This window comes from Scomber japonicus, chromosome 6 (genome assembly GCF_027409825.1).
Source record: "Scomber japonicus isolate fScoJap1 chromosome 6, fScoJap1.pri, whole genome shotgun sequence".
Taxonomy (NCBI): Eukaryota; Metazoa; Chordata; class Actinopteri; order Scombriformes; family Scombridae; genus Scomber; species Scomber japonicus.
The window spans coordinates 12391294-12463382 of NC_070583.1; the positions used below are offsets into that span (position 1 = coordinate 12391294).

The 72089-nt window shown below is 39.5% G+C and overlaps 1 protein-coding gene across 1 annotated transcript; it reads left to right on the plus strand.

The window, feature by feature from the left end:
• The first annotated feature begins 456 nt into the window (after positions 1 to 456).
• pid1 (phosphotyrosine interaction domain containing 1) lies at positions 457 to 31405 on the plus strand. Its single transcript, XM_053321187.1, has 3 exons — positions 457 to 596; positions 11031 to 11177; positions 28794 to 31405. The coding sequence occupies exons 1-3, from the start codon at positions 567 to 569 to the stop codon at positions 29277 to 29279; spliced, it is 663 nt and encodes a 220-aa protein (XP_053177162.1). The 5' UTR covers positions 457 to 566; the 3' UTR covers positions 29280 to 31405.
• Positions 31406 to 72089: the final 40684 nt, after the last annotated feature.

Below are 72089 nucleotides of genomic sequence, written 5' to 3' on the forward strand. Positions count from 1 at the left end.
TGCTGGATGTGGTTTAAGATGACACTGATGAGAGCAAGTAAGACTGATCCAAAGCATTAAAGGTGTGGGCTATAAAATAGTAGGGATCTGTAAGAAAATTATAATATGAGAACGTTTTTGGAAAATTGCACAAATTCACCATAACCCAAGTGAAGTTTTGATCATCTGTATGTAGGGCTTAGTAAACCACATACATACTGTGAAAGTGTAATGTCATGAAGCCCAAACAGTTTACTCAGTAGGGTCAGGCTTACATGTCTGCCCTGTCATGATGCACAAAAATAACTTAAAAATGTTGCCTGAGACTAAACAGCTCGAAGCTTCTATTTCCGAAAGCACCTGAAAGCAGCATCCGGTGCCAGACCGGACACAGAGAGCCGCTATACCACCACCTGCTGGTCGTTGAGGTAACTGCAGCCAGGCGGAGCAACACACATCCTTCATTACCGACCAGTCCAGATTGCAGGAGGACAAGAGAGGCGAGCCGTGAAAGCGAACAGATGTGAACCGGACTACGAAAAGAGAACAAGCTGTAGTAAAGACGGAGATCCTTTGAGTCTGCTAACATGTGGCAACCCGCGTCGGAGCGACTGCAGGTAGGACACAGCTGTATGTGAGACGCTTATTGTCGACAGGGCACCAGTAAATAAACGGTATTAACACTGTGCAACGAGCAGCCACAGATGTTTTGTGACTGTGAGCGCGGTCTTTCAGCTGAAAATTGGCAGCAGTCGTTTAAATGCTTGAAACCAGCTCTACGTGTTCGTTTTCTGCTCCTTTCTTTCTGTCTTTCTTTGTACGGTTCTCTTTTTGTGCTCCGTTTAAATGCTACCTATTCACGTTATGCAAGCCGGGGGTACTGTGCAACAGCATTCCTGTGCTAATCCACCGCTGGAAATTTTCCTAAAATATCTAAGAGTTGTGTATACGAACACAGGCGTATTTCACCCAAATCCCTACCTTTAACACCACCAACCTACTGAGTGTAACTGCAGGCCGCCCTCCCCCTGTTGTCACTATTTTTTCCCCTTCATGTTACCACGTCAGGATGCTTAATCTCTTCTTTTCCCTCCTCATTCCTGTGTGAATTTGCTGGAAAAAGCAGGCTCCAGCCAGTAACCTGCCGTCTGCGACCTGTTTAGAAATGGAAAAAAAGGAACCCATCGTTAATGACACGTAGTTTGATATCCAGGGGCAAAGCCCCGCACCGAGCCTGGCTTCACGTCTCCTGCAGACGTAATGCTCTCCAGATGTCGGCCTGTGGACTGCCTGCCAAGTCAACTTGCACAATCCCCTCTTCTGCCCGGGCGTCAAGAAGATGGAATCGCGAATTATTAAAAAAAACGACAGTTCCGGGTGTTTGTCCCTGCAGGCAGACGTTGAGTTTTTAGCTCTAATTTATACCATAAACACACACACATCCCGACACTTGAGTTCAATTATAAATCCGAGCTGTAAATTGAGCGATTATGGCCACCAGTGGTACTTGTGTGTCGCCTAGCAACCGCGTTCCAGAACAGTGGATGACGTTCTGTTATCGATTAGGGTCCTTTGAACATTTTTTGGATAAACTGTGACTGTTTCTGTCACCAAGTTAAATGTATGTCATATGTAGCAATGCTGGTTCATTTAGTGCATGTCTACAAGTGAATCATCAATCATGCGTTCAAATGAATCATAAAAACAGTCACTTTGTGCAGTTTTAAACCTACATTTGTATATAAATTGAAATCATTCGAGGCAAAGTTTCATTGATTTCACAACAGCTGATATGTCTGAAAGTTTAACTCATTTAGGTTCATATGCTTGTTGTTGGTTATTTCATTAGATGTCGAAGCCTTTAATATTTATGACCAATAATAACTCATTCCTTCAAAGTGGAAAAAGTGTCCTTGCTCAATAATTTCTGAAATGATAGTTGGCATTTTTACTACCATTTTCAGTCCACCACTGTCCTAACAGACTGATGGAAATGTGCAGCACAAGACCACCTGAGCCAAGGACTACTGTATAGTGTATTTTTTCCTTTTGGGGCTACCAGGTGTCAAAGACCCTGTCAGTCTCAAAGTTATTGTCATTTGATGTGTAGCCATACTATAGCTAACATAACAGTCTGTTATGGATGTTGTGTTATGGATTGTTCCCATATTGTCATGCATACTGTGTGATTAATCAAATGATTTATTACTGGTCCATCTGGGTGAATATTAGACATGTCTTAGATTTAGACTTGGCATAGAGTTCAAAAGACATGGGCATTAACCAGGAAGGTATAGGCTAAGGAACGACACTGTCAACATGTCAGTGTCAAGTTGCGTTATGGGAGGTTGGAGCGTGACCAATAAAAGGAACTGAAAGTCGGAATATTCTGATCTCTGTTGCATTAATTCCTCTTTTAATCTTTCTCCCAAATTAATGGAGGGGCAGTACTAACATGTTGGAAAGATAGGTTTGTGTGTTTTAGTCACCACCCACTTAGTCCTAGCTTTCTTTCTGGATGTCAGCTGTGGTGGCCCACATTTCAGGATTCAGGAACAAGTGATGAATGGCCTTTGATCATCAAAATCTGCTCAGGTTGCTCTCCTCTCAGGGTAAACAGCAGAATACACACATTGTGCATGTACCACACAGAAAGCCCAAGTGACTCACATGGATGTTGAATCAGGAGTCGTGGGGTTTTTCTGGAGCCAAAGCTATCAGGTAGCTGATCGAGAATGTGCTTGTGCTTTATCATCTTGTTTGTGTTTGGTTGTTTTCATTCACTGTGTTGTCCGTCCATATTATTCTCACTTGCGCTGTCCTATGTTCCTATGTTGCCATAGCAACACCTAATGTCTTGCTGCATTTATGTTTCACACTCAGTCAGGGAGAGAAGGGGAAGAAGAGATAGATTGAGGTGGTGGGGGAGGGGGGAGGGGGGGGCAGGTCGTAGCAGGAGTTATGCAGCTTTTACAGTATGTTGAGGATCAGGAGTGTTTTGGTGTTACTGCTGCTTGTCTGCCTCTGCCTCTCTGTTTTCTCTCTCTGTCCATTTTTCCTCCACTGTTTCTCTTTCCCTCCCACCTCTCGCTGACCACATCCCTCAAACTGTTTCAGGGGCCCTTCCTCCCAGGCACAGGCTATGTTAGTTCAACGACAGATTGCACAATATGCAGTGGTCTTGGCATGGATGCACACATAAATGCAAGTTGGCACGCAGGTTAAGTGTACGCACACAACACAACAACATGCTTCCTTTATAATCCCCCTGTGGCTACCAAACATGGTTTTTTCCTTTGTCAGCGGCTCTTTCTTTAGCCGTGGTTTCCACTTTTGACACTTTAATGTGTGTGACACTGACAAATAGGGCTGAGCAGATGAAAAGATGTGGACCTGACAGTGCAGAAATGGCAGACTGAGGTTAGATGTGGTCAGAACTGTCTGTGCATCTTTGCTTGCTACTGTTGCCATCCCCACCTGTATGTAGCTGTTTGCAAGTCTGTCTGTCTCTCTGAGGTTGTTTTGTGGTGAAAGCTATGTTGTTGAGACTGTGGCAAAAGGAATTTATGAGCAGACTGGCACAAAATTCCCATGGTTGCCTTGACTGGTTGCTTTTTTTTTTTTTTTTTTTAACCAGCAAACATTTGCCCCTTGTGAACATTTGGCTCTTGGCTTGCTGGCATGGCTCTTATCTGTTTGCGATAGGACTGTCACTTTTTATTCGACATATCTTGCCCCATCTGTAAATTAAGCGAATATGTTTTGTTTTTGAAAATGGAAGACAGAGCAGCTGCCTTGAGCGGAGCAGTGTCTGGAAATATTTTGGATTTTAGGCCGTGGATGATACAATCTGTGTGTGTAACATAATGTCAATTTGTCTGAGACACTAATGTAGAGGTTTCTGGATCTTCATATGTTTGATAGGCTATTTCGCCACATTAATTTATGAATGACCATCGAACAGACAGCTGTAGCGCTTCTACAGGACGTTCCTGTTAATACAGTCATATTTACTGAAATGTGGTATTTATTGTATTGAGCCCCGAAAATTAGAGCAGGAGGATGATTAATAAAATAATAGTTATGTTTAGTAAAGCTGGCGATAGTCTTGGCAGCGTTGTTGTTCTGTCACTTTACATTCAGACAAACATATGGAAGCTCAAATCAATAAATAATACACAGTATTCGTTCAAAGGTTTACTTTAACAAAGTTCAATCTGACGTGCCAGGAGCTGACATGCCAGTCTCCAAATTCTCAACAACACCTTGTGTGGACTAAGAGTCATGCAAGCTGATTGATTGATCCAAGTCCCAGCAGGAGGCAAAGCAAGGTAGCTTTGTTTAAAGAGACAAGTTTGGGGAAAATCTGGTCCCTCATTGCACTTTTAGATACTACTACTACAGCCATGAGAACATCTCTGTATGGCAGGCTGGAGAAGTATGTTCCAGCCTTTATGAGACACAAATCTAGAGCTGCAACAATTCGATGCTTACTATTCAATTAATCACCATCTGTTTTGATAATTGATTAATGATTTTGAATTTTTTGAACAAAAAATGTTTTGAAATTCTCATTGTGAATATTTTCTGCTTTCGTTAGTCCTCTGTAATACTAAACTTTGATTTTTGGATTGTAGACAAAATGATGTGACGTTAGGCTATATATCAACATTTTCACCATTTTCTGTCATTTTATGGACCAAACAACTAATCGATTAATCAAGAAAATAATATGTGATATGAATGAACCAAAGACCGCACCCACAGTGCAATTTCAAAATCTTGACAGTAACCTGGAGACCAGTTAATGTCATTTAGTGCTGCCTAAGACTCCTGAATGAACCAATGAAGATCTTACAATTGTCAGTGAAATAAAATCTTAACAGTGTTTTTGGACTTTTGCATTTTGTACCAGACAGAAGGTAAATAATGGAAAATGGACCTTGTTGTCGACAGTGCTTTTTGTCATTAGCAGGTCTTGCCCGTGTGTCCTACGACTGCATAGACTATTTAAGATGTTGCGGTGGGTTCATTGTTTATGTCAAAGAGTTGTTGATGTTTTTACTGCCTTCCAGAGATTGCCACCCCCGGGCTGTGAGGTTCGGTTGCTTTAATATGCAGTTTCTTCCTGCTGAACAAATCCACCAATCACAGCATTCAATCATTGACTTGCTCCCTCCTGTGAGCCTAGCTCTCCAATCACGGTTGAGAAAAACAGGTTTTCCTCTCTCTCAGACCTCCCACAGTATTCTCTGGGTTAAGCCCATTCAGACATATTTCTTCTCGTAAACTGCCCCTGGATCAGAGGAGGAGGCTGTAAACACATAGAGCAGCTTAGAAAGTTACACTGCCCAGTCCTCATAGGAAACAGACTGGAGGTGGTGCATCCCACCTTCGGGTTTAGGAAGTAACTGTCTGGCACCCCTTGCTGAGTAGTCCTCCTCCTCTTGCTCTGCTGTACCTGTGAACATCAGTGTATTCTCTCTGGAAGGTTACAGGAGGAGGGTTGGGTAAAGATCCAGAACAGATGACCTTATAACAAACAGTGACGTCCTACTATCTTGCACCAGACAGACCTACAACATCTGGTAAAGCTCAACGTGCTGTTTCATCTTCAGGCCCTCTACATATGGGTCTGGGTTGGTGTATGCAGATGTGTCTGAGACAGCCTAATGTTGTTGACAAACTGTTTTGGTCTTGAGGTCTGTGCTAAAGCTTGAAACCATACCCTACATCACAGACCAGATTTAAGGAAGAACCAGTAGCCATTTCAGGGCCATTTGTGCATCCTAAGGGTGTATTTTCTTAGATTATCATGCATTTTAGGAGCGGAGCATCTATCCTTTTTGCCCATGTCGGTTTCTTCATATTATTTCCAGCTGTTTTTGTCAGGATCACATCCCTATAAACCCTATTTTGTGTGTCTCAGTGGGTGTGGCAGAGGCCTGTTGTTGCCCTGTTATGCAGGACCTTACCATGATATTGACCTGAGAACCTCTTTCCTGTAAGAATGCTCCCTCAGGGGGCCAAAAGTTTAACTTACCATCTGTGACCTGTTAAGCTCATCACCGCAGGAGGCAAACTGCATAAGACACTCTCCAACGACTGTCTGCTTGACTTCTCATGGACGTGATTGTTCAAGTATTCTCCCAGATTAACATATTTTTACATGGGCAATTTCCAATTATTTAATAGTGGGGGCTCTTTGAAAAATTAGCACATGTACTTGTCTTGATGACACTTGATTTCTAACAGTAATCAGAGACGTACTTACAGAGCAGTAATTCAGAATTTGCTGCCATGAGGGAGTCTATTTAGAGCTAAGATCCAGTTTTGACCTTGGTCGCCCGCCCAAACTTAAATATCAGTAGTTCCCGTAGGAAAAACAGTTAATCTATGCCAAATACTCTGGGATAAAGTTTATTGTCAGTACTGATTTGAAGCAAAACCATATTATATGGACAGGGAGATTCATAAAATATAAAAAACTGAATTGCTGTAAAAGTCACACTGTAAGATTTTTGGCAGTTAGGCCTAGTTCCTTTTTTATGTAACTTCTTTTCTCTATAAATACACATTAATCACATGGATAGAGGCAGCAATGAGTCAGTGTTGACGCTTTTAGGGTTACAGTTATGCTGCTAAATATGTAGAACATTAATGTTATGACAATCAATGTCCTAACCGTCCATCCATCCATCCACCCACCCACCCATCTTCTACCGCTTATCCGGGGTTGGGTCGCGGGGGCAGCAGCCTAAGCAGGGAAGCACAGACTTGCCTCTCCCCAGCCACTTCATCCACCTCTTCCTGGGGGATCCCGACCCGGAGAGTGCACTCCTCCCTTTCCGGCTGAGGACCATGGACTCAGATTTGGAGGTGCTGATTCTCATCCCGGCGGCTTTACACTCGGCGGCGAACCGATCCAGTCAGAGTTGGAGGTCACGGTCTGATGAAGCCAACAGGACCACATCATCCGCAAAAAGTAGTGACCCAATCCTGAGGTCACCTAACCGGACCCCCTCAACCTCCTGGCTGCGCCTAGATAACCAGTTACGTCCAAATAGTTTGCTTAAATTAACAGCAAGTCTAAATGTATAAAGAGTTGAAGTTATGAAACTTAAAGTGTCTCTCCAGTCACACTAGTCTTTGTCTTTTTGTTCCTACAGTGTGATGTTTGAGCTTCACTGTTTAGAATAATGTATATGCAGAGTTTGATACTAGAAGCATATTTCCACATTAGTTGCTTAAGTGGGAAAGTTTCTCTGAATTCACCTCAAATCTCAGTTAAAGGATTTGTGACATCACGAAGAGTTCTGAGCCAATCTTGGTCCAGTATGCAACTGAGACAAGTGTGATGTGGAAATGTGAAGCCTCCAGTGCACAGACACTAAGAGTGGAGTCAACAGTGAAGTTAGAAAAATCTTTTTGTCCAGCAGTTACACTTGCAGCAGATTTATTTTTCAATGAGAGAGATGGAGGGGATGTAATTTGAGAAAAGATTTGAGTGAAGTACTTTTTTTGGTGGTAAAACACACATTATCATTCAAAGCAGAGTATGTTTCATATATCTGACAACATGCCTGGAGTTATCCTTTTTACATAATAGAAATAGATCAATGAAACATATTTGTTTTGACAAACACATGCCGATATCACCATTTATGAATAGTAATTGAAGAACGAGTGATGTTACAGTATATGAAGTCACGTAGTAATTTAATCTTTTAGTAGTAATTTAATTTTTTTTAAACTTCTGTGCACAATATATTTATTTAAGTCTCATTAATACTGTGTGAACTGGTGATTGCTTGCTAGGAATGAATGTGCACACGGCTAACAGGTTTTGTTAGCCTCCTCAGTGTATTAAGCATATCTTGGCTGTACCACTTTTAATGAATACATGTTCCCCCTTCAAAAATGGAAATATAAGCAGCTGTAAAACTATCTGTATATATTGTTTTTAAATGGCCCATCAGAATCCATTAAATCAGGTAACTAGTTTTTGAGGAGAGGTCATGTGCTTCATTGATTCAGGTCTAACATGCAAATCAAGTTAACCTATGAAATGCATCTGAGTATGTTGGTGAATGTACATTTAGTATGTACCTGGGCCATTATTTGGACATTTTAGGTTTTCTTGTGACAGCAACCATTGCTTCCCATGTAGATGGAGAGCTTAGACAAGAACCTTGTCTTGTAACCAGCTCAAAACCAACCACACTGGTCTGATGGTGGAGACAGAAAACTCCCCAGGTCCAAGTAAAAGTCAGAAATAGAAACAATTAACAGCAGTGACTTGATGAGGAGACTTTTGGGGTTTGAGATGTATGAAAACATTTAAATGTAGTGAAAATATTATGAATAGAATTCCAGCGTTACTCCATAAATGGCCCTCTGCTCAGGCCTTTTACTCCTGGTGGGGGGTGGAGGACTTAGGGAGCCCACTACACACCCCAAGCAACCCCTCCTTTCTCCGTACCGGGCCAACCGCAGGAATGCGAGCCGCTGTCAGGAAGCTGTAAAGTGCTGACGCAGAGGTCAGCAAGCGTTTACACACATGTGGCTTTACTTTCACAACTCCATCTTGGTTTTCTTTTTCTCCTTCATCTGCTCCTTGTTTTTTTTTCTTGCCTTATCTTCCTCCTTTCTGACAGGCCCCCTCCCTTTCTTTATTATTCTTCTGTCAACATGAAGGTCCACTATAATGAGTCTGCCTGTGGCCCCAGTGGTCCTGTTCCTGCACCAGCAAGATGAAGTTGGTGTGCTGTGGGGCATTAGGATAGGATTAGGAACTGAATTAGCCTGTAAATATTGTTTTTACCCATGTAGTGTGCAATATGTTATTTTACATGTTATTTAACAAATCATATGAACACAATTGCAAACAGGACCCCAAAAACCCATATATACACAAAGATGATTAGGATACAATTGGAAAACAATGTTAGAATTTTGGACCATTCATTGTATTAATAGTACCATCATCACAGTATTAATATTAATATATTTTAGCCAATTGATAAGTAATTGTTGACCCATCAGTGTGACTGAACCTGTCACAGGCACTGATGAGGCAAGCTACAATGTACTTTGTATAGTAGGAAATACACAAGAATACTGTAGACACCTACACAAACCAAACCTACACCAGATCTATTTCTTGAAGTTGATTGAGGACGTTCTTCTTGGCTTTCACCAACAAACCAACAGAGAAGATTGATGTTAGCCTGAATTGGCAGGATTGACCGCTTTCATCGCCTGAAAATGTTGACCATCTGTTGTATAAAAAATAGACATTGTGTGCAGGTCCAACACGGAAAGCAGTATTTTAAGTGCCAAAGAGAAAGGGAGGAAAGTGAATGCGTCCACGTTAAATCCACCTTTCATTTTTTTTTTATTTTTTTTTTTAGAGTTGAAATTCTATGTGCCTCCTCAACTGTGACCCCCCCACTCCCCTTGAATTGTGGTAGCATTTGGTACTTGTGGTAGCAAGTGTAGCTTAAGTAAGTATAAAAAAGCATAACATGGTCAGGCCTGCTCTTTTTCCATTATGATCGTAATGTAGTTACTACCAAAACATTTTACAAGTTAGTTGAACAAAAAAGTGACTCAATACTTTAATTTCCATCAACTGATTTTTTTTTGGCCACTTGGGGGCAACAGAACCAAGTTGTGAACACTTCCTGACATATCACCTTTCAAGCTAGTGTATTGTACTTGTTAGCAAAGAGTCAGTAATTTACACATCCAGGAGCAACATTATCATTCATTTGGAGTTGTCTTTCTTTCCATTTAGTACATGTAAATGCAATATCATTGCTAACCTTGCTAGCTAAAAGTAGCTAATACAAAAGTCTTTCCCCATGGTTTTAAAGTTGTATGTGGCAGAAATTGAGCAAAAAATAAAGTATGAAATAAAGGTAATGACATACAGTAACCTCACAAGTCACAATCAAAGCAGTTCCCTGACAGGATATCTTTGTTACTCCCCTAAGGCAAGCGTGGCTAGTTAAATTCATTTCCTTGACATACAAAACCTGTTAAAACTATGTTGGCAGCTCGAGAAAGGTCATCCAGAGGAGCTGCAAAGAAACTGATAAATAACAAATTGCTGTAAAGAAGAATATTAGATTCCAAACAGCCGCAGGTGCAACAGACCTCTCAAATGTTATTGCTCATGTACAAGAATTTATTTTCTTTCTGATATATTGCCAGAGCTATACAATCTTAATTAACTGAGGTTAGGCTGCAGACACACAGCCCAGCCGACATGCCATAGGTCTGCCTTTTCTTTTCTCGTCCTGATTTCATTAGCTGCTCCATTTTGTCTCAACTGTTTCGAGGAAGCCCAGAAATTCCACAGTGCGCATACAACTCACGGGGCCAGATCGACCATGTGGTTCTGCTTGGTTTCAGGAAACGCTGGCCATGGACTGTACGTAGTGTGAGAGCAGGCGGCTCGCTTGTCTTGTTTTGACGGAGGCAGCGAGGGCAGAGCTCCCCTTGTCTGCTCCTCACATTCCACTTTCTGCTGTAATAGGCCTCCCTCACCACCTCACGTCCAATTTTCATCTCCAGTTGTCACCACTGCATTGTTTTCTATGGGCGTTTGTGTTAAATATCTGGAGTACTTAAACCTTGAGTAACGTACACTGTATCTTTTATTTTTATATGTGTCACACAGATGTTTATAACATAATATCCTGATGTCCTTGATAGTAGCATTTTATAACCTTGTAGCACCATAACAGTTGATTGAGCAGCAAGCAGATTTTTTTTCTACCTTCACATTTCATACTGTTGTGATATTTGTGACTGGAGGCTAGAGACATATCTTATTCTGTATGACACACAAAAATACGAAGAAACCCCCCCCCCCCCCCACCCCATTAAAATGCTGATGTTATCGGGGTTGCATCTTTTTTTTTGGCCTCCAGCAGTGTTGACTTGGAAATGACAAAAGTTGAACTGCTGGCTTACGATTGTCTGATACAGATTGAAAGTTTGGGTAAAGCACAGTCTAAATATCCTCCATTTTTCTCCATCAGCACTTTCAGAGCATGCTGAAGACCAAGCTAAATGTGCTGACGCTGAGGAAGGAGCCATTGCCCACGGTGATCTTTCATGAGCCCGAGGCCATTGAGCTGTGCTCCACCACACCGCTCACAAAGAACAGGACTCATGCTGGATACAAGGTAAAATCACATGAACCTAATAATCCTTAAATCCAGTCCTGTCCCTGAATAGTAAATCTATAATAGCATTAATAAACCCATAATCCAACTGTTTTTCCTTATTCTTTTGGACGCTCACACGTTTTTATGATATACCCCCAACTCGCACAGTTTTAACGTCTGAGTCACATTTTATTTTATTAAATGTGTGTGTTTGTGTGTGTGTTCTGGCATGAGTGTGTTTGTTTTCCTCCTCTCCTTGGCTCTGCTAAGTGTCAGATGTAGAGTTCGATCCAATGAGCTGTTTCACTCGCAGCCTATTCTCGTTTCTCTGTCCTCGAAACAGAAAACAAACAGGGCTGCGGATTAAAATAGCAGCCACGCTCTGTTATTACTCATAACATTTCCAACCAAGTAACGAGTGTGTATTTGCCTGTCCGTGCCACACACAGCATTGTAAGCATAATAACAGAAACAGAAAAGTGAGCATATGTGAGACAGATTCAAGTGACTGTGATTTTTGTTTAGTAACTTAAATGTGGTTTCAGTCATTAATGACATACCATTAACAAACAAGTCGGAAAAGTAATTGAACTTGTCCAACTTAACCGAACTATATAAAGCAAACTAAAGAATAAATATTTCAAAGCTGATATCTGCCTTAAAATTCTGAGAGAAATTATCCTTTTCAAATATATTGCCAAGAAACACAAAAGTGGAAAACACAGTCTCAGTGCTTGTTGTTGGTATTCGTATTGTACAGAGACACACACACCCTATCACACACATGCAATTGCACAGGTGTATATACTGTGTGTATATGGTTACACATGTACATGAATACACACTTGTAGGAATATTGACAAGAGGAGAAGCGAAAAGTGCTGAGACATCATTAATATTTGTCAAAAGTTCAAATGTGAACATGAAGTGAAACTCAGTATGACAGGTTTCACTGGCGTAACAGACAGGTTTGGTCTGGCTGGGAGACACACACACACACACACACCGAGACAAACAAGTTAATTAGCAGACTTTTCCCTTAAATCTTTTGATTTGTAAAAAACAAAAAACGAAAACAATACCGTGTTCAAAATGATCTTAAATCCATCAAGTTAAAGACAACACAGAAATGGAAGCTGGAAGATGACAGCTTTGCTAAATGATTAAAAAATATATAAGATAAAATATATGATGATGTCAAGCCATGTCATTATTTACAACAAATCCTTTCACCTGTTACACTCTTCACTCCTCATGCTCATCACCCTCTTGTCTTCTAACAACAGCTGTTATCCTGCGAGGCTCGATAAAGTCAAGCAAGATTGTGACCTCTTGTTAGTACTGTAGGGAAATACAGCTGTTTCCATTTCTTCATTAGCTCAAAACATAGAAGCAGATAAGTATGAAAACCCTACAGAACTTCTAGATTCTCATCAGCTTTGCATATTAAACATGACACAGATGGAAATGGCTATTTCAGTTGGCAGAAAACTTAGCAACGAATTAGCATTCTTCTATTGTGTTTCAGCACCAGCGTTGCTTCAGGGTACTCCAGCTTTGGTTCTTGAAAATTCCCAGAATGCTGACAATTCATGAGCATCTACTTCCATTGTCCTTGCTGGAAATGAAGTTACTGCTCTTCCTTTTTCAAGATACTTCTCCATAATACACCACAAAGCTGGTAGATGACTGACCAAACTGAATTTATCATCCTTCATCTAAAAACCCACACAAAATACATAAGAAAAACGTACATACTGTATCTTTAACTCTGTGCTGTGGTGTTGTCACATGTTACTGACTCATCTTTCCCGGTGTTAAGTGTATCATACTTAATATCCCAACTCACTCATTGTTTTTGATTACCAGTCACGCACTGGCAAAGCTGTGTGGCTTGACTTACCACCCAATAACTTGGACAAATGATTTTCAGATGGCATTATGAAGCATCCAATTCTAACCTGTTCATCCAATCTAAATAGTGTAATGATGCATAGTTTTTCACTGCATATTAGTGAATCCAGGTAGCAGCCTTACACAGCCACTTCTTCTTTTATTGCTGTGAGAGACGATAAATGTTGATGTATTGCCTTGGTGAACACTGCACATTATGGGTGTTGAAATTAATTGATTATACGATGCATCGCAATGTGGACGTGGGCGATTCTGCATCGATTGACAAAAGTCAAGAATCGATTATTTAAACGTTAGTAGTTCATCTTAAAAATATAAGCGATTGGACTTGGAAGCATTTTGTGATTGAATGACTAAATAATTATCTATGCAAGACGACCATTAGCGGTGCAGCTAACAGAGCAGCTGACCAACACACACTGCAGCATGAAACAATGTAAACTCTGAGGTGAAGAAAATAACTGGGTGCTCAGTCTGTCTCACCCCTACAACCCAGCAGCTGCTCTGCATGTTGGACAGTGATGTCTGTCCTGGAGCTAACAGTGCAGCAGAGAGGCTGCTCTGCACTGCTGGAGACATGATAATAAACGGCACTGCACTCCGCCCTAAGTTTGTTACTCTCATACAGGCAGGTGAGTTTCACCCCTACTAGGTCTATATTATTGACTTATTTTGGTCTACTTGTTTTGATGTGAAGACGTTTGTGTCTAACATGTATGTTGAATGTTGACATTCAGATTTTTAAAGTACTTTCTTAAAAAGGGAATTCATATTTATCTGACTTCTTGTATCAATTTATGAAAAATGAGCCATGCAGTAATATAGAGAAATCAGGATGTGATACGTTGAGATGCATTGGGATGTATTGAGATGCATCGTAGAATCGAATCGTTAACAGCTGAATCATAATTGAATCGAATCTTGAGGACAGTGAAGATTCACACTACTACTGCACATAGCTGGACTTGATATCCCTCTCTGTCTAGTGTGAAACCCAACAACCACTCGCTGCCTTCTCCTCTGCACTCCCTACTCTTTCCAGCTTCACTGACGATGCCAAGCCATGTTGCCATGGATACCACTACAGCTATTCAGCAGAATACCAACCACAAAAAAGGAAAAAAAAGAAAAACAAATTTCCCTCATCTGTGTCCTTACAATATATGCATGTCTGTCTGCCTCACTGTCTGCATCTGTTGGTTGGGTAACTTCCTGTTTGAGTCACTACCTGCCTGTCTGCATATCTGTCTGCCCACCTGCTTTAGCACCTCAGCTTCCAGACATTATTTTGCTCAGTGTTGGAAGACACATGGGAGACAGGGAGAAAACTGAGGAAACAATGGTAGTTTTTTCCAATCTTTGCTATCCTTCCTGCTCTGCCCTTATATGCTACAACACAATATGATACTATTTATTAACCACATGGACTGTTTTATGTTCCCTCTTTTCAATTTTTTTCATCCACCCCCTGCTTCACTCAGTCCTCTCCCAGCCCCCAGTTGTACTCCCAGTTTGCAGGCAGGCAGGAAGGCTGGCTCAGGGTCGCTGTCCCACTGCCAAAGCTAACAGCTAGTATGGATGAAAGGCCACCTCTCATCTTTGCCTGCCTGGCCTGCTGCTGTCAAAGCCGTCCACTTCACATCCATTGAGAAAATGTGTTCATTGCACTCTGCAGTTATGCCAGCTTCACGGTCATAGTCCAAGATAAACACTAAATTACTTTGGAGTCTGCTCAAAATACAGTTCACCTCTTTACCCATGATTGTGTTGTGTTTGAATTTAGTCTGTTGTGCAAAGTGGAGCTGAAAATTTGCATATTCATTTTCTTGCTGAGAGTTACTCGACATGGAGGAAATTAGCTAGCTTAGCTCTGTCCAAAGCTAACAAAACCTGCCTGCTAGCACCTCTAAAGCTCATTTAATTAAGACATAATATCTTGTTTGTTTAATCAGTACAAAAAGAAAGTTTAAAAACAACATGTTGCATTTTAATTGGAGGTTTTGTGCCAGACTTTTTCTTGGCAGGGAGCGGTTTCTTATTGCTATGCTAAGCTAAGCGGCTGCTGGCTCCAGCTCCGGCTGGACGTTCCAGTGTTATATTTATCAGACAAACATTAAAGTTGTATCAGTCCTCTCAACTAAATTTGTACAAGAAAATGAATTTGTGGATTTTCTAAAATTCCTTTTAAAGGCATAGAGAGCTCAAAATTGTGAGTTTTAGCTGTGTTAATAATGAAAGAAGCCTTCTTTGCCTGCATTTTATAACAGTATATTCATTTGGAAATTGAAATGTTCAGACACTGTCACACTGAATAAAGATGTAAAAGTAAAAAGAAATACTGTTCTCACTTGGGCGTTGCCATAAAGGTATGATTGACAGTCATTAGGCTGAACGTGACTTCAAGACATTTGACACAGTATGAAAACGGCACTGGTGTAAACAATAAAATTAATGGTTGAATTGTATTTAGTTGCTTCAGTTTCAGGGTCCTGGTGTGCATGCTGGCTCGCTATCACACTGTCGTGACTTACTTGGACACTCGAATACAACAGAGCCATTGTTAAAGTCATTAGCAACACCTGTTCTTCTAGTAGGACATTACAAAATGTCTGTTGTGAAACAAGGCCTGTTGTCAGATGCAACGCTAGTTAGCAGCAAGGTTGTACACTGTTTAATAATATCCAAACCATTGATAGTGCTTGATTCTCTTCATTTGACGTCATTCAAGCCAACAGTCCAGGGCCAGACTGTTCCCATCATGTCTTATCTAATCTGTTAACCAGAGAGGCTTTTTGTCTCAATGTACTTGGTATTCTGATCTCAGTCAGTGTGCTGGACGTACCATCACTTCTTCTCCAGCAAACAGAGAACACAGTGATGACATTTAGATGATTAACAACCTCTCGGGTGAGATGCCCGGTGCTCACAGGTCCCTGCTGAATGTGTGTGTGTACGTGTGTGTGTGAGGTGCTGTCTATTGGTGCCCTTGTATCAATGTTCTTGCATTTTTGTGTGTGTTTATAGATTAAGACATGATACAATTATTAGCTTTATTATTATTATTATTATTATTATTATTATTATTATTATTATTGTTATTATTATTATTAAATTTTTATTGTTATTGTTATTATTGTTGTTGTTGTTGTTGTTGTTGCTGTTGTATGGCAACTGGAGCCGAGAGATGTTAAAAGGCAGTCTGGATTCAGTTTAAGTGGTGTGTCATCTCTGCTGGCACTGCTGCTCATCAGCGGAGGAGTCAGACTGGGCTGCAGTTCAGGGATGTAGTGTAATGAAATTAAATATTATGTTCATTTAATATAATTATCTTAAATTAAATAAAAAATGTATTAAATTTAAATTAGAAATTAGAAAATTAATCAGAAACTATTTTAATGATTCAATAATTGTTTTAGTTTCTTTTTTAAAGCAAAAATCCCAAATATTTGCTGGCTCCAGCTTATCAAATATCAGTTTACTTACATTTTACAGCAAAAATGATTTGATCCTTTAAATGAGAAAATAACTGTCAGATTAATTGATAATGAAATAATCTAGTTGTTATTTAGATTAACCACCAAGATAGTTCAAAGGGATCTCTAAGTAGGCGGAGAACAATTTTACCTACTGTACATGTTTAAGTAAAAATCTGCCACTTAGCATTTCACTGGTCACTCTGATGTGGCAAGAGTCAGGATGGCTTGATAAACTGGATCTTTTGTGTGTGAGTGGATCTGCCCCATCCCACCCCCATCAACATATTCTATATTAATGCACAGGCATTTAAGTGAGGACATTTCTATGCATAAATGGTAAGGAAAACACAGGAATACACTTTGGCGCTGCCGCAAATTTGTGGGTGAGACCACATTTTGTGGCCGGGATTTGAAAATGTTGCTGGCACCAGTGTCACTACAGTAACACGTTAATGTGGAGTCTTACTTACACACATTTTATTACCATCACATGGAGGTTTCTTATGCTAAAGTAGGCTAGTGTGTGAAAGCTTCTTTCATATACACTGAGGTGCTCCTGTCTTGACTCACATTGAAACACTCAGACTCTGTGTCACACTGACACACACACACACACACACACACACACACACACACACACACACACACTCATATACACAGCACCTTCTTCTCACCGTGCAACACAAACAAGCAAGTACACACAGCACTTTTAAAAACCTCATCCATCTTTGCATGCCATGGCAAGCGGAGCCAGCTGTGCTGATTCAATAAGTTTAGAGGAATGTTAACAACCTCCTCAAGAATGCTGCATTCCCAAGCAGTGGATTCCCAGTCATGTAGGGGGATCCAGACACAGGGGCCTACTGAGGGAGAACGCCAGGGTAACCTCCCTCTCTGACAGTGCGACGTTTGTGTCTTACCTTTAGTACATAGTATTTCGCTTTTACACTAGGCTTAGTAACTGTCTTTATTCCAGTGCCATACCTACTACAGCCAAAGTGATACTGGGTTTTTGACATTGATAGTCATATTTTTACATAAACATGATATACCCACACATTTTTCATAAATTGAATTTTCTTGTTGTTTCCAATACAGTTGATCTGCAGTAAGCTAATACTGGCTGATAGGCTTCAGTGCTGGGTAGGTAGCTCAGTCTGGCAGGTGATGTTTCTCATCATTGGACAGAGGCTAGCTGTTAATTTGCCAGTCATTGTACTGAGCTAAGCTACCCATCTGATGGCTATATTCCCATAATAAACAGATTTCCTAAAATGTTGAACTATTCCTTTTTAAAATTGGCTTTTATAAATCCATATAATTGCATGGATTTGCTAAAAAGTCAAAAGTGCTTGGCTATTGACCTTAGCCTGCCAACATTAATCCAACATTAGACAGTCACTGTACAATTGATGTTAATCTCTGAACTGAACAAGCATTTATTATTATGACACATCTAAGCGTCTCACGCAGAGGCTCCGATACTGATAGAGTCGGCTGTTGTTGTTCATCCAGCTGGATGCCAAAGACAAGCTGGAGGAGGTAGGCTGACCGGGCAACAGCGCTGATCTCACTGATAACCCGGATAAACCCAGCCAGGCTGAGAGCAGCTTCCAGCAGTCTGAGAGCAGCTTGTGTTTTTAAAACATACCATGGATACAAAGGAACATGACAGATAATTGTTCCAGACTGCATGGTGGCTATCGGCTTGTTAGCTTGGCTAGCAACGTTAGTATTGCGTAGTTGAGCCATGCTCTGTTTAGTCACAGTGTTTCTGACTACACCACAAACTTACTACTGAATATGCAATGCAACAGTGGAGGTGGGGAAGAAAACAGGCCAGATTGAGGGACTGTGTGTTTTGTCTGTACCACCTGTTAGTCCTTTGACCAACGCCTGGGAAAGTGCCCGGTGCTGAAACAACAAGTTCTGGAAGTGTTGCTGACTGTTTGTACCTTCACATCACAGTCTGTTCCCAGACCTGATTCAACAGGACCAAACAGCTTTCCTCAACAAACACCTCCTTGTTCTGCGCTCAGCCCCTCTTCCTGTCATCTCACCCCCTTTCTTCTTCTTTCTCCATGTTCCCAAATCCTCTCCATAGGGACAGGTATGTCCTCACTGATTCCTCCAAGTCTCTCTTCCTCCTCCTTCTTTTCCCATACCTCCTCCTCTTTTCTTCTTGTCTCCTCTGTTCCTTTCTCTGCTGATAGCTGAACCAGCTGTGGCTCCAGCAGCAGCAGCTGCCCTAGCTCTACACCTCTCATATGCACATGCATGCCTGTGTTCTCACACACAAATACACACACACTAACACAGACAGACCAGGATGTTCCTGTCTCTCTTCCCACCGGCTCACTTGCAGGGCTGCGGATGTTTTTTCTGTCAACCTCTGTGGATCCCTCACTTTCTTCTGTCGTTCTTTGCATTTTTTCTCTCCATCCGCTTTACAGTACATTTCTCTGTGTCTCTCTCCCTGACTCTTGGGTCTGTCTGCTTCTACTTTGTCATTCTGTAATGTGGTTTTTCAGGCATTGTTGGGTTTGCATCAAGTGATCCATCAAAAAAAGTAAAATGTTGAAATCTGTTTGACTCATTTATCAATAAACAGCATTGGTTTTGCACACATAAACAGTGGTGGCAGAATGACTGTTGGCACATATGTGCTGCAGTATATGTTTTTAATAAGTAATATTGTTTGCTGTAAACATGTGGAGACATAGCTTAAACCAGCATGCATACATTTACACAACATGTCTTAGTGATAAATGTGCCTTTAAGCACAGAAACCAAGACGTTGGGGAGTAGAGCAGTCATTTGAAACCTTTTTAGTTTCTGACTGCTTAAAATGAGACCGCATCATGGCCTTAGTGAGGATGTAAGTTTTGAGCATTTCAACCAAAAAGTGATTTTTCCTTGCCAGATCATTTCATCAAAATAATTTTGGAGGCCTTAAGAGGCAGAAACAGCTAGATGACACAAAGAAAAACAAAAATTATAGCAACATAAATATTAGTGGGTATTGCTGTGAAAATATTTGATTTTGTCCATATCGCCTAGTCCTACTAATAGCATGGCTCTCAGGATGGCAGTGTGGTTGGTCGGCTGGTCATGAATATGAATTGTAATTACTTTTAATCTAGCGCTAGCCATATAACTATGGTCAGCCACTATCATGGCCATAAATCAGTTCCTTATCCCTTTAAACATTTTGTGACCCCTTTGATTTATCTTAAGACCCCATGAAGTGTTCCAAACCACATGTTGGGAACCACTGAACTAAAAGTTTGAGATATCTGGGTGCTAATCTTTCCAAGTGAGCGTGCCAATTATGTGTGTTTTCCCAATGCGTACGTGTAAATGTACAAAAGAGAGAGAAAGAACAGGAAAGGACAATATCTTCCATGAACCAAGAGTCAGTAATGGTGGCCACATGTCTCACCACACATGCAAATGTTTAACCATGCTCCTCCCCTCTCTCTGTCACACTCACAAACACTCTCACATGCCTCTGTTTTGCTTTTTTGTGTCTCCCACAAAGCAGGTACAGTATAGATCTAATCCATCCAATTAAGTATCTACCTGCATAAAAACCGTACGCGCGCACACACACACACACACACACACACACACACACACACACACACACACACACACACACACACACACACACACACACACACACACACACACACACACACACACACACACACACACACACACACACACACACACACACACACACATACATATATTTAGTTTCTTGTCTACAGAATTCCAGTGGATAGTTTATATTTCAATTTTACTTTTTTCCTTGTCCCTCACAGTTTTCCTCAGTCTCTGTCTGTTTTTTCTGTAAATGTTTGCTCCATTTCTCTCTGAGCTGTAGCATTCCTTCTTTGTAGCTCCCAAGGCTTTCGTTCTGACCTTTAGTTCTGTCTCTGCTTCATTTCACATGAAGTCAATATTTTCAGTTTGATGGTATAGAACAATTAACAGTTACCCGTAGACGGGAATGCTGAACAGAGCAGTAGAGGGGATGTAAGTATAGAGGTGGGGGAACTGATGATGTGTGCAGTAAAAGGAGAGAGAGGAGAAAGTGAGAGAAGACAAGGGTTTCAGAGTGGAAGACACATGGAAAGTTGAAACAAAGGGGAGGACTCTGTAGATCTCTGGAATGATTTAAGATGCCTGCTTGACATGCCAGTACTTAGGCGACTGGTGAACAGGCAGCCAGAGCACAGGACAGCAGATGTGTTTTGATCTGGGATGGATGGATTGATGTACCAGTGTTATCCAGAGCTTAATGTGTAGAAAATCCAGCGACATGCACATAACCCAAGTGGCTTATACAGAGCAGCCCCACAAGTTTCAAATGTTTGGCTTGGAGAGTTAGAAAGCAACTAATTTCTTCACCGTCACTGAATCCAACCTGCTTCATGATTCCTCTCCATCGACACAATTTATGATCATTTGAGTCAGTGTGTCTCTTCGTGGTTCCAGTCATAACCCGTGATTTGTATCTTTGGAGATCGTCCTGATAAACACGCACTCTCTCAGAAAGAGTCTCAGATAAACACACACACATATGGACACACACACTGTAGCTGTTAAAGTCTCCCACTAACTTGTCTCAGGTCCACCTCTGCAAGCTGTCTGCTTCCAGACAACAGCATTAATGCACAGGCTTACCAGGGCTCAAACCTCAGACCTGATGATGTGAAACATGAAAAAATAAAAAATAAAATTCACAGAGACAAAAAATCATGCTTGACTTTGTGTGGTTCTCATTTTATTGTCCAATGAATGAATGTTGCTATTATTCAAATGTTTATGCGCATGGCAGTTTCCTGGCTTGAGTGGAAATTTACTTCAAAAGCCACGTTTGCAAAAATGTCTGGAAAGAAATGTGATAGTGTAGCTCAAAAATGCAAAAATCAAAGAGAGAAAGGCCAGCAGGAGTCACAGCTATTAAGAAAAATCCCCAAGTTGACTGGATATTTCAAAGCTGCAAGTCCTAAGGTCAAGACAACTGACTGGCTAGCATTCAGTGGCTAAAGTACTCACATTCTGTACTTAAGTAGAAGTACAGATACTTGTGTAAAAGTAGAAGTACTGATTCAACTTCTTGACTCAAGTAAAAGTAAGAAATTACAGGCGCTGAAATGTATTTAAGTACAAACGTAAAAATACATTTTTACTGTCAATGACACAATACCTCTTTTGATAACTTGCCAAAATGAAAAAAGTACTCTTTTGTTAACCTGTACAGAAAAAAAATCACTGGACACAGTCTAGTTTTGCTGCAAGCCAAATTTCAGACAGAAAATATATAAATACATATTGTAATATTAGGGCTGTGTCAGCATTAACGCATTAATCGTGATAATTTACAACTATGCCCAGTGCCCAGCAGTGTTCATATGGTAGGAGTCTTCTTGCTGCTGTCATATTCCTGCACACATTGTTGGGACCTTCCTTCCAGTAGCAGATTTTGTTATGGGCAGTCGCCCTGGGCAGCATCTTACTGGGGCGCACACACCAAAAGAAAAAAAAGATTAGTTTTCTATGACTTATTTGCACGTCATGTCTTCTTTCTATAACGTCACCAAGGTTGAAACAAGTAACAAGCCTGTTTTGACAGTTTGAGATGTAGAAAGTACAGATATTTGTGTTCAAATATAGGGAGTAAAAGTAAAGAGTCATCAGAAAAATAAATACTCAAGTAAAGTACAGATACCTGGAAAATCTACTGAAGTACAGTAATGAAGTACAAATACTTTGTTACTTCCCACCTCTGCTAGCACTAGATAATGTAGTTTTAATTTAGTCTGTCCAGTCTAATTTCAAGGTGAAACCCTGATGGTGACAGTCCCAGGACAATGCCTCTGAACCAGCTGCCTGCATACATTAGCACAGACGGAGGGTACAGGAGGGAAATCAACAAGCATGCAGTGGACAGTTGAGTTAGGAAAGACTGATCTAGTGCTAGAATCACAAGGCTGATTTTTCAGGAAATAAACAACAATATAAACATTCAAAATGTTAATTTACCAGAAAATGGTAAAAGGTTATCAACAAGGGGCAGCCTATGGAAGCTAACCAATCAGTGGGCTTGTCTTAAAGAGACGGGAGCTAAAATGAAATTGAATTATAAATCATGCAAAGGTGTTCCAGCCCCCCCAGTATATAAATGTAGACAGTAGGGTGCGCACGTGGTCGAGTGGTTAGAGCGCATGCCACATACGTAGCCGACCCCGGTTTAAATCCCGGCCGGAGGTCCTTTACTGCATGTCACACTCCCTTCTCTCTCCTGTTTCCTGTCTGTCTACTGTTAAATAAAGGCGCCTGTGCCAAAAATAAAAAATAAATAAATATAGACAGTAAATGTGCATGGTACGTCCTCTTTAAATACTGTGTAACCAGACACTATACATTTTGTGAATTATTCTGTTCAAACACATATGGCCCACACATGCATCCCTCATATGTCACATATTGAACCATTTGCCTTCAACATCTCAGACTGGAACATGCCACTTTGATTAGTTGCCACAAAGCAAGCCTAATTGGGAGGACTGAGCAGTTGAGCAGTGTTGTCTACCAAGTTCATACTGACAGAATCTCATGTTTTTTTCTAATGTGTTTACATCTAAATAATAGCCTCCTCTGAGGGTTTAATTTAATTAGAATATTCATTTTTTATGACAGTGCTATTGATCAGCAACCCTCCCTGCAAGAACTTACGTGGCATTCCCAAACTTTATAAACTCCACATTTAGTGTGTTCATGAATGCACAAACATTCAATGTTCTTACAGATGCTATATTTACCTAGACCACAGTTTAATGCCAAGTCTAAATGGGGTCAGTGTTGTCTAAGCCCAGGAGGAAAAATGTGTAATTCAGCTACTGCAGATTTAAAAAAATAAAAATAAAAAAAACATCCAAGTTTTAGTGATGTATCTGGGTTTTGTTTTATTTTGTTTTGGGGTTTTTTTTGTTTTGTTTTTTAAGAGGAAGGCCTCATAGGCAGTTTTTATTAGTTTTATTTGTCATCTTTGTTGAAATTCAACAATTTCCTCTTCAGCTGAAGAAACAAACTCAATCGTTTGAGTGACCACCTCATCGCATACATCACATACACACACACACACACACACACACACACACACACACACACACACCAACCAGTTGTCACATACTTGTTGGTCTGGTCTGTATTATGCTTGTCTGGCTCACAGCAACCAAAAAGATAAGCAACCTCAAACTCTCATATCACTTGCCGAAGAGCCAGCTCAAGTTGCGTGTGCAAAGTCTGACAAGCTGCCAACCATTTACTGTGTAAACCCCTTGTTTTGTATTATACCAACTGTAAGAATCAACCCTAACCCTAACCCTCAAATGAAGATGGCCTTTTTTCCACTTTCCTCTCTCTCCTTTTTTCCATTCTTGAACTTTCTGCAATACTTCTTTCTCCGTTCCCCCTATTCAACATCTTTTCTGTGTGATTAGAGGAAGCTCTTTTATTTTGTGACTATTGTCAGTTTAAAATCAATTAACTTATTGATTTTAGTAAGTTATGAACATTAATAAATAATAATAAATACTTTTATTTTTGGATAGGGACAGTGCACATTGATGAACATCGATATTTAAACATCTCTGTAAATATGCCGGATTATAGCAAAACTGCTAATTTGCATCCGTAGTCCCTAGTACATAAATGAATAAAAAAGAATACAAATGGAAGAGACAACACACACAGCACATACAGTACACAATCAAAAGTATACCAGATCCAGACAGGATATAACAATGTAATGTTAGTAATGTAAGTAATGTTCAGTTAGTCTCAAGTCCAGTTAGTGGTTGCACTTTTGATTAGATTTGAGCCATTGTTTTACTTTTACTTTTAAAAGAAGAGTATGTGGGGCATTCCCTTATTGTGGAGGGAAGACTATTCCAGATGCCCCCCCCCCCCCCCCCCCACACACACACACACACACAACAGACAACACGCTCCCCCCATACATAGTGCGCCTGTGGGGAATCTCAAAGTCTCCTCTATCACAAGCCCTGGTGCTCATACCTGGTGTCATACCCAGTTCTTTTCCTAATGAATTCATTCAGTGGCGGTGGAGCAAGACCATGGAGACTTTTATACACAAAACAAGCAAATCTAAAATGTGTAAAAATTATGGAAACTTAAAAAATGATGTTCTTTAAGAGTCTTGCAGATATGGAAGGAGAAGGGTTTTTTATCCAGAGTCTTTAGGGCTTTTTTATAGGGACTCTATCGGTTTGAGTACTGTCGTACATGCCAGTGACCAGCTGGTTAAGCAGTAGTCTATACGTGAGAGGATCATAAAGTGTAAAAACAACAAAGCTGCACTGCTGGTTAATGAATTCCTGATCTTTTAGAAATTTGCCAGGTTGTATTTGACAGAGTTAGATACTTTTTTGATGTGTTTCCTGAATGAGAGTGTCAAGTCCAGGATGACTCCTAAGTATCTGAACTCGCTCACCAAAGCGAGCTCCTCCCCTCCCAGAGAGACACCAGAATGATCAATATTTGGCAGCCTTTTAGCAAAAATCATACAGACACTTTTTTAACATTACAACTGTGCATTAACACCCTTACAGACATCAAAGAAATCGTTAATGTAAAAAGAAAACAAAATAGGTCCAAGTATGGATCCCTGAGGGACCCCTACTGGACAGTCCAGGTAAGGGGATTTGACACCGCCAACCACCACACACTGCTCTCTATCTGCAAGATATGATCTCATTAGTTAACCAGGCACATTAACTACATCATTTCTTGAGCAGAAGCAAAGCATCAACAATGACAAAGAGCATAATGCAGACATGTGAAGATAGACAGAAGATGCCTTTTTTGTGTTTGGCCTAAATCGAGATACTCTAAGAAAATGAAACCTGGCAAAGCAGTCTGCCGTCATTCAACTAGGAAGCAGGCAGTCAGAAGGAACGATCAACGTTTAAACAAGTAATTCAATATCGAAATAGGACAGAAAGAGAAAAGAAGGCTATAATGAGCCTTTATTGCTGTTTGACGTACAAATAGCACAGTGTAGATGGCTGATGTATTTTGGCGTAGTGTTTGGATTTGTTGGCTGGCTGAGTGACTGACCGCCTTTTGGCTGCAATTGGGTGTCAGTGTGGTTGACTAGCAAACCGCCCTGCCTCCAGGCTGCTTCTGCAGACCTGTGGTGCTCAGCTGAATGATGGATCCGGTGCAAAAGCAGCATGTCCCACCCCGCGGTTGCCGCTTATGAAAACCAGGCATGTGGAGGCAGCTGCTTTTGCTGAATGGATCTGTTACAGTTGCCTACAGGAAACTAGGAATCAATGTCATGTCACGCTGCAATGGTGGTATTTAGGGGCCACCGCCATCCACCATAGTGGTATGATATTGGTGTTTTACATGTGGAGCAGATAATACTTTTGAGTGAGCTTAAATACAGATCTTTCTCATAGTCTTTTTAATATTATATTAGTGATTTAAGCTATATTGTATGTTCATTCACAGCCACATGCAATAGTTTAATATATCTTATACTTTGTTTTGTCAAATATGTCTCCACATTGGAGAGAGACATACATTGGAGACATATTTCTGATTTTAGCATGACATTTGTAGCACTTTTTGTTTGCAGGATATTTAAGTAGCCATCTTAGTATTCCTTGTTTATAAAAGAGAACTATATTGGAAATCCTTCAACATTAACTTCATATCAAAAGGAATACTAATACATGTTTGGGGAATGTATTAGTTTTCTTTGCAAAAGTGAGATGAGAACATTGATACCACTTACATATCTATGTGTTTAGTATCAAGCTGGGGACAGGATGTGGTTAGCCTAGCTTGAAAAAGTTACAGAAAAGTAATTCAGCCTAAAACTGCAAATGATCCTTTTTACATTTCTGAGTGTGTTGAATATGAAACACTGTGCTAGTTAGCAAGCTTCAACTGTGTTGAAGGATGTATTTATGAACTTGGGACAGAGACAGGCAAACTCTCTCTCTCTCTCTCTCTCTCTTTCTCTCTCTCTCACTTCAAGTCTTTATGCTATGCTAGGCTAACCACCTCTTGGCTCCGGCTCTGTACTTAACGCAGAGACATGATATTGATATCTATCTTTTCATCTCACTTTTGAGCTAAGATGTTGAACTATTACCTTAAAGGTAGGGGGATAGGGAATACATAATGCTAATGCTGCATTTTACAAGAATACATTTGATAGTTTCTTATTTTCTGTTCATCACTAGCTTCCTCTTTCTCTTCCTCAATTTGATGTACTATTGCTCCATTTCTCAAATATGCCAATTTCTTCATCACAATTTTCATGTGTTTGTAATGGAAAGAAGACTTTTGGGCTCTACAACTTTGGGATTACTGTATGTACAGTACATGATTTGACAGAAGAGTTTGGAAACGTACCTTACCACGTTTTACCCTAATTAAAGATGTTGATGCCTTCATCAGCATACACACTTTTGTAGCTTTTTGGTAAGTGCTACTCCTATCCTACGCAAGCCTAACCGCCCATCTAACCGAGAGACTGTCTGACTCAGAGAGCCAGTGACTGGCTGATTGTTCTACATGCGCACTCTGAAAGATCCCATTTAGTCAGAATCGCGGCAGAGAAAGGTATACCTGATGGTTGCAGACTAAACAAAACTTGTGAAAGACGATAAGCAGTCAGATCATGTGATAAATAAAACAGGACGTGGGTCTCTTGCTTTCTGTTTTCTGTTGTTCTGTGTCATCCTGACATTGGAATGCTTTGATCTGCTGTTATCAGAATGGTAAAATGTAAAAATTGAAAATACTTGAACATAAAAGATTAATGAAATTTCTTCAGTGGAAAGTGTAATTAAGACCACTTATTGGCCTGATATTGAATCCACAATTGTAGGTCACATCTGTATACTGATATATATATAATACAGGTCTGTCCTTAATAGTCACAGTTATCTTTTCACACTTATCATTGCACATGTAATCTGCAGCCATGTGTCAAATGTGTGCTTCATATAAGCCAGCTGTAATGAACTCTAGAGAGAGAGGAGTATTCCCCTGCCCCAGTATAAACACAGACAGGAGTGAAAACTCTTTTGAGTGTTTGACTCGTAGCAGGCTCCTCCTCTGTGTATTTTTATAAAGCCATAAAGAACACCATGTAGAGAAAGCACACAAGTCAGCCATTATTCCTGGACCGCTCTCCAATTGGCCACGTTCCCGCTGAAAACTCCAGCTTTGTTCACATCTTAACCCTCCCTTTCCCCTTATCCCTCTCCATCTCCTCAGTCTATCGCTCTGCTGGTATGCGGTGTCATTACTATGGTATTCTATGGTCCTTGTAGTAGCCACAGCTCAACAGAGTGTTTTCTCTCTTTGGGAAAGAACACACACAGCCGTCAGCATGTCAGCACGGTTACCACAGAAAATTAGAAAAGCCCTTTATCACAGCAACTGGCTCTTCCTCTACGCAGAGAGACTTAAAGCACCCCAGTTTTTGAGCTTAAGTAACCCAACGATGTATACTGAACATGAAATTAATTAGCTGACAGTGGAATAGTATTTTTCCACTTTCACTTCATGTTGATTAGCTCTCTCTAAGCCTTTTATAAAGCAATGCTTTTAATATTGAATACTGCCTGAGGTGATTTTGAAATGAAAAATTGTGTCCAACTTTGCTTATTTACCCCCATTTTACCTCAGCTCACTGGGTATACACTCTACCAGAAAGGGATAAAGACCATTAAGTAGTGAGCTGGACCATCCATTACCCTGATAACAATTGTATTACATCATGACAGTGACTCAGCAAGGGGCCTGTAGTGCCCTGACGTTAAAGCAGAACACGAAGACATTAGTTCTCTGCAGAACTGTTCAGTGTTGGTGGGCGGATGCTCCTTTTCCAGCTCGCTAGTGTTTCACCTGGATGTTCTTGACACTTTCCTGGAGGAATCTTTCATTATAACAGGGACTACTTCATCCAAGGAGCAGTTGTTTTTTTAACAAATATAGGATCTTTGACATTTTAAGCTGTTTTTGAATCCCTTTCCTGTTTTTCCATTTGCATCTGTGATTCTGTGCTTGTGGTGTATCAGTGGCCAGTTGCATATTTATGTTTGTTACAGGTTGTCCAAGTGGAAAAAGAAACCTTCTAAATGTGATTCTAATAGTATCTGTGTGTGTGTCTCATTTCCTGCAGGTTACCTACCTGGGCAAGGTGACCATCTTTGGGACCCAGTTCCTGTCTGGCTGCACAGAGTCGGCGGTGGTTGGTCTGGTAGAGCGCCAGCAGGGCACCTGCCCCACGCACAACTCTTTACTGGAGATTCGGCCCTTCCAAGTGCGTCTTCATCACCTGGATGAGCATGGCGAGGCCTCAGTAACCATGGACACCTACCAAGTAGCACGGATCGCCTATTGCACAGCCGACCACAGCGTCAGACCCAACGTGTTTGCCTGGATCTACCGGGAGATCAACGATGACCTGTCCTTCCAGATGGACTGCCACGCCGTGGAGTGTGAGAGCAAGCTCGAGGCCAAGAAACTGGCGCACTCAATGATGGAGGCTTTCCGCAAGACTTTCCACAGCATGCGCAGCGACGGCCGCATCCACAAGAGTGGCTCGTCAGACGACTTCGCCGAGGACTCATCCACCCCTGAAGATTCAACTCCAGACGACGGTTGAACTGACACTCATATAAATCCCTGAACCCCATCCTAACAAAGCGAAGGGTGACTGGAAGGATGGACAGATAACCTGCTCTCTCATTCTCCCCTACTATCCCTTTTTTCTGTTATCGATTTGGATCAAAATTAACTGACCCGGTTAACCAACACGCCCAGGATGATCAAGTAGCTTTTAAATAAAGGGAAAGTAGATGAAAAATGAATAACAAAAGACATACATTAAATACAGGGATAGAAAAGTGCTACCACTTTCAATGAATGGCCCTCAAAGACCCACAGGGGCCTTTCACGCACCTCTGTAAACGCCCTCAAGAGATTGACTAGACATATCCTTTTCCATTTCCCACCACTGTTACTCCTCCACCCAGCGGAGACTGTTTGTGGTTCTTAAGCTTTTCACATCAAGGGAACAACAAAATGCAGTCCCTGTTCTTCAGACCCCAACTCATGAAAAACCTATTGCTACTCTTGCCATGTAGGGACCCAGCAGAAATAGGCCTGTGACTTATTTTGGGTCCCTACCCAGAGTTTATGAGACTGTTGGAGCACATAAATTCTTTAAATGTTTAATTATGTGGATCTCTGTTACAATGCCTTTGACCTTGGTAATAGCAAATGAGGATGTGAAAGAAAAGCACTACTCATATCATCACGATGGTACCTTAGTCCAAGTTGAACCCCAAAATGATTTGCTAGTATGGCTTTTACTCATGTGGACAGTAGAGCCAGAGCTTCTACCTCTGTCTCTGTTTAAAAGGTACTTAAAGTTTCAGAGTATGGCGCCTAGGAGTGTATAGGTGCTAAGTAGATTTTAGAAGTTCTCACTGAGGCTGAAAGCCTATAACACCTTAATCATCCATATCTGACTTCTGTTTTGAGTATACCAAAATTCAGGCTGTATTTTGCCTATCAGATTACGTGCCTCACTTTCCTCTCACATTAGTTTGGTCTCTTACCCAGGTCCCAATGTGTATGTGTGGCCATGTGTGTGTGCAAACCTTTTTTTGTTGTTGTTTTTCTGTGTGTGTATGTAGGTGTATTTGCTTCTGTACTTTTTGTGTATATGAATGTACACATGAGTGCTTGCATCTCTATGTGTGAAAGAGAAAAGGTGAGGAGGAAGAGGAGGTATCGTATGACTAGCTGGAAGTGAAGACTCCTCGCCCCAGAAGCATCCATTTTTGATGCTTGTGGAGGGATTTTAAAAACAGACACAGTCCTATGACCATTTGCCACGTTTTCTTACTTATAATCTCGAATGAAATGAAAAAGGCTGAAGTACGAGAGTCTGAATGTGCCAGTCAGTCAGCGCGAGGTTGTAGTTGGACCCTAAATCACAGCCGTCCAAGATAATGACTGATGCCTCCTAGCCTCTGCTGAATGTATGATGAGTCCAATGTCTTGCGAGCACTTCACACACCATCTCCAGTCACTTCTGTTTCCTGTTTCCCGTACTCTCCTCGTGCTATCACTAGACAGCTGTAAGGGAGCTTCTTCTTGCTTCCCCGCATCGCCTCTCTGAGCGACTGAGGGTCTGAAAATGCATCAGAGCTCCACGCCACTTTCTCCTTTTCTAACTGGACTGTGTTGAACAGCTATCGGTGGAAATCGATCATTGACTCAAATACACGCACACACCTGCATACGATTATACATATGTACACACACACACATTGTATTTGAATCCCGCTCAATAAGCTTATGTAAATACAAATGTATCACTTTCCAAATATTACAGCATAAATGTTGATAGCTATTTTAAATAATTAAAAAAATATGTTGATTGAGAACCATCATACGATACAGAAACAGTGTTATAAAGCCTACTGTGAATAATAAGTGGAGAGCCTGATAGTGGTGGGTGTGTGTGTGTTTGTGTGTGTGTGTGTGTGGAAGGGATCGTATGTTGCGGGAAGTGTGGTGAGGTATGTGTGTGTGTATGTGTGTGTCTGTGTATGGACAGGCCAGAGGGGGAGAATGTTTATAAAGCTGTAGATTACTATGTCATGTCTGTCTGAAAGCTCAGGCGCGCTTTAAATGTTTGAAAAAATGTTACCTTAAGTGTTTTCTATACAGTGTTTGCAAAGATCAAGAAACAATTGCATATAAAGTATTTACCAAGACCAGTCGTGTGATAGTGTGGTCTGTTTTTTTTTTCTCAAAATCCACACATAAATCTCTGTCTCCTTCACCACTGCATGTCACCAGATCTTGGCTAAAAGATTTTTTTGTACTCTTTAAACTATGCTTGATTTTTGACTTGACTGGATTCCCTGCTGTGGTTGTGTGTAGGTGGATAAATACAAAGCATGTTCAGTTTCGGAACAAACAGAATTGGTAACCAGATGATGCTCTCACAGGCTGCCATAACCAGCGAATACACACATGTTGCTGCATACTGGAGTGTGATTTCCCTCACAGTATTCAAGGTAGTTTTATAAAATGCTCAATGTGTTTTAAGAAATTTTTGAATGTATAACACACAAGCTATTCATTCTATTTTTCATGAGATTATAGATGAAGAGTAGGTGGGGTTGAAGGATTTGAAATCATTTCCAGGCTGAATTGTGACCAGATGATTTGAGCATTTATTGTACTTAATAAGTGCTTCACCACATGCAGCCGATAAACCCAGAACAACTCATAACTTTATGGTATTTTCAGGCATGTTCCAGGTTTGAAGTGTGACACCGCCACAGCTCTGTCCATCCTCTGAAGAAGGTTTTACACTCTCATTCCTGACATTCCATCTTCCAGCCTTTCACCTGCCAGAATGTGGCAGCCTCTTCTCTTCAAAGTCCCCCACATCAATAACAAGATAACTAGCTGCTCACTGCTTGTATGGCCTGCGATCATTTTACAGTTTTAAGAGCTGCAGAGAATTGGAGGCAAAATGGATGCTGTGAAGAATGTTAATGTGCGATGAATGAGAACACTGCCTCCCTCTGGCAACTACAGCATTAGCCTCTGCTTTGAACATTTATTTCAAAGAGACCTTATCATAATGTCAATAAAGCTGAAATGAAATAAAAAAATGCCTTTTTAACCCTTTAAGATCACATCCCCAGACACTTTGTGCACTTATTTAACAATATCTGCAAAATTGTCAACTTGTCTAATTTCAACCAATGACATCCAGCCATCAATTAATTGTCAGCTTTTAGCAGCACAGAGCAGAGATTCATTATGACATGCCCACTTTTTAACATTTGAGTCAAATTCCTCTCAATGTGTCCCTTCTTTCTATCTTGTTTCACTCTGAAATATATCACAATTCAGAAGTTAGACACTCTTGAAATGCTGTTTCATTTGGATTTCAACTATCATGATATCATCATGATAATCATCATGTCGTATGTGTCAGGAGGGAAATAGGTTGTTACACTATTATGTCCAGGGAACAAATGGTAACAGAGGTGACATTTATGCACCTTGATAAGATTGCGAGTCCAAATGAACATGAATGTGTAAAAAGCAGATTTCATTGTTATCTTTATTTACCAGCTTGAGCAATAGTTTATATTAAAACATAAGGGAACATTGTTCTGTTGTTGAACAGATTTGGACTATTGCACAGTCAACCACAATCATAATTTGACCACAATACTGATAATCATCTCTGCTCTAGAGGTTTTATAACACTACGTCAACAAAGCCTTCTGACCCTGTCTCTTCCAGCTCACTGTACACAAGCTCCCCTGTTTAGATGCCTCTTTGTCTTGGAGCTCTGCTGTGCATACACCCTCTGATTGCTCTCCACTGTGCTCTTGTGTCTGTCTGACCCACTTCAAGCAGCGCATCAGCACAGAGGGGCCCCAGAAAGAGGCCACCCCGTCAGCCTGCGTCTCTGCTCCACTGAGGCGTCAGTCAGTCACTCAGCTCACAATACCACTCTGTTACTGCTCCAGCTGGCTGCTCTTCCTCCTCGAAGTCCCGGGACTGCCTGTTTATCTGCCCGCCAAGGACCCACACGCTTGAGGTCCGGCTGGGGAGAGGAGCAGCGCCAATACTGGCTTCTGATCAGTCTCCCCTTACTTGCTCAATATCTGTGCCTTTGCTCTCTTTTTATCCAGGCTGCTGCTCCCCAAGCAGGGGGGGCTGGGCCTCTTGGAGATAGAGTGTGGCGGAGTTACTATAAACATATATGTATAACATATGTGTGAACTGGACCGTGAATGGTACACATTCTTTCTCCCTCTGGCTTTACTGATAAATCAGACTTTAAATTGCAGAAGATGCAAATAGTTGTATGGTTGATTAAAATGGCCAAAGATTATTTAAGGTTTCAAAAATTCAGTACTTGGACCAGAGAGCAAGTGGAAGTTTTACATAGGAGCCAGGAAAGTGTAGTCAGGAATAAAATATATTCAGTATTGCACAAGATACATATTTTTGGTCCTTCCTTGTTTTAAGATGGCTTAAATTAGTTTGGCAGGGGCCCTTTGAATTTCTTTTTACAAATATATTAAAACTTTCTTCCACTACTCTAAATGCATCATAAGTCTGACAGAGAGCCTACTGCATGTAAAAAAAAGAAGTTTTTCAAGAAAAGAACATTGTTATGACCAAGAATAAATAAAATTGAAAGGAAATTTAAAATCAATAAAAACAGAGAGTGAGGAGATTGTAAAGCTGATGTATCTTCCAGAGCCGAGGATGAATAATGAAGAGGACAGCTTTAGTTTCTTCCTTTCTGACACACACACAAGCATTTCCTCTGATCATGACCAGATCCCCATTCACTCATCCTTCTTGTTGGACTACAGGGTCCCCGAGGCCTTCATATGATTTAAGATTCCTGTCATAATGAAATGTGGACTGGAATGAAGGTGAGGAGGGGGGTCTTCGCCTGCCTGTCACAACCTAAGACTCCAAACTCTCTCATCCCTGTTAAACCCTGAGGATTCAGTGCACATCACTATTGTAATACACTCGTAGTCACATACAGATGAAATGCTGCCCCGATCCCTGGGGGACAGGAAATGTCTGGACTGAGATCCAGGAGGAGCTGGTATGTAGAAACAAGGGATGAGAGTTTGAGAGAACAACAAGCTAAAACAGATCCTGGAGGAATGTCAGCAGCTCTGTCTGTAAAGTCCTGCTGTGTAGTTAAAGTGTCTGTGAACCCGGTCCCCTTCAGAGTTTCATACAAGGAAAGAAATTAACAACTCACACAAATATTTGACTACATGAAACGTTAAATTACATGCGCTATTAGCTGTTTTACCCTTGTTAGTAGCACGGCTCCAGTGTATATCTGACAGTCTGACTGAAATATCCCATCAAATTTTGCATGCATTGCCATAAAATGTGGTAAAAACACTCATGTCAACTGTAGGATGAATTGAAATAACTTTGGTAATCCCTGGACTCTCCATCTAGCATTGTTATCCAGTCAAAATTATGCTAACATTCAGCTCAAAACTGTGTCTACAGCCTCACAGGGCTGCTAGCATGGCTGTAGTCAATTTTGTTTTTCTAATCAAGAATTGCCAAAAAGAAGTTCAAAACTCCATGGACGAGGTTAAGTAATAGTTTTCACATGATGTTTTTGTAACCACATGTCCTCATATAAGCCTTTTCATTTATTAATAAATTGTATGTAATGTATCCCTTATCTTAACGTATTGATACTGTAAGCAACATGTGCTGGAAATCGTCTGCTTCATCATAAGACTGCATACAAAAAGATCTGGAGAAGCAGGAGACAGGAAAAGCAGGAAAGAAGAAACAGCAAGAGGACATAGAAGATAGTACAGGAAAGGAATGCAAGTGAAGAGGAGAAAAAAAAAACACGATGAATAGGTGACAGGAGGAAAGACACGGCTCATCTGGTTGGGCATCTTGCACCCAGATGTTGAGGAAAGAGTTGATTGGGTAATCCAGCTCTGTCATATCCTGCTGGTTGGGGCCAAAATCTCAGCTCAGAAAATAAACAACTGACCAAACTGTCTCATAGGTTATAAATGAGATCACAGACAAAAATAGATGCTTGGGAAAGAAGAAACACTTCTTCCTTCACACCTATGAGAAGAGAGTCTATAAGGTTCAAGACTTGACTCCACACAGCTGATGTGAAGTCTTTTGTCCACTTGGTGTCATCATAGCTCAGCTTTTAAAAGCAGAGTCTGCTGCCTGAATACTGTTTGAAGAAGGGGTTGCCTTCAAGGAGATTACAATAATGGAATTACACAGGTACTGAATGGGCTATATCACTGCCCCTACCCCAGAAAGAAGCACTTGCAAAATTGTACTAAACGCTGAATTTATTGTTTGGCAACCTAGCAGGTAATTTGAAGAAAAATCTGAGACAGGGTGGGAAATTGGACTGAAAAGGAACACATTTAAATGTTTTCCCTCTCTTAACTTATCATAATGTGACCTATTTATGCTTCCTCAAAGTAATAACTTTTAAAAAGCAATTTTTAAAACGACTGAGGTAAGACAAATGTGGGAAACAGCACATCAATTTTAAATGTGAGAGGTGGAAAGAGGATATTTGAGATATATCAGTCTCATCTCAGTCACTACAGGGTTTCTTTATTGAAAATGTCACAAATTTCTGGTTGGATGCCCCTTCATTTACTCTCCTTCGCACATGTCAGAGCCTTTGAGACGAGTACAAAGACAAGATCACTGAGCATTGAACGCATCATTGTGGCAGATCACAATACCACACTTGATCGGGTTCTTAATATTATTCAATGTACATAGAGCCAGTGCTTATGTGGGTAATAGACCAGCATACAAAGATGTAAATAACATGATTATGGAGTAATGTGTTTTCTAACTAGTGTGTCAAGCCTCTTCTTCTTCTGTCTAAAAAAATCTATCTTTCTCAAAAGTCAAAAGGTTTTTAGATTCATATCTAAGTAATCATCAGCTATGACCTTTCAGTTGCCATCTGAAGTAGCAATCTACCTGCGTGGCTCAGCTGGTTTCATCCTGAAGCCCAGAAGCCCTGCAGGTTGTTGGGAGGGAAGAAGATGGAACATATAGCACATCTTCAAAAACATCCCTGAACACAGGACAGATTTAACAGCACCACACTATCATACCATCTGATGGTGGTAGGGATTGGAAGGGATTCATAACCTTAATCTGAGACTGGAAATGGATTTCATGTTTGAGGGTGATAGGATCGTCATATTTAATGCATAGATATGATGCACTGTGTGACACATTCCTGTTTTAAAGAAAGGCAGGACAGCTGAAGCAAATAGATTTAAAAAAAACGTTTTATAGGTGCTGTTTAAATAAATTAGTTTGACTTTTTAGTTGACTTGCCCTTTAAATAAAATAACAAACAATGGATTCTGGGTCAAATCCTCTGAGTTTTGCCTTCAAAGCCGACATCTAAGACCTGCTGCTTTTATGCATGCTGGTAATTACAGATTTAGAATACAGATGTTTAAAAAATACAGATGTCTTGTAATCCGTGCAAGATGTATGGCAGGAATCAAAAGTCAAAAACAGAAGAACAAAACTGAACAACTGCCTGATTATTATAATCAGACCATAGAGAAAAGGATTTACAAATGACTGGCGCTCTGGTACTGTATCAGCTGCCAGTGGTTTGTGTTTGCTGTGAATGTTAGTAGCTGCTGCATTTAAACAAAATTTCATTATTATGACACAGGATGTTTGAGAGATTTACATTTATTCAATACAATCATTATTAATTTTGAATAAAATATTAGTGAAGTGTTTAAATATGCTGTCTGGTAAAATAGCACACCTATTTATCTTGGAATATGACCAATATCATATTACAACAATGAATGAAAAGTTCTTTGTGAAAATACATGGAGAATCTAGCACTATGGGAGCAGAAGGTACAGGTCGTGCTCTCTATTGGCCACTTAAATTGAGCTTAGATTGCCTGTTTTCTCTCTTCTGAGATGTGACTTGCACACTGAAAAATATTCACCAACACCACACCTTAACTTCTCATTAGCAGAAACTACAATGTATTCTAACAGCTCATCAAAAAAGTGAACATCATCCTACAATGGTAAAAATGCAAAAATGCCTATTCATGAACAGGACATAACTTCTGTCCATGAATACTTAATCTAAAAATATAGAGCGCACAAATGATAATTCATATAAAAACCTGAATAAATGAGTAGAGAAATATAACAAATGCATATGCCCTCATACAGGGAATACAGGCAAATCTTGACTTGTCATAAGAGTAGAAACCCAGGCATTTCTACTGTAATAACATGAACAATTAAGAGCAGGACCCTAAAACTGAAGCAGTTAAATATAAGCATCATCCATCGCTCATTTTATTATTCACACCTGTGCTTCAATTAAGCTTGTCGTACGTGAATGCAAGTCTCAGAAAATTACAATGTGACAAAGTGCTCCTAAGAAACCCTGTGTGTTACGGGCATTGCTGATCCAGTGGTGACACCACAGTGACCAGCTCAGCTCTGCACTGCTCTCATTCACTGTGACTGATGATTGTTTGACCCTCAAAGCAGCCTGTTCTCTCCTTTGACTTGACATAGCAAATAATTCAGGTGATTGGTCACTTTATCTCCAAGAGAACACTCAGGTGGACCCAGAGTACAGAGGACACACTCTCCTGGACATCAGAAGCCATAAGGGTTCCTGTGTGGCAATGTCACGACCATTCATTTTACAGCCATCTGGCTTGGGTGACTCCTGAATCAGAGGATTCAGTGCAACGAAATGTGTACTGACTCCTCTGTAATCAGGTACAGGATGTCTGCTGTCAGAACATACAGCTGAGCATTGTAGGCCTGTCAGATGTAATAATGTTACCCATCGTCTGTCTGCACACTTTATTGAGAATAATCACCACATCTCCTCTCCTCACTACATAGGGACTGAAAAGGTTGAAGGTCGCTCTTTCTAGACTCTGTGCCACTGTAATAAGAAGCAGCCTGGATTTACAACCTCAGGACCCACACTCGTGTCAGTCTCAATATACTATATAATGTGATCTCTGGTCTTTTCTGAAATCCATGGTTACATAATATTTCATCGGTTTCATGCACGAAACATGCTATACAGTATGTGATTTATGTGAAACCTTACTGCATGCTACACTGTACTGACAGGACTGAGTCAATGCTGTTTTCTACTGAATTTCTGTGGCAGCATTTGGTATATTTTGCAGTGGGAGAAGAAGTATTGACATTTATCATATGTACATTATTGTAAAATCATTATTAGTTTGTGGTATACACTGCTTGATGGTTTATAAGACTATAAGACTATAGGACAACATTTGGGACGTATTCCCTTTTAAGTTTTTCAGTTTTTGAGTTTTGAGTTATACAGCATCTGAGCTTCACACAAGGCTGTGCATAGCAATGTAAAAAAGTAATAAAAATCAGTCTGCCAGCACTTCTAAAGCTCATCAATTAACATATTATATCTTTATTGTTAATCTGTTCAAAAACCAAAAGCATAAAAAACTAAAAGTTGTGGTTGATCCCTCACAGTGATGACAAGAGTCTAGTAACTCTTGACAAGAAAGTGTATCTCCCAAAGTCTGAAAAATATTCTTTTAATCTATAAACATCGACAGCATCATATTTTATAAGGGGATAATGTCTTCTTAGCTCTCAAATTAATGTAATGAAGTAAAAAAGCATCAACATTCTCAATGAAAAGTATTGGACTACAAATATAAAGAAGCATAAAATCTCCACTAAATACTTATGTAATATACAAGAACCTCAAAATCACACTGATGTACAATACTAAAGTTAATGTAGTGTACTCTATAATTCACTACTGCTAATGTTTGATACATTTGAATTCCTCTTCTTTTTTCCTTTAAAAAACAACAACCATAAATCAATTTTTCTGCTCGATCACACACAGTGTTCTCCCCTGTGTAAGTGCATGTGAAAATTAATTTCACAGCAGGCATGATGTGTTTGTGAGAGTCCTGTTCACTCATCTCTTCACAAAATTCTTCACTGTCTTCTGCACAGCCATTAGACACCTGTTTTGTGTGACTTTAGTATCAGCATGACAAGTTATACCCATTTTATAAGCCTGTTTTTCTTTATTATGGTCAGCTAATGTAATACCACCTGCCATAAGGAAATGATGTCTGGTGTCTGTAAAAAATCATTACTGAAGAGAACAATAAATCAGATCCACAGGTGGCAGAACATCTTTGCAGGCAAGCTATGCACTCAATGATACAGCATCAGATTTCTGAAAAACTGGGAGTTACTGCAGTCCATCAGAAGGATGAAGCTCACTGTACTAGTGGTTCAGACCTGAGTTTGTTCAATGATTCTCCCTTTAAAAAAACAATAGATGGTCACCATCATCACCATGTTGTGAAAACCTATTCCTTCTGTGATAAATACAGACCTAAGTTAGGATACTGCTTGCTGGGTTATTTACCTGTAGAAACACTCTTCCACCATCATGGCAGCGGCTGTAAAGATCTCTGACACCTTTGTGGAAGTGTCTGCTGAACGACTCTGCACAAGCACATTAGCCAGTGACAGAGACACACCTAACCAGCTTGGACAAGGATCCCAGTCACAATGAGGTCCATCACCACAGACGACACTCCAGCCTGAGACATCTGAGACAATCGATCAAACAGCTGTGATGTCATGTGCCCTTTTGTTTTGCTTTTACTGCAGTCAATATGACACCTTTTGGGTTAATTTCATTGTGGTTTCATTTCAACTTTTTATATTGTTTTTTTTTTTTTTTTTTTTTTTACTGATTTTAGTATTGATGACAAACTTGTCTGATGATTGAAATTAAATTTGACATATTTTAAATTATCACTACTATTTATGTATTAGTTCATTGAAATTAAGATTTCCTTTCCAAGACCTAAGAACAAGAAACATTCATAAGACAAGAACACAGTCAACAGACAGAAACAGCATATATACACAATAAACAAGAGAAATAATTTTTTTTTAAAGCTACATGAATAATAAAAACATCAGATAATACAACTTTCAATCTCCATGAGGAATGTATGACTCAAGCTTGAGTGCAGTTTGCTGCTCATTCCATTTCAGTTTATTTGATGTAGCCTTTCTAATCATATTGGTGCAGATATTTCCTTGTTACCTAAAGGTTAACCAGTCCTCAGGGCTGCCACTGGGTCTAGCCTTGAACCAGGTTTTGTCTCTGTTGTGCATTGCATTAGAGAGTTGTGGTGAGAACCAACGACTATATCTATTTTTAATTGTATTTTTTATAAGGGGCATGCCAATCAGAAATAACATTAAAAATTGAGAAAGCTTTTCCAGTGATACGGCAGGATCAGTAATAGAGAAGATATGCTCAATGTCAGAGATGGACAAATCATTTTTTTAAAATCCTGAATGTTAAAATGCTCATAATTTAAAAATGCCAGTAGTTGTGTGGTCTATTAGTTAGTATAATATCAACTCGTGTGAACATTTTCATATTTGGTCTGGTGGGTTGGTCGATAAGCTGAAAAAGATTAAGTTTCAGGCACTGCTCTGTTCATTTGTTTATTTTGTTAATTTATTGTGCACTTTTGACATAGAGCATCTTAAATAGCATTCATAAGACAAACCCCAACCATTTCTGTTCTTGCAATGAGACAATTACAAAAACAATCATTTCACACTCTTTAGATTCTGTATGTAAGTACAGATATACAGTACATGGAGATAATATAAGTCACAGTAATGGTGTTTAATGTCATAATTCTATACCATTATATTCTCATAATGTGTTGTTTAACATATTGGAGGCAAAGAGAATATAGTTTTGACCTTAATTAATTTCATTGATATGTTACTGGTCGACATATTGATTTTATTTTTTTTCATTAGCACATTTAAATTCCCTTTAGGAATAATATAATTCTAATTTCATGAGTGCATTCCTTCATCCCTGTACGATTAACCAAACTCACATCAGTCCTCACACTAAAAACAAACCCATGTGATTGTTCACAATTCCTGCCTTGTTGCCACCTGACTCTGCTTCCTCTCTTATTCTCAGCATGTCTGGATGAACTGCTGGTCATCCTTTCCATACTGGAGAAGCTGCATCCGCCTCCAGCTAGGGAGCACTCATTTGATGACTTCATGGCTGTGTCATCTCAAGCCTACCAACTCTATATTTGGTCTGACCTCAAAAATTGCAAAATTCTCAGCTATCAGTTTGCCTAGATAGGTTTTCAAGGCCTAGGGGGTAGATATTTGCTAAAGTCTTCATTTTACCACCAAATACTGCTCATAAAGGTCTTATGCAAAAAAAAAAGACTGTTGTATCTAATTGCTTTTGAAATTTAACTTCCAAAGGCCTGAGAGGGTTTTTTTTAAGTGAAATTTGCTACGTAGGTAAGACTGTAACAAGACAAGACACTCTGTTGGTCTGTAAGTCGACACCTTGTCAGTTGTCTTTACCTTTTCTTCAAGGACGTCTGTGTGTGTATTTCTGCTTGCATGTGTCTAAGTAGTTCTTGGTCCGTCCCCCTCTGGGTTATCTAGACTAGCCTGTCAACATGTCACATCCCACTGCTGAGCTGTTCTTGGAGAGCCTTGTGCTGAAGGACGAGTTTTTCGGTGGTGTGTGTGTACATTTCATGTTCATGTGTGATGGTGGAGTCTTAAAAAAATGACCTAAACCAGAGATGCATGTACAGATTCATTCAAACCTCTAACATACAGATATGAATGAAGAGTGTATTCACTGTTAACCTGGCTGCACCTACACACTGAAGCTGGTTGATAAAAGTGTTCAATGAGAACAGTAACTGCTGTTCCTTGGCCCACTGTGACAGTGTGAAATACCTCCAACTAAGTAAGGACCATATAAAACTGTATCATCAAATACACAATTTCTTACACCTCTGTCATGTTAGTTGTATTGTTAAGACTCTTGCCTTAAAATTGCAGGCATCCTTGAAGAGTTACAGTTGTTCCCCGTGACATTACATATGACTTATTAATGAGACATTGTCCTTGGAATCGTCTCCAGGTGTCACAGCTCGCTCAACACATGAATAAATAAGGCATGGAAACTGCTGTAGGCAAATAGACAATGACAGGAAAATATAGAGGTAGCACTTGAACTAAATGGACTTTTCTCATGAATAATAATATGTCTTTGTGGATAATTTAAGGTATGCAGACAAAGACAAATCTCCCATCAAACAGGAAAGCCTTCTTCACCTTCTGTTGGTAATGAGAGGCTTCCACAGATTCAAGGGAAGCTAATCCAGAGCTCTAGATCAAAAACACAGTTGGTGCCACAAACCAGAATTTGGCTGGGTGGTGGAGTAAATCTGGGATCATATACATGTTTTGCTACATTAGAGAGAGAAAAACAAGATACAGAAGAATAACATGACACCCCAAACATCAATGTTTCAAACTTGTAAGGAAACAAGTTTGGCGTCCTGGGGGCCAAGCTCTCATCTCTTGCAGCTATATTTTGAGAGGAAGTACAATAACTGTGTTTTGTAGGAAAGGAAGGGCCTATTATTTTCTTAATATAATCAAATAAGCTAGTTTAATTTGCATTAATTGAGGTTCTATACAACACATTTCCCAGTTGTCTGTTGAGCTGATAGGGCTTGGTTTTAATATCCAGTATGATAATCAGCAATCAGATGGGCATCCTCCTTCCTTTTTGTTGTTTTGTTGATAGTCCTATGCAGCAACAGAACAGGATCAGTCGAGTCCGCATTTCTTCTGTCAGAGATTCTTTTTATGCAGCCTGTAAATCATACTACAATTCAAGAATAGGTTCACAATTTCACAAGTCTGTCTTAAGTCAACAATCAGGTGCCCAAATGAATGGTTTTGCTTGTTGTGATCATTCCTCTAAGTTGAATTCTTTAAAAACATTATGATGATGTAAGATAAAGTTTTTCTATGTGGGTACAGGGCCATACACAGACACAATGACCTCTGACCTCAAAGCATAATAATGACCAGGAAACATGGTCCAGGACTAAAAACCCAGCTTTCTCACAACCAGTCACCATGAGAGAAAATGGACAGTTTTGGAAATGAACATCTTTGTTTTTCTTTTCAAATACAGTCTGCACCAACCTGAATGAGCCATCCTCTCTTTGTCTTGGTTCATAAATTTGTGGACACGCCACATTCCTTCCTGAGTGTCTCAAATTAGAACCCTAGTTTAGGAAATTAAAGTATTGGTATTATTCTCTATTTTATTTGCTGAACAGTAATTTCTCACTGGTTCTTGTGATGTGTTGATGACACTGATGACAGAAATGAGTGATTATTCAATTTGCTAGCATAATTTTTATTTGATAGGAATCTCCCTTTTATTTGAAGGTCAGTTCTCTCCTCCTGAATTAGTAATCGAGGTGTTTCCTCCGAAAGAGCACTAAGGATCCTATTTCTTCCTGAACACAATCCTTAGTGAAACCGCAGAGCTTCTTATCTGGCTGTCACATGCCCCCTTCACTTAATTATGGCAAGAAAACCCCCATTACAATGTTCATTTGGGGACCAGACAAAAAAAATGAAAAATTATGAACCTATCCTTTGATGTCGGATGCACTGTAAGTGCACAAAAAAGCATATAGTTAATTGTAAACTATACAACCTATACCAAATGAGCCTATGTCAATGTAAAAAAAGATAATCAATCAATAATTTATAAATACACATTAAAACAAAATGATAGATTATGGTGCAACACATGAATGAAAGTGCAAAGTATTTGCTATGCTGTAACATACTTACATACCGCAACAATATAAGAAAAACCCAAAGGCGCATCAATATTACAACATAATATTATAACTAGGGCTGTCAGCGTTAACGCGTCAATCAACCTGTGTCAAACGGAGTTTAACTACCACCGGAGTATGTCGAGTTTGAGTTAGCACCTCCACGCTAAACACCCAGGTGCAGCCAAGCGAGCCTCAGCTCCACCAAAGGACCATTTTGGAGTGTGGGAGTTGCAGCAGAGCCGTGATTGATTCCCAGTTAAGACACTCTGGTAAGAAATGCTTTACATTATGGGCTTAAAACTGCCTTGAAATGTAAAATAACAGGATTTTAAACATGCAATTCAAAACGCGATTAATCGTGATTAACTATGGAAATTATGCGATTAATCGTGATTTAAAAAATTAATCGTTTGACAGCCCTAATTATAACTAGTACTAGTACTACAGAAGTACTAGTACTACAGAAGAAAAGAAGACATTGAGTATGAATAAAAACATGTATGCAATATGTAATGTATGTTTGCAGATTACAGGGACCTTCTGATATAAAGGAATACACACAGATGACCTCAGGTTGAAATGTGGACAGGCTGTACTGCCAGAGAAATCACATAACCTTTAACAAGAATATCTGTGAGATTCTCTCCTTAGTTTTACTTTGGTTGACAACCAATCTCCACTCCTAAGTCACACTATACTTATTTAATAATATCGGATTCCTTTCCTCCCTCCTCCATCCCCCTGACCTTTCTCTGCGATTACATCACAATTCCCCATCAGTGCTCTGACATTTCCTTGCCTAGCCTTCATTACAGGCCTCACGAGAGCAAACAACAAGGCCAGGACGTTCAGAGGCTAAAGCAGGCGGTTGGCCTGCTTTCCAGCGGTGACGGTGTTGGTGAATACAAAGACCTATTAGAAAACAGCACGTCCAAACAACAGGTTGATATATGAACAAAGATTAGTGGATTAGTAAAGAAAACATAAATGGTCTATTTACAGAGTGAGGATATTGCTGATAATGAGCTATCATAAATCAATAACAGCTACATGTATACAATATGGCCTTGCAATCATGCAAGTTCAAGTGTATTTTTGAATTTACTGTACAAAGAAAGCAGGGAAGGACTGGTACTAAAAAAGGGCCCTGGACTTTCTCCGTAATAGGCCCAACACACGGCCACGTACAAACAGTCATTAACAGGGCTGTCCTGATAGTTCCTCACAATATTATATAAAACAAGTGATTGAAAAGATAAGTTTTAGGCTATTATTGATTATATATATATATATATGCCATATTACACTTTTGTTTGATATTAAGGCTGTCAAATAATAAAACAATTAACTAATTAATTACAATTCTGCTGTGATTAAATAATATGAATGTCTACCTTATGATAATGAAGCTGTATATAAACAATTCCCAGGCTTGAAGCCTATGTTAGGCTAAGTACCAGCTCATAGCTCTGCCCAGTGCCCACCACGCAAATGACACAAACAGCACTCAGGTGGAAGACAGTGAGAGTTTAACTTCCCAAACATTTGGTTAAATGTGGAGTTTCTTTTAATTTTGATTGAGAGAGTTGTCAGTGGCAACCTGAATAAATGTAGCCTACTGTTTTGTATCACTGCATGCCTGCTACTTAAGCAGTACCTCTTGCTCATGTGAAATTCCCTCTGCTGTCTGTCCCTCATCAGGACCAGCCTGTGGATGCTCATCAGGTTCAACTTCCACCTGCTCCTTAACACTCTTGCTTGGCGATTCAGTGCTTTGGCCAATGTCTAGGATTACATTACTACTGCTGCTGGTAGTTCCTGCAGCCCGAAAGCTCTGTGAGCTTTTCATATTTTGATGCATCAGTCTCAAGAGACTTTCTTTTCTTTTAACTTTTCCCATCCACCTTTCTCCATACATTTGGTACTCTGTGTTAGGACATTTCATTCATTGTCTGACTCATACTGAGCTATTGTCACAGTTGGATTTAAGCCGGTTAATGCAAATGATGCAATGTCTGCAGAGGGGATCACTAAAAAAGAAAGTGGAGTATTTATGTTAAATGTCTCAGTGTACAACGTGACCTCTGTGTCAGTGTGACATACTGTATCTGTTTGTATCTCCCTCAATGAGCTTTTATGTTTAGTGAGGACTATTTTGCTTTCTGTACACCAGAGGAAGCAAAATATTGAGCTACTCAAGGTCACCCTGACTGAATATGAAATTGATCTATAGTATATTTTTATTATTTGCCTGTGATGTAAAGAATCATTGAATAAAGCTACAGTATCTTCCATTCAGGACTTCTCATTACAATCAATCAATCAATCTTTATTTGTATAGCGCCAAATCACAACAAAGTCATCTCAAGGCACTTTACACATAGAGCAGGTTCTAAACCAAACTCTTCAGGTTTTAACTTTAAAGAGACCCAACATTCCCACATGAGCAAGCACTTGGCAACAGTGGCAAGAAAAAACTCCCTTTTAACAGGAGGAAACCTCAGGCAGAACCAGACTCAGAGTGGGTGGCCATCTACCTTGACCGGTTGGGGTAGAGAGGAGAGAAAGGAAGGATAGAGGAGAGAAGCACAATGAAAATCAACAATGAAGCTAAAAGGTCCGGGACTGGAATATGTCATCTGGACGTCTACAGGCCCAGATTACCTGTGAGACCAGAAAGCACAGACAACTCCAGGGAAGAAGTTTAGGTTATTGAATGCATTAATAGAACATGAATGTTAATGGATATAGATAGATGGATGGATAGAGAGAGAGCAAGAGGAGGAGACTGTCTAAGTGTCGGCAGTCTAAGCCTTTACATATAGTTTAACCCTCACTGGTGATGTTAGCGGAGTTATTGTTTGCAGATGCAGTATGTGTAAAATTTGTAATTTTATACCTACTTATGTAAAGGAACAGGCTCATACTAATAACAATGTGAATATTACAAACATTAAATATGAGTACACTGATAATTTGACTTAAGTGTGCTGCAGAAAAATGTAAATGAACATACAGATACATATTTTATTCACTGTGTCTCTCAAGCTTTTGCTGCCCTCTCATGCACTTTGATTCTGTGGTTAAGAAAACATCCCTCTGTTTATTTCTAATGCTTAGCGGTTTGGTGCTAAAACTTGACCCCAAAGCTACTGTGCCACAAGCCAGGCTTATATTTTATATGTCTATGCAGCCCTGACAAGGTTAAGAGTTGGGAACGATGAAGAGATGTGAAGCATGTCTGAGGGGAAAAACATGAGCTCCAAAAAGAGACACGTCTATCTCTATCCTCTCACACGCTCACACTAATTCATTGACTTGATCACAGTCATACAATCTTGAGAAAGTCAAACTCTGAAGTGCTGGATTCCTCTTCAGTCTTCGGTGTCTTGGTCAAGGGTTACTCACTCATCTTCCATGATAGACTGGAGAAAAATCAGGCTTAGCTGCTGGCTTATAATGAAAAGGTAGGCTTAGTGATAAGGAGGAGATATACTGAAAGAGCCAAGAGCATAATGTTATTTTAAGTGAGAGCATAAGGTTATTATTCATAAAATATAATAGCTGCCTTAAATGAACTGCCTTATTTAATATAGCCTACTTTACCAACAGAAAGTACAAAGTGCAATTAACACACATTTGTTCCGTGAAATACAGGTCTGGTCACTTCAGATGACTATTTGATTGGAAGCAACATCTTTAGATTCATTCTGGGAATTTTTAAGTCTGATTCGCAAACTGACTTATTTCTGTCATAATTGATAGATTTTCAAACTATTAACAAGGGATATTTTTGCAGCAAGCTAAAGTTTTGATTAGTTCAATTTAATTTAAAATGTAACACTGCCAGACAAAACAAGACTAAAAGTCTAAGCATGCTAACATGCTCAGTCAGACTGTGGCGACCCCTGTTGGTGTGGGGTCTGGAGTGGATTGCTGGTTGGCAGTGGGTTGGGCCAGCCTGGCAATCTGGTAACTGAAAACCCCGGTAATCTGGTTTACTATGTAAGCGGTTTCTCATTCATTGTCTCCCTCTCTTTCCTTGCAGACAGACGCTTGCCTCCCCGGGTGGTTATCTTTTATGCACCATACATCAACATCTACACACACCATACTTACCACATCCTACACCACTGATCTTACTGACTCTCACACCTCATGTTATTGTATTTTCTGACTATTGTGTTAAATACATATGTTTTGTTCTTCCTTTGTATCTCTCTTGTTTGTCATGGCGTAGAGCCAGCTGTGACAAGACTAATGTTAAGCAGGTATGATTATTAGCATGATAACATCTTCTAATTAGCAGTAATCATTACTACATAGATACAACATAAATACAAGGCTACGCTAACATGATCAATGGCAGTAGATATGCTTATCATGTTTAAGGTCTTAGTTTAATTTGTTAGCATACTAACATTTGCTAATTAGGACTAAACCTGCAATATGAAAAGTCAGAGCTCACCTAAAATATCAAACAGCTTCTAAAAATCAAGATTAACAGTTTAGAGCCATGGTATAAACTAGACAGTTAGGCACACTGGTGCTTAACAATGACTATAACTTGCTGATATGGAGCAGGTCAAATGTTTCACTAATTAGCGTGACACCATGCTAACATCTGCACAAAGTGCAGCTGAGGGCAATGGGAACATCATTAGTAGTTTTTTGTAATTGATAAAAGTATTGAACAAATTACATTTTTGACCCGATGATGAAAATTTAAGGAGTCACGTAAGTTCCTAACCCTAACCCTAACCCTAACCCATATTTCATTGCACTCCCATGAGTGGTTGTTATTAGATGAGATATTATAGCCTGGATAAAAAAGGTGAACCTAGCGACCTATTAACACACCAGCATTGCCGTTGCTAGAGCCATGTTTGCCCTCATGTTGCTAAAATTAACTAGCAGTAATTAACTGCTGCAATGCATTTCACACCTTGAATGAAATGTAATAAACTAAACAGATCACAGATATAAGTTTTTGACTGGCAGAGAAGCCAACTCCTTCTCAATGTTCTTGTAGTCATCAAACTTTTTGATCATATAATGTAATTCTACAATGAGTGAAACATTGAATACCTTATTTTATGCACTCATTATCTTTGTGCTATAATATGTTGATATGAAGGTATAGGAAAATGTAGAGACTGTAGTAATGTTGCCTGCACTATATGTTTGAGGCTGTGGGCTTAAATATTATACACATATATTCGGCCATACAGAAATAAAATGAAAGTTGACTTTTCAATGTTGGCAGGATTCTGCCTGTTGGGGATGTTGAAAGAGCCAGACTTACACCCAGCAAATACGCCACATGAAAAGCCATTCATTTTCCAGCTGAGTGGTGCAGTTAGCCTTCTGACAGGCCAGTCATCCACATGGTTAGAGAGAGAGAGAGAGGGTGAGAGCAAAGCACAGCGAGGTGGAGGGCCAGGAAACAGAAAACAGAGAGAGAAAGTCCAGCAATCCTTGAGGGCAGATTACTCATTACTTAACGAGCTTGCTTCATCACCATCACCATCGCCATCCCTCCATCACCATCCCCCTCTCCTTTTGACTCTCACTACCACCAATCACAACTGATTACTGTTTCTGAGTTCATAGCCCCTGGTGCCCAATCTTTCTACATTTTGTCAAACTTCATATGAATAAGAAAAATGTGGTAACTCACACTGTTGGTGAGTAAAACTTAGTGGTCAGACTGTGCAGAAAAAGCTTGATGTGGGGAAGTCATTCAAGGCAACATTTACTGTGGGTCTAACGGAGCTATGGCTTAAGATTTAAGAAGGTGAAGAGCCTTATGATGAATATGACGACACATCTGAATTTTAGCATCTGGCACCAAGCGTAGTTGAGCAACCAGTTTTTCATTTTTTGACGTAATTCAAAAAAGAAAAGCAGTCTTTCTTGTTAAGTTCTGTTCCTAGGAAAGAGAAATGAGTGTGCAAATTGGATACGGATATGTGACTCACATGATTAAAATTACATGATTACCTTTACGTCCTAACTGCAGATACACACAGCTACAGGCACATTAAATGAACGTTTTGAGAGTAAGGCAACAGAGAATAAAAAGAATCAGTGAAAATTAACTACTCACATGTAGTTAATATTATGTGCAAAATTACCTTTAACTGTGATAACATTCTTTCCCTCTTTGCTCATGCTATGTTATGATAACATTTTGTGGGACTCACTTGTCTTTTAGGCTTTTTCAAAAAGAAATGCTTCATATCTGCCCCTCCATTTTCCCTGGCGACTTATAGTTGTTGAGTTGTTCTGACTGCAATCAGTGAGCGATCAGTGACAGGGAATCAAATCATTCATGTTCCAACAAACAAACCATACACATAAAAGTAACATTATCATGTCTGCCTGTTACAGATATAAACAGTTTGGCCCTTTAATTTACTAATGCATACATAGCATACATACAGTAAACACTGCTATGCTGATAAAAGTAGGTAAAAGAGACAATGACCTCATTTTGACTGTTAACAAAGCTACCTTTGGGATCTGGCCTATCAAAAGAGATTAGGGTTATCAAGGGTCTTAAAAAAACAGGCATTTTTTTGTTTGTTTGTTTTTTTAAAACAGTAAATCATGCAAATATATTCTTGTTGAGTTCCATAATATCTAAATATAGACATGTAACTATGCATCATCCCCTTTAAGGTTAGAGCTTCAGGCAGTTGATTGGAGCTGCAACACTGCACTGTCACCTGACTTAGCCTGTAACACAAATCGGACACACCCTCTGCAGTGAGGCGGGCTATTTGAACTGTTTGTGCCCTGCCTTCTCTTTTCTTCTGCTGCAAAAACCATGCATCTCTTAAACTTCAGCTCATCTGCTCCCAACAGTTTATGTTGATTTGGGAAACTGTGAAGGAATAATTGTGTCTGGCAGAACGTCTCTACTTCAACAGCTGCTTGTTGCCTTTTTGTCATTAGCTTCTAATGCCCCTCCAAATTGGAAGACTAGTTTTCTGCTAGCAGGTTTTGTTCCCAAAGGGACCACTCACCAGTAAGATCTTGGAGACCACTTCTTCACCTGAACAAGGTACATATCTGCTACATGTGCTAACATGCATACTGTTAATGAATATTGTGGCAGTATAGTTTCCGGGCAGACTTCATGCTGCTGCTACATACTACAGTATTTACTTGCCTTTGTTCAGTTGTGTTGTCTTTGTTTTCACTATATGTCTACATGTATCTACTGAACTTTGTAGTGTGTACATTGAGTGTCACTAGAAACCAAAGTCAAATTCCTTATATGCCTCAAACATACTTGGCCAACAAGCCAATAGTTTAAAGTGCTTGGTCTGAGAGCGGCCACATGGTGGCAGGAGTTCGGCCTTCACATGATTGATTCAGCATAATAGTTGGTCTGGTGCACTGTATCTAATGTAATTTTAAGAGGGAAAGTTTATCATCACTATTCCCCAATCTCTGCTGTGCATAGCTGGGTGTTTGCTTGCAGAGTCAAAGTCCATAGATGCCAAATTTAGTCTTTGCACTTATTCACATATTAATTTCTGTATAAGCTGTTAGTCATAATATTACTTTCTCCCACCAGACAGGCCCACTCACCTTTTACAAACATCCATTAGAGCTGTCTTTGGGCAAACAGGACAAATCTGCAGCATCAGTCATGTGAGTGGAAAAACTCATTTAAGTTGCCTCTTTGCTTTGTGATTTCAAACCAGATGCACTTCCTAGTGTGGCTTTACTGAGGGCAAAAGATGAAAAAGTAGTAGAAAGAAGTATGAATCTGCATTTATTTATAATGAAAAACAGGTGATCCTCAGGGTGGAACATGTTTTTTATGTTTTTGTTTTACTGCACAGAGCAAACTTCAAAACCTGCTCTGCTCTTCACATTCAAAAAATGCAAAACTCAGCGTGGAAAGACACCTTGACACACAATGTTTAAATATTTGCATTGATGATAAAACAGGGATTTTGTTTCAAGGAGCTACAAATGACCTATGGCTGTGTTTGTGTGTGTATATGTGACAGAAATCTTAAAAGTTGATTGAAGTCTTTTTGCCACCAGAGCATTTTCTCTGTCTTTACATTTTCAATATTATATTGAAAATATATATTGCTGATTGATTTGCTCTTGGATAACATCTGTAATGTAGGTTTATAATGTGCAATAGTGGAACAACAACAGTGACATTATTTTGTGTACTCTTAAGGTTATGGTGAGTCCCAGCAGCCTCGGTCTTGTTCTGGTCTGAAATTTTCACTCTTATTTCTACTGCTTGATACAAAAGAGCTTCAGCAACAAGGACTTGTTATTTTGGCTTGTGCTCTGCTACAGTCACAATGGATTTACATAATGCAGAACATGTTAAATATTTATCTTTGGAGGGATGGTTTGAAAATATAGAAAGATACAAGAAATGTACTTGATTATTATAGATGAGCTATAGTTTTTGTTGAGAAATTGTGTTTTTCCTGTTTCTCTTTTTAAAAATGTGCATCAAAACCTTGTATACTTTCTTTATCCTTCCTTGACTGAATGTTTGTTTGTCATATTTGTTCAAGTGACTGCTGTGATTTTTGCCTCAAGAGACCATCTTGGTTAAACAAAAATCAAACTTAAAAAGTGCTGTTCAAGCAATTTCACTGATGGATGCTCTACGGATCATTCAGGACAGCAGCATCAACACTTCATCCCCCCTCTTTCCACTTGGCAGAGAGTCTCTGGTTGCTGGATTTTGTGATGAAATCATTCATGCATTGCAAGGAGATTTGTGGTCTTGATATCAACAGCTTGTATTTTGTCTCTCAAACCCTAGTCACATGTTACCTGGCACTGCTTTTAACCGTAGAAGAGCATCATAATTTTGCTTTGGAGGTTTCTATTAGCCATGTTGTATGTACTCTGCTCCAGGAATGGCAATGTTTGTAGGCCAGATGGTCCACCACTTCAGTCCAGACATTGGCAACTATTTTGATAATCAAATAATCATCAAGCTCACCTAAATGCTAAAAATGTGCTGGTTGCAGCTTCTCAGATGTGGTGATTTGAAACGTTCCCATGTCATACATAATAATACATCAAATATCTTACATTTCGAAATGAAACAAGACATTTTGAGGATATCACAGTGAACTCAGAGAAATTATAACAGACCGTAATAAATGCTCATTTCTGACCAATTTAAACCTTTCAAAAGGTTAAGGAACATGCTTCGTGCTGTGATTGGACAACGCTGCAATAATAGTGTGGGTAATAAATGGTGTTTTTTAACTTGCATTAGCTCAATTTCTGAGGAGAACCACAATATTGGGAGTTGACAGGTCTGCATATAGAGAAAATACTGCTGTAGGGTTTTTATAATTGCCCCCCTCGACAGAGTTTATCTCAAGGTTTGTCACTCTTAGCAGTACCACTCCATATTTACAAATAAAAAGGAACTAAAAGGACAAAATCAGCAGGACCAGTCCTGCCCTCCCTGCTGTGCACACCAGTGGTTTGTCTGAGCCCATGTTATAAAACTTTATTGGTTGGATCTACTGAGACCAGTGTATGCTTGCTGTTTAAAAGCCTGCAGAACTGCAGCCCTGCAGGGAAAGCTGACAGAAAGGTTAAGAGGGGCTCTTCAAGGTCCAAGGACAACTCAAAATTGCTACAGAACACCGAACTGACATTGAGAAATTAGGAAAGTGGACAAGTACTACTTTTCTGTAGAAACATCACACATAGTTTATATATTAGGGGGGATTTAAGGGGAATAACACGTATGCTTCCCTACTCATGTTTGTCTCTACATTGTGACCTCCACAGCCCTGCCATTACCATGTAACTATATCACTTTTCTCAGGGGTGTGACCATCACTGCACTGTGGAGGCCTCAACTAGACATGCATGAAATCACTCAGGGCCATCGCCAAGGTCAAACTCCACCGAATGCTCATGTGAGCAAGTACATCTGCAACCATGAGGATTTTTTTTTCTTTGGACATTGATGTAACCTGATTACTAAGGTCCCATCTTGATAAAGCTTCCTACTATAGAGTTCCTTCTAGTGACACGTTTTGGCAAGCTAAGTTAGGAGATCTCTCAGGGGGAATTCTCAGGATGTTTGTTAATATGGTTCCAGGTTTGTGGATTTTTGTGGGTTTTTGTCACAATGTAGCTGTGCAGTATTGGATCTTTATTTCTGTTTGTGTATTATAATAATATACAGTACAGACCAAAAGTTTGGACACACCTTCTCATTCAATGAATTTCCTTTCTTTTCATGACTATTGAAATTGTAGATTCACACTGAAGGCATCAAAACTATGAATTAACACATGTGGAAATATGTACTTAACAAAAAAGTGTGAAACAACTGAAAATACGCCTTATATTCTAGTTTCTTCAAAGTAGCCACCTTTTGCTTTGATTACTGCTTCGCACACACTCTGCATTCTCTTGATGAGCTTCAAGAGGTAGTCACCTGAAATGGTTTTCACTTCACATGTGTGCCCTGTCAGGTTTAATAAGTGGGATTTCTTGCCTTATAAATGGGTTTGGGACCATCAGTTGTGTTGTGCAGAAGTCAGGTGGATACACAGCTGATAGTCCTACTGAATAGACTGTTAGAATTTGTATTATGGCAAGAAAAAAGCAGCTAAGTAAAGAAAAACGAGTGGCCATCATTACTTGAAGAAAAAATGAAGAAATGAAGGTCAGTCAGTCCGAAAAATTGGGAAAACTTTGAAAGTGTCCCCAAGTGCAGTCGCAAAAACCATCAAGCGCTACAAAGAAACTGGCTCACATGAGGACCGCCCCAGGAAAGGAAGACCAAGAGTCACCTCTGCTGCGGAGGATAAGTTCATCCGAGTCACCAGCCTCAGAAATCGCAGGTTAACAGCAGCTCAGATTAGAGACCAGGTCAATGTCACACAGAGTTCTAGCAGCAGACACATCTCTAGAACAACTGTTAAGAGGAGACTGTGTGAATCAGGCCTTCATGGTAGAATAGCTGCTAGGAAACCACTGCTAAGGACAGGCAACAAGCAGAAGAGACTTGTTTGGGCTAAAGAACCCAAGGAATGGACATTAGACCAGTGGAAATCTGTGCTTTGGTCTGATGAGTCCAAATTTGAGATCTTTGGTTCCAACCACCGTGTCTTTGTGCGACGCAGAAAAGGTGAACGGATGGACTCTACATGCCTGGTTCCCACCGTGAAGCATGGAGGAGGAGGTGTGATGGTGTGGGGGTGCTTTGCTGGTGACACTGTTGGGGATTTATTCAAAATTGAAGGCATACTGAACCAGCATGGCTACCACAGCATCTTGCAGCGGCATGCTATTCCATCCGGTTTGCGTTTAGCTGGACCATCATTTATTTTTCAACAGGACAATGACCCCAAACACACCTCCAGGCTGTGTAAGGGCTATTTGACCAAGAAGGAGAGTGATGGGGTGCTGCGCCTGATGACCTGGCCTCCACAGTCACCGGACCTGAACCCAATTGAGATGGTTTGGGGTGAGCTGGACCGCAGAGTGAAGGCAAAAGGGCCAACAAGTGCTAAGCATCTCTTGGAACTCCTTCAAGACTGTTGGAAGACCATTTCAGGTGACTACCTCTTGAAGCTCATCAAGAGAATGCCAAGAGTGTGCGAAGCAGTAATCAAAGCAAAAGGTGGCTACTTTGAAGAACCTAGAATATAAGACATATTTTCAGTTGTTTCACACTTTTTTGTTAAGTACATATTTCCACATGTGTTAATTCATAGTTTTGATGCCTTCAGTGTGAATCTACAATTTTCATAGTCATGAAAATAAAGAAAACTCTTTGAATGAGAAGGTGTGTCCAAACTTTTGGTCTGTACTGTATATAATAATAATATAATCATGTACACTGTAAAAAACACAGGATGCAGTGTGAACTGCAGACTTTCACATGACCTTTCTGAACTGGCAACAAGCTGCTCGCAAGAGACTGGTGCAGCTACTCTCAGTCTGATGTACATCATCAGGCAAATTCATCTCAGCTCACCCACTAATAGGCCTAGCTGTAGCTAAATAAGTGTTGATTTTGTAAATATTAAATAAGTGTCAATAGGAAGGTCAGTATGGGTCAGTATAGGACACTATAAAAACATGTCACTTTATGATTAAACTATGTAAATTGGATTGGGTATGAAGGTGGTATGAAAAGACGTGACATGATAATCCTTAAAATACAGGGATAACGGAATACACTTTCAGACAAAGCATTCATATCATTGCACTCATTTGTGTTTTTGAAAAGTGACAGTAGTAGTTGTGTTTGGAATTGGAAATGAAATCATGGGAAGTTAAAATGTTCTTACCTCCTCTCACCTGGCCAATCATGCCTGAAATAGACGTGTTGCCATTTTCAGAAGAACAAAACAATTGGACACAACCCAAATTCAGTTGAATCATACTGATGATTTAGAGTTCATGCAAACATAAAAACTGTTGCATTTTGTTTGAAATTTAACAAATGGCATCCAAAAGAGGATGCTACATTTATGTATTTATAGAGAGAAGAGCCTATAAAATGTTTCTCTCTTCCTTCTTTCCTCTCTGCAGCTTGTCTTCTTTCTCTAATGCCTTCTGCTCTTTTCTACCTGGTGTGCAATAGTGGCCTTTTAGTCAGTGCGCTTTAGCAGCTTCCATGTTACTGTATGCAACTACAGTGTAGATAAATTCTCTGCTGCGACCTCTAGGGAGTCGTTCAAGCATGGAAAATTGATGTAATGTGTTTGGATCCATCCATGACCCTGTGCTACCTCTAGCAGCGGGTTCTCCTTTCTCAGTTAGTGTGGCCTTCAGCTTCTGAAATTATACATAATTTAAGTGAAATTGTAAATTGTTAAATTGTTAACTTTTTCTTTGTATTACATCCACCTTTTTCAAAGGATCAGTTTGTTCATCCGTAAGAACATGGACATAACAAATGTCCACCACATAGACCTATGTTTCATTAAAACAGCAACAAACAACAATATAAAATGAAGATCAATTAAAATTCCAATTTACTTTCTTACAAAGTTCTGGTTGTTCTGTCTTACCCTATGTGGAAAAACGAGTGAGAATACTGTTGAGTATGTGAGACAGGTGGTCTAAATCTGCCACTGCTTTTTGATGAAGGCTCAACAGTATTAAAACTAAATTGGAGCATCTCAAAGAATTATTTGGCAGTTTTTAATCATTAGATCAATATTTTGGTCAATGTTGCATGCAAACTCCAGACGTTATTCATACTGTTGACAAGTATGAACAATAGGCCGTTGGAACTTATGCATACAAACTCGGCACACATTTTTCATACTGTTATAATTTATGAAGTGTTTGAAAACAGCTTTTGAGGCTTTATGCAGCAATAAGCCTATCGTTGGCCAAGCTCCAAGCGGAGTCTTATCAACAGCCACTCAGAGAGGCAGTGGCTCAATGGATGGATGGCACATAACACCTAACTCCTAAAACTGCCCCATGATGAATGTCCCCAATTATAGCTATGACCTTTCGCTTTGTTACTCACTCTTACCCAGTTCCTTTCATAGACTTTCTACTGGTGTGTTTACCCTTCAGTCTCCCCCACACTTTCAGAGATTCTGCCAGTGAGTCACTTCCTTTCTACTCCTCTACCTTGCACTTCTCTCTCTGCTGCTCTTGCCTCTCTTTCCGTTTGGTGGCATTTTTCTTCTTTCCCTGCGCCTGCGTCAATGTGGCCACATCCTGAGAACCGTGTTTTGCCAAAATGTTCAAATTTAAGTAAAAATCACAGTTTTCCTGGAACAAGACTGATTTTGCACTTCTCTTTTGGTGAGTCATATGACATAGTAGCAAATCAACATAACAATTACGAAACCTTTCAGCTGTGCTCTCATTCAGTAAAATGCAGTGTGCGTGTGGTGTTTGAGTGCATCTAAGCACAAAAAGAAGGAAAAAAAAGAAGAAAGTGGTGCTTGGGTGGCGTAGAAGAAAAAGCATTCGCCCACCACAGCAGAGACCCAGTTTCAATCTCTGGCTACGGTGCCTCTGGCTTGGCTGGGTGCTCCATCACACACAACTGGCTTGGCAAGCTGATACAGGTTGATGTCCATGTTGTTGTACTACTGGCTGCTATGACGTGAGGGGGGAAATGCTTATTACAGTAACATTTATTCCACTTTTCAAAACTGTTCTTCATGTCACCTACATGCTAGTTTCCTTTTTTAATCACTATGCTTCCCCCAATTACTGTCAGTCTTAAATTAGAAAAGCACCTCCTTCAAGTCGCCACCCCCTTCATATCTTCTGTTAGCTTCATCTGCAGTGTGTTGCTTTCATCTCTCGATGCTGATGCTGAATGTGAATTAGAAGCAGTTGTTGTGGATGGTGAGACCATATGGGCCACTAAACAGTCATAGTTCTGGCATGAGAATGTGTTGAGTGATGGCGGCACCTGCACACTGACAGCTTAGAAAAAACAAGCTGTAAATTAAAAAGAAATATGGTGGAATATGAAAGCTGGAGACAAGAAATATGCTGCTGACCAGTGGGGTCATGTCACCAAAACTAAGTCCTCTTCATATGTGTGTGTGACCTCTGCAATTGAAAAATGCTCAGTTGCATACTGTTATATTCTCCATAGGTGACATAGGTGATATAGGTTCATACAAAGCATCTAATTCAGTATTAAGCTGTGCATGTTCCTCATTCACATCTTTTACTTTCTGAACTATTTTAGAAGTCACCCTCCAGTCAAAATTCTCTTATTCTTGGATGCTTGAGCTTCACTTTGCAGAATAATGTATGTGGAGAGTTTTACACTAGGAGGCTGTTTTCACATTCATCTGCTGAAGGAGGAAACTTTCTTAAGTCTGAGTTTAAGACGTGCACAAGTACAAGCATGATTTGTGACCATTTTGGAGCTAATTGTGGTTCTTTATGCAGCTCACACAAAACTTGAGATGAACTAGGAAAGTAGGAGACATCTTTGTCCAGTTAAACATTTGAGACAATATTTGCATATTTGTGAGCTCTTTGAGTTTTGAACATTTTGATGGAAAAAACAAATCAGACACAAATTATTATGTAAAGCAGAGTATTTCTATGTTTTCATACATGTCTGGAGGAGATCTTTTAAATGGTTGAATGAGAAGAATGATTTAGGACATTTCTTCTTTCTTCTCCCTTTATTTGTCAAACTCTTATGTGCATATACCTCTTTGTTTTTATAGAAATTCTACATGTATCACTAGTTGTGTGTTCAGTGCCTTGGGTGGCTGAAAGGCTCAAAATGAATGCCCTTAATGAAATGGTACTTTTAACAACAAAATATCAAAAGTAAAAGTACAAAGCAACCACAGCATCGGAAATGATCATTTAGGATATTGCTGATATTTGATGCACTGCAAAACTCAGCATGAAATCAACTGGAGAAAAAAAAGTTTTATATTTGCTTCTTTCAGCTTATTTACTGTGCAAGTCTGATTTTGTGTGTGTGTGTGTGTGTGTGTGTGTGTGTGTGTACCCAGCTGCTTTGTTGTGTTGTTGATGTTCTTCATCTCCTCCGCCAGTATTCAATTCTCTCTCTCTCCTCCCTCCCTTCCTCTCTTCTCCTCATTTCCCCCATTGTCACTCCCCTAACTTTCTTTGTGTGTGTGTGTGTGTGTTATCCCTTTGGGTAGAAGCAGGGTTAGGGTTAAATAGGTTTTCTTAACAGAAAAAGACTGCTGGCGTGGGCTGCAGCAGATGAAGCTGATGATGGGGTCAAGCTGTTTCCCTTTCCCAGATTGACAAAAGTTCTGTTTATTTTATAAACGAGAAAAGAGATAAAGAGTCCGTCTTTGTCTTTGATGTGAACAGATCAATTACATATCAAATCAATCTTAATGGAACCTGTCTGGTTTGATAAAGCTTGAATGAAATGGAAATAACAGAACAACACATCCTTTGTGTTGACACATGCTCCCATGTGGATTACCAGATAAGAGAACCCTTAGCTGTATTCATTTTAGAGAAACATGGCTTCTAAATAAACCTCCTAAATGTCTTGAGATAAGGCCAGATTTTGGAAAGATAAGTTGTTGTTGGAAGTCATCAATCCATCCAGAGTCACCAGGGTTTTGTTCAGACTGTGAGGACAGGACTTTCGAGGTGTGGTGCACAACTATGCATCCAGCCGTCAGTATCATATTCAAATTGAAAGCCATGCCTTTAAGCAGAATTGCAGGGCCACATAGTGATACAATGCTCACATATGATCTTAATCAGTGAATTAATTTCCTTTATTCCTCAAGTATCTTTGTAGATGAATTCTAATTTCTGCTTGCATTTATGGCAATAAAGTTATCTTAAAGTTCTTGGAAAAATTCAATTTTAAACTTTTTTGTTGCTGTTATTAGTTATTTTTTTTAAAATGCTTTGTTTCTATTATATGATATAATTATTATGTGATATACTATAACTGAATCTATACTATAACTGATTATTGCACCGTATATTTTTAGGCCAGTGGCAGTAAATATACGAATCACCTGTGTGCATTCATGTTTCACTGATCTCAGAGACCTGGTCAGTGTAGCCCACCACCTGCATTAATTGTTGGTCAAGAGGTCAGGAGCAGTGCCACTGGTCAGACAATCAGTGCATCCTGGGTCAACAAGGTGCTCTAACACCCAATTAATCTCTCCACATTGGTGTGTGTGTGTTGAAGAAGATGCTGGGGAATTCTGAACTGAGACACTGAAAACATGACGTTGTGTCTCCTTCGCAGCCAGAAAGCCAGCTGACTGCACATCTTCTGACTCATCCATGAAAGGTTGATTTGTTTTAAGTACATGAAAAAGAGCCGAAAATCGAAGAATCGAAAAGTATTTAATTTTTCTTTTGGTCACTTTGAAGTCACCCCATTTCCCTGAGGTAAAGCCCACTCTGCTTGATTGACCCTGTGATTACCATTAGCAGTAGCAGTTGCTGATTCTCATTCTGGTGCAATCAATTTTTGTGCATCTTTAGAATGGAAACACTGACACATTTTAAACAAGATGCTCTGTTTTTGATTGCATTGGTAAAAATCTTGCAAATTAGGGGTTGGCTTTTAAACTGCAGCTGAAGTCCTCTGACACCCAGATAACCCAGCTGCTCAAACACCAAGCATATGTGATAGTAGTAGTATAGCCCTTGGGTATTTGTGATTTTGTGTGTGTGTTTAACCTTCTTTCACTCACTGCAAATGCTCCTGCTCTCCGTTGCTGTTGATTCGAATTTGCCCTCAGTCAACAGGCCTGGTAGAATAAAGGCTGGAATAGTCATTGGGAAATATAATTGATAATAACACAGCACATTTCAGGTCCACCTAAACAAAAACAGACACAAAAAAAGAATCCAGATGATTTAGTTCTGAAAATGGCCCATATTTGGACCTGTGTGGGAATTTTGCCACATTTATCCAATTAATAGAAGTAGTCTTTTATTAATGCATCTTCTCTGCATCATTTTATGTAATCATACAGCCACAGTGTTGATGCATTTTGCTGTCCAACATGTTTAAGCATTTGGAGGTCAAATACCCTCTTTAAGGACACATTTTTTCATTGGCTGTTGTGAGACAGCAATGTTTGCCCTTCAGGTTATCACTATCCCTAAAAGCATTAGTAGAGTTTGGCATGTTGTCAAGGTTTAGGCTTGTCATGCTCTGCTGGCCTCAGGTGTCAAGGACTAGTCCTGTTAAGAGCTCATCATACGGTCCTCTAATCTACTTACACTTAGTTCATGATGTGTGTGTTAGTGCATGTTAGGGCTACAAAGCCTTCATTAAGAATGGCTTGACCTGCAGAGCTGGACAAAGGAATAAGCCATTGTTTACATTCTGGATGTTTTGTTTTTTTAATACTTTATTACAATGATGATTTCTCCATCACATACACACAAAACACAAATTTGTCCCACTCATTGCACATTTTACACTTTTTAAAATAAATAAATAAATCAAACATATACGTACTCTAACTAATGAAATAAAAATCAAATGAAATAGAAATAATAGAAAAGAAATGGGTAACATAAAAAAGGATGGGGGGGGGGGGATAGGTCCTTCACTTAAGTCTGATTTATACTTGTGCGTCGGATCGTGTAGCCCTCTGTATCGATAAATAACATTTTAAGACTGATTCTTTGCTTTTTATTATTCCAAATAAGATTTGAAATCATTTTGTATTGTATTGTTTTGTATCCCTGAAGGAGTGAATTGTTTTGATGGAATATACTCACAGATTATTTTGCATTTTAGGGGTGTTTATCTGTCACGTCCCTGGTGTGTTACGGCCTTTAAGTCACAGAAGGTTGCTCTGTTTGTTTCTCATGTCAGTTTCTTTATACGTGTAGTACTAGTTGTATGCATTGATTTTAATTGTAGGTTATCGAGCATTCGCTGATCAGTTTTTACTTTAAAATCCTGTCTTGGAGGCACAGCATCTTTTAAGAGGCTGTCCTCTCTTTGAAAATTGGCGATGACTCAGCTGTTATATGTTTTATCAGCTGTGCTTTGACTCACCCTGTAAAAACGCACATAAAGGCCAAGTGCTGGAAAATTGAGCATTTCACAGTGGGAGGGGACATTTCAGGTGCCACCAGTGCAGAAGTAAAAGTCCCATTCATTTCCCCATAGACAATGACACATGACTCACAGTTGGAGAACTTTTACTACTTGGATCAGTGTGAAACTCTCCTGGTTGGTGGATCATCAGTACAAAAGATAAACAACTGCATTAGAACAGATATTTTTCAATGATGAAACTGCAAAGGTTGAAGCTAGTGTATATAAAAACTAAGTTGCCTGTCAGAAAAGAATATCCAGTCAACATGTTGTGTGCATAGTGGTGTGTGGAAGCTAAAGATTACAGTGTTGAGAAAACAGACCAACTAATATGCAGCTTAAATCAATTCAGTCATAATTTAAGTCATTAACAAATTCACAATCACAAATAAAACAATGACAAACCTCTGACTGGATTCTCCCAAGCTGAGACTTGTGTATTGTTGTAATTTGAACTGTATATACGTACTCTAACTAATGAAATAAAAATCAAATGAAATAGAAATAATAGAAAAGAAATGGGTAACATAAAAAAGGATGGGGGGGGGGGATAGGTCCTTCACTTAAGTCTGATTTATACTTGTGCGTCGGATCGTGTAGCCCTCTGCATCGATAAATAAAATTTTAAGACTGATTCTTTGCTTTTTATTATTCCAAATAAGATTTGAAATCATTTTGTTACAACTGTTGAAATACTGTCTTGGGACTGATATAGGTCATGTTTGGAATAAAAATAGGAATTGCGGAAGAACCATCATTATTATTATTCTGTTTAAAATGTCATCTGGTAATAATCTTCATCTATTCAAATGCTGCCTTATTTTACCTACCATTGGACCATAGTTATTCTGATACAGATCCGCCAGGTTATCAGTTATATTGATGGCCTTAATACCAAAAAATGTTCTTTTCTTCCCATTTTATGTTGTAACTCTTTCAATGCTTGACTGGGCAGTTTTCCAATTATTAATGATTTGCATTTGTTCTTATTTAGCCTTGCTGTATTTGTCAATTATCATCAATTTCTGTGCAGATTCCTCCACTGATGTAATATATACAATAATATCATCTGCGTAGAGCGCTAACTTAAGGTTTTCTTCGCCCAGCTGTATTCCTTTTATTTCAGTATTCTGTCTCACTACATTCAGTATGTGAAACAGTGTTTGTGCCTGATTAAAGTTGGACTGTTGCCAGCAGAGACAAATACATCCAATCAGCTCTATTACCACTTAGTCAGCTTCATTACCATTACATGTGTCTCAGCACAGGGATGGACTCCACAACTGTATACATCCATGTGCTCTGTAATTCACTATTGAATGAAGTCATTGCTTTGCCATAGCTTAATGCACTGCTTCTGTGTCACTATGAAGTGTAGCCAAAAGAAGTGAATTCAGACTCATCAAGCGTACAGTATAAGAATGGACTTGGCTGTCTTGGACTTTCAGAGCTTCTGTTTGAAAAAGTAACTGTGATTCTTCTCCAAACACACAGTTCTACTGTGTTTTTGGTTAAAAAGTTACACTAACAAGACCCTAACATGATGCGGTCACTCCATATTTGTGGTAAATTCAATGTTACTTGATTATGATATGTGCTATGTTTGTACTATTTTGCCAAAGAAGCTAACATTAGATTGGTGTTCCTAGTGAGCTAGCATTGACTCCTATCTGAGGTAGTCAGGTGTGTTCCCAGAGGGTCAAAGGAAACACCTTGCACTCCTTATTCGGAAAGTCCTAGCTCCAAATGTGTTTAGCAGTAACTCCAGGCTTCAACTTCTGGCACCAATGCAAATGAACTGCTAATGTCACACTTCGCAACATCCATCTTTATTTATAGTCTAGGATTAAAATGGACTGGCACATAGGCTGACCATCAATCATTAAACTTAACTCATGTTTTTCAGTTGGGGGGGAAGGGGAGTACTCGCATGGTAACACTAAGATGAATGGCTACTTGTCTAGACTGTATTTACCTTAAAATGATAGTCAGCCCTCACCACCCATTCTGCTCAGGCTCAGCACAGAATGGTGTGTTCAGTGTTTGAGGACACGCTTGGGCAAATTTCTCTAAAATTTGTGTGATACTGTGATTATAAATGATTAGCTCTTATTAGAAGGTCAACACATGTAAATGAACTGATTCTGTAATGGCCTATATAATTCTATAAATCTCACAACGAGGACCCTTGCAAGCCCTAAGGACACCACACCACACCACATAACAAATCCCATTGTAACCCCTGTTTTGTGTGTCTAACTCTCCAGTGAGCATTTGCTGCCTAGCACCCACTCTACTCAGCAGGGATTAGGCACACTAAGACATACACACAAACACATGCACAGACACACCAGCTAAATACAATCTATCCTGAGCCTCAGTGAGAGGTTGTAGCCATAGAGGCAGCAGGAGTGCAAGGACTGATTTAAAAAATAAAAGTACCATTTACAAAGAAAGAGAGAGAGGGAGCGCAGTCTAAGCCTCTCTGCAAAGGCGATGTGATCGACCCCCATGAGTGTGGTGAGTGCTTTTGGCCATCTTGTGATAATACCTGTTGCTGTTTGATGTACCTCCTCTGTGGATGGCAACAATTGTGTGGATGGTGGGTGGGTGGGCGGGTGGTATATGGTTTTTTTATATACTTGTGTGTTTTTGTGTATCAAAGGTCTTTGTGAACAATGCTGCAATTACTTCTTTATTCTTGCAATAGTGGCTCCTTGCACCCCAATTCATTTAAAATATTTAGACAAGCACAATTATGTTCAGCTTGGATTCATTCACATCCCAATTGTATGACAGGAGTGTTGGCATATGTTACACTAAACCTTATGGTTCTACATGGTTGCCTCGTTTGCAACAAGTCTATAAGCATCCAAACGCAGTGTTGGTTTAATGCTGCACTGCGCCTAAATGAATTTTCAGTTTGTCAGGCATGATATTTAGTCTCTTCTGATAAGCTTGTAATGTAACAGTGTTAGAAGTGCAATGCATGGCTCACAGCCGAGTGAAGTTTGCTGACTTACAGCTTGTCAGACAGGCGAGCAGCTATCAGTCACACTCTCTCTCTTTCTCACTCTCTCATCGCTCTGTCTCTCTTTCTAAGTGATAAATGTGTCTGCTCATGTGTCAGCTGTCAAAAGGCTGTGTGGCCCTTCTTACTCATTGCACCCAAAATGCATGATCAGACATTTTCCACCGGCCTAACAGAAATGATTTAATCTGTCACATTATAGATAGACCTAAGGCTTTTACACACAGAGGCAGCGTTTCTTTTGTTTTTTGTTTTTTTTGTGCGATGAATTCACACATCATTATATTTTTTATGGGTTAACTGCTGTTGTGTTTGTCATGTGTTCACACAGAACGCAAATTGGTAGATTTCTCTGAGCTTTTATACCGAGGCGTGAACCAATCATATCAATGGACTTGAAGCCACAACTCTTAATGACAATGATGGACCTGTTTGTTGTGTTTGTCATCATCCTGTATGACAAAGACAATTAACTCAAGGACAACGTGTGGAGGAGAACTTTATGTGTTAATTAATTATATATGAAATTTAAGCTTAAACTTTAGAGTTTATACTGTTACTGTACTTAATCATTTCTACATATTGATGGCTGACTTCTACAGTTGAGGTGCTGTAGTTCATAGTTGCTGTCTCTTCAAAATAGTGCTGGAGTGAGCCAGGATGTCCTTTTTGATGAATTAAATTCCTCCATCTTGCCGTCTTCTCAACTGATCATTTTTTCAGAAGAATAAGGTGTTGCAAATTCTGTTTGTGTCACAAATTTGTATGATGGAATATACTCACAGATTAGTTTGCACGTCTCTGGTGTGTTAAGGCCTTTAAGTCACAGAATGCAAGATGTCAACAATCCTTCGTGGCATGGTCAGAAGGTTGCTGTGTTTGTTTCTCATGTCAGTTTCTTTATACATCCAGTAGTGGTTGTATGCACTATACATCATACATTAATTGTAGGTTATCGAGCATTCGCTGATCAGTTTTTACTTTAAAATCCTGTCTTGGAGGCACAGCATCTTTTAAGAGGCTGTCCTCTCTTTGAAAATTGGCGATGACTCAGCTGTTATATGTTTTATCAGCTGTGCTTTGACTCACCCTGTAAAAACGCACATAAAGGCCAAGTGCTGGAAAATTGAGCATTTCACAGTGGGAGGGGATATTTCAGGTGCCACCAGTGCAGAAGTAAAAGTCCCATTCATTTCCCCATAGACAATGACACATGACTCACAGTTGGAGAACTTTTACTACTTGGATCAGTGTGAAACTCTCCTGGTTGGTGGATCATCAATACAAAAGATAAACTGCATTAGAACAGATATTTTTCAATGATGAAACTGCAAAGGTTGAAGCTAGTGTATATAAAAACTACCAAGTTGCCTGTCAGAAAAGAATATCCAGTCAACATGTTGTGTGCATAGTGGTGTGTGGAAGCTAAAGATTACAGTGTTGAGAAAACAGACCAACTAATATGCAGCTTAAATCAATTCAGTCATAATTTAAGTCATAATTAACAAATTCACAATCACAAATAAAACAATGACAAACCTCTGACTGGATTCTCCCAAGCCGAGACTTGTGTATTGTTGTAATTTGAACTGTTTCGAACTGATGGACAAAATTGATTCCACAGACACAAATTTGACATAGTTAAAACTGGTGTCCATAACATAAACCTTTAGATATGTGATGTTATCCAGGAGACACTCATGGTTCTATATTAAGTTACATTTAGGATATTTCAAGAAAAAAAAATGAAATGGGAATTCAAAACACTCCTGCTTCATAACTCTGTCTTTTTTCTGATCTTTTCTGATCCTTACCTTTAACACTTGTTTTTTTGACACTTTGTTGTAGTTCCCTTCACTAATGATTCCACATATTGTATATCTGTGCTGTTTCCCTGCAGGGACCTTAGCAGTGTAGATGTATGACCTGAAAGGAAAGTGGATTGAATGTGTGTGTGGCTGATGACTGCTGTAACTGTTTAGCACAAAGAGGAATTATGGGAGAGCTAACTGGATTAGTGTAAGGCGGTTTAGCTGGCTTCCTGCAGCTTCAGTAGAGGAAACGCTGACACCATGTCCTTCTTTATGTCAGTGTTTTCACTTTAAAAAATTATTTTAGCTGTAAAGGATCTCTTTTAAATCAAGAAATCCAATACAATGAATGTTATATGGGAGCTTTATAAAGGGATTCAAAAAGAATAAAGCTACAGGATGTCAAAACAATTTATAGTAGCAAGAGAACATTATTACCCCTTTTCCACTGAGCTGGAGCCAGTGGTTCGGAGCTAGTGCTAGAGTCAGTGCTCAGTTGGTGCTAATCCAAGCACCTCTTACGAACCTGTTGCTTTTCACTGGCAAGGAGCCACGCGATTACGTCACTGTATAATGTAGCCAGCGCGCGCCTTTGAAGCACTTCCATGATTCACCAGTGAGAGGCAGCAACATGGCACAATGCATCTAGCCTGCTGGAATCGAAGAAGAAGAAGAAGAAAAAATTATAAAAATAGTACTTTTAATCAAGCAATCTTTAACCCTCTGTAAATGCCACGCTAGTTAGCTAATGAACATTAACCCCACTAGTCTGCTAATAAACGTTAGCCCCGCTAGCCGGCTAATAAACGTTAACCCCACTAGCCGGCTAATAAACGTCAGCTGACGTAATTGGTTCTTGCTTTAGACCAGCAAAGAGTTGGTGCTTGCTCTGGCTCCCGTTCTGAGGCTCGGGGCTGGAGCTTTGGCGGTGGAAAAGCAAAGAACCGGTGTTTAGTCAGGCTCTGGCTCCAAACCAGCACCAGCTCCAGCTCGGTGGAAAAGGGGTATATGTAGTATTATAACAAACAATTTGACTCCTCCCATTTGAAACAGTATGTGGAAAATGTGTGAAAAGAGTAAGTTAATCATTTCTCAAGAGGGAAGAAAGAAAAAGAGTGATTGGCCTTTACTGAACTCACTCTACCACCAACAACACATCAGGGACGCTTGAAAATAAAGTGGAGGAAAAGACTTGTTCACTGCTGATTGCCATATTGGTCCTGTGATCTTTACCCAAGCGGGGATTGCTTAATTTGCTACCTCACTGCTGTAGCAAAATGTCAGCAATGCAACATACACACTCTGATGTACCACTTTGTATCATTTTTAAGTGTATACCCAACAACATGTCTATTTAATGATAATGGATGTTGCAAGTATGAAAAACCTTTGCAATCAAGCAGCCTACAAACTTGGAGGATATTATTCTGTTTGTAATGTAAACGCTTGCTAACAAAATGCCATTCGTCACCACAATGAGCTGATTAAGTTGATAACGTACTTGTCAACTAATTTTGTAAAATGTATTATTTGAACGTCAAAATTAATTAGGATATGATTTGAAAGTCCAGATTCACACTTTTATCAAACATCTACAAAATGACTGCTATTGATCTGTTTTGATGTTGTACACTATAGCTCCAGGCTCTTTAGAAAAGTCTACTTTGCTGTCTTTACTCACCACCTTTCTGCCATTCAGAATCTAAGATTTTCAGTGGCTATGGTTTGACTATGAATAATGAATAATGATTTTGGATAATTAAAAATTTGGGCAGGTTTGTATGATGCAGGATCATTGGCTGATGTATCTGTTGCATTGGGTTACTTTGCTCCCCTGTGTTGATGCTTTACTTTCACTTGTGCACTGATGAGTGGGCTGTTGAACATGATCATGTTTTTAGATAAAGCGAGGTACTTCACCTCAGGGATTGAGCGAGTTAATGTGTCTGTCAGTGAAGCCGTCACTGTCAGTGTGTAGCTCCAACTCTGTTATTTGTGCTGTCACAAGTCATGCCTGTCTCTAAATCTGTGGCTGTCAAAAAGCTGAAGAAAGGCGTATGAATTCCCAGCTGTCACTGAAAGGCAAAATATGTGTTTAACTGATTTGAGAAAACAACCAACCATCTTGAGCTGTAACCTTAGTGATTGTAGCTGCTGTTTTGCTGGTTATTGTATTAGTCCATAAAGTCTTTAGTATTATTGAGTTCAGGCAAAAAGCAAACAGGCTTTATGTATGTACAAAGAGGAGAGCGGAGAAAGGAGAGAGACTAAAGAACCAGAGTGTCTGGTGAGTTCTGAGTTCAATCAGAGGCCGAAGTGAACATGAACACAGAGGCACACTCCCACAGAGACGATTGGTGCGTCCGTTGCTGGCTAGTTTACAGATAATGTGCAGTAATGTATTTTGTCTGTTCAGAATAAACACAAGTGATCCAGTGGTCAAAGTCATACAAGTAACACAGTATGAAAATTCACTGTATTTATCCAACTTAATTCTCTACATGCTGTTGTATGAGGAACAGTTACGTGTGTAAAGACTTTGATTGCCCCAACTCTGAACTCACTTCCTTGTTCACTTATTCACAATTACAGAACATGGTAAACATTGAATAGTTTATAGCTTATAGTTAACTGACTTCCAGTAAAGGTCACCATGCTCATTGAGAAATTTACATGTCCAGAAAAGACAAAAAAAACATTGTCAGATTTGGGTTTTTTTTAAGCAAAACTTGGATTGCAGAGATGTGTGAGAACACTATGTAGCACTAGCATCACAGTCCAGTGAAACTGTAAATATAAAGTACTGTTTTAGGTAGCAAATAAGAAATGACTTTGACACAGTCATCTCTTTGTGTTAGTGTCAAAATATCCTCACTGCAAGAAATGTAGCCTGGTTGTAACCCACAGACCAAGCCTCTGCAGATAGTTCATCTGTAAGAATTTGGGGTTATTATCTGATCAGAGCTGATACTTACAATTAGAATACATTACATTGATGTGATTCTTTTTCTGTAATGTGTAAGGGAATTCAATTTGAAATGCAGTGATTACTAAACTTTGTCTTGAGGTCTGCCTTCTGGAGCTGGAGGTGTAGAGAGTTGAAATATGATACCACAGAGATAAACTAAATAAAGCACCTACTTTTGGGCTAATGACACAGGCCTGAATTGTGCAGCACGTAGAGACCTTCTACCAAAAGTCAGTTTTATATAGAGAATCTACTCCTCTTTTAAAGGTTAATGGTGCCATGCGTACAAAGAAGCAACTTAATTTAATTTTTTGTTTGCTCATTGATGTTAATGTTTGTGAGAAAACTGATAATTGCATTCAATGTTGTGTCATGAAATGGAAAACAAACTAAACCATATGATGAAATATATCTTGTAGTGGGAGAATAACCTTGCAAAACAAGATACTGCATGTCCCGTAGTGTCACATTAATTACATTTTGGAGACAACCACGGCTTATTTCTGTGAGTTCAATGTTCTCATTAATGCAGTAGCCCAGTTTAAAACTGATGATTATGAGAAATGAAAACTGTGGCCAAAGTTCACCCACATCAAACCAAAGATACTGTATATTTAAAGTGGCACTATTCTCAAAATATTCATAAGTATATTTTTCATATTTTGATGGATCAGTTCTCTGCATGGTAAACACTATTGAAATTTGGGAGAAAGGATTGTCAGTGATTGCAATTTAAAATGCAATCAATGCTGTTTCTCCTGGAGTTTGATGGAGGTTTCATTAACTCTGCCCTCTGTTGCGCAAGCTAAAGGTGTAGGAAGGAGCTTTGTCTCTGCATTGCAACCCGGTTATTCCAAATGCATGACGTGTCTTCTTAGCTGGCCTACTAACATTAGTCACATTCAGAATCACCTTGTTATCTTGAGTAAGAGGATTTGTGAATCCTTGTCAGTCTTTACTGTGAGGTAAGGACTTCTGAAGTGCTTCTACACACGTGCACTAAGCTAGCAGCTTGTTAAACCACAATGTATTGTTTTCTATTTCCATATGTGTCATAAGATGTTCAAAAGTTGTTTTTATTGCTCCTTACAAGGAAATAGCTTTGTAGCCAGGATATACAAAAATGCACAAGAGGATGTAGTGGACAGAGTGATTTAAAGGAGTAAAGATGTGACTGGTATAGAGGCTTTGATGGAGCTGTGCTGAATAACAACAGAAATATAACAAATTACTGTTGAGTAATTAGTAATGTAATGACTTTTTAATAAATATGTCTATCAATTATCTGACTACATCATGTAATGATCGTCAAATGCATTTAAAATGTTTGATGCTCTGCATTTATTTTAAACACGTATATAACCTTTTATATATTAACATTGTTAATATGCGTTAATGTAACCCACTGATGACCAGGCTCAGTGGTTTTCCGACCCACAAACATCAAATATCATTGTGAGTTTTAACCAACACACAATGATGAAGACTGAACACAGGAAATATGCAACTTTCTTTCAGTTATTCTCAGAAATCTCCACTTTCCTCCATTTTCTTTCTTTATCTTTCTGTCTCCATTTCAATAAGTAGTTGTTGCTCTAATCTTCACAGGAAGCACTTAACATGCATGTAGTTTAATGAACACCCCGGCACAATTATAGAGTGGGGGAAAATTACTGAGTAGGTCAATAACATGCTTCAGCACAGGCTA

Coding starts and splice junctions, on each gene's coding strand:
- pid1 (XM_053321187.1), top strand. CDS start 567: ATGTGGCAACCCGCGTCGGAGCGACTGCAG. Junction 597..11,030: donor CCGCGTCGGAGCGACTGCAG/GTAGGACACAGC, acceptor TTTCTCCATCAG/CACTTTCAGAGCATGCTGAA. Junction 11,178..28,793: donor GGACTCATGCTGGATACAAG/GTAAAATCACAT, acceptor CATTTCCTGCAG/GTTACCTACCTGGGCAAGGT.